Below are 72,089 nucleotides of genomic sequence, written 5' to 3'. Positions count from 1 at the left end.
CCTAGAATAAAGTACAATTTTAAAAAGATAGATTCATAAAAAGCAGTTCAACATAGTAGGAGGGTTCCAAGAACCAGAGTTAAAGACAGTTGAAGATGTTCCAAATTCTGTTACCTGAGCAAGTCTGAACTGTCCCTTTTTTATAATAAAGATATCAATTGTTAACCTGCACTGTACTTTATATTATGACCAGAAATATGTAAAACAACACCACCAACAACAAAAAAGTACATGTGGCCTTAATACTTTTACATATTTGTCCATGTGTAAGATACAATATATGTGTCTGTGAGGAGCACAGGGAAGTCGAAATAGTAGCTCTGGCTAGACTACTTAAAATAAAGAATCATGCCAAATCCAACAGCAAAACAAAAATCTCAAATTATCTCACCAAGGAAGAACCATTATGGCAACAGTAATCATAGATCATTGGAATATCAAGTTGATCTGTAAAGAACACACAAAGATGAAATAATGTATTTTCCACTGACTCATAATTAAAAACATTGATGCAGTCACCCTATCCAGACTTTGGGTAACATGAGAGGAGTTCTCTGGTTAAGCCATGATATATTAATGCATTAATTCATTATCACACCTACAGATTTTGCTGCAGTGATGCACATCAGCTAGTGTTGGATTAGTAGTGCTCACTACACAGTTCATATACCTGGCATAGGTAACAGGTGGCCTTTCCAAAAGATAATGTGTCAAAACAAATCTACCATTTAAATTATCTGAAAGGGAAATGTACAGTCAGTAGCACTTGGCCTTTCATATGATAAACCCTTGATAGAATCCCAAACATAATAAAACTGTCAGAATATTTCTTCTACCCACTTCTAATAGGACATACAGTAATTAAAACAATCAATGTGTAATAGGATGCAGAATTTGCTCAAGTGTGCTCATGTATCGAATTTCAGAGATGAGAATTCCTCCAGATTTCTGTTTTGTAGTCAAACATCTGGTTTCTAAATCTTTGATTATAATGGGGGCATGCAGACTGCTGGCTTCTCTCTGCAATTCAGAAAGGACTGACTATACATCAGGCCTTCATTCCACTTCAGTTTTTCCCAAAACTCAGAGCATCAGTCATTCATTTCTCTCTGGATGGAGCTATGCCACTGAGCCTTCTCTGCTCCCCAGAAGTACCTACTCTATGAAACATTTGGTTGTTACAAATTCTCAATTTCAGTAGAAAAGGTAACTTGCATCATATAGCTTACCCTTCCCCAGCTGAGTTCTTTTGATCTTTGTAGGAATTAAGGAGGATTTTATAAACAAAGTATTCATTCAGGATAATATGTATGATACATTTTCCATCACCTAAAAAGAAGGGAGAGAAAGTCTTCAGCTTAAAAACCTGAAATCTTCCCATCTCATCTCTTTTATTCTTCCTTGCCTAGCTCATCTACACTGTCATGAGAAATAGCATTTCAATTACAGACATAGATATTTTTCCATTTGATTACACAAGCCAGGAGGGCTGTAGGGTCAACAATTAGTTTCCTGAATACACTTTATCCAACACTTACTGGCTTAGAGAGCAAAACTGTGAAATTCAAAAAGTTGGTTGTTTCCTTTTCTTCTGTTTTTATATCTCCCTCAGTGAAATTGACAGACGTAAACCTACATTCATTGTTCCTTTTTATAATATAGACTGATTCACAGTGCTTAATATTTATCATTATTATTTCATGATACATTCAAGATGTTTGCTATCTGAATTTCATGGAACAAAACAGGTAGATACCAAAAAATGGTAGAAGAACATTCTATTTTCATCTCTAAGTTAATATATAATATTCTTAAGGCTGGAACTGTTAAATCAACTTCTATTTAGTTCCACAATTAAAGTGGCTCCATTTGTTCTGTTGGTTAAATGCATATTTTTCTGAGAATATGAAATACAATGTTTTATCATACAATGAACTCAATGGTCAAGCAGATAGCTGTCTTAAATTTAGTGAAGTTTATCCATTACCAGACGTGTCCCAAGGAACTGGATTCTATTAAAACCTGAAAAAAAAATGTCACAGATGTTAATGACCTCAACATAGCAAAGAGGTGTTTCAGATATTTTTTATTTTTGTTCCCTATATGAAACATATCTGCAGACTCTGGCAGTCTAAACTCATACAGGCTATTCCCACAGTAGGAAAAGAAAGACCTAAACTCAATTCTCCTCCCCTGTAAAAGTCTATCTTTTTTGTATTTATATTTGCAAATATATTTTAAGCTGAAGACAAAATTATTCTAGCTGGATAAAAACTATTGTGGAAGCATTTGCTCCACATCTTAGCGTCTTTTCTTACCCTTGCCACCCAGAGTGGAGGAAAAACTATATCTTTTGATTTTTATCATGATTCTTCAAAAAGCGTCACTGAGCATCACATGTTTAACTGAGGTTTAGGATGGCTGTTATTTTTGACATTTCTTTCTTTTTGAGTTTGAGGGTTTTTTGTCTTTCCTGGTCTTAAGATTGTATGAAAAAGGCAACACTGGAGGTTCATAAAGTGAGAAAAACATATTCTGCATTCTAATCTGTTTGTTTTCCTTACTGTACCATTGCATCCTCCCTGTTTCTCTTCCTCTTTAATGTTACAGTAAGGCTAGATCCAAAAAGAGCTTAGATTTGATCTCAGAATGGAATCCAGATTGCTGTGATAGATGCCAAGGTTTTCTCTGTAACAGTAAGAAAAAAAGAAAAAGATTATGATAAGCTTCAGAAAAGTAATCTAGCCAGTCCCTTGAGAAAACCTAGTTGATTGGGAGATCTAGGCAACAGGGAACATGTTAGAAATACAAGTGGTATGTTGTCTGAAATTTTACCTCTGTCTGGAGCTTAAGTGCATTACTCCCAACTTTTGTGCTTGCATATTTAGTAGTAAGCAAAATAAGCCACAAACCATTCTGTGATTGTAGGATTAACTGGCATATGAGTTTTTAGCTAAATCCTCTTCCCAACCACAACAGGGTAGCCACAACAACATGGTCTATTTGTCTCTGCTAGCTCCTGAATCATATCTGGGTATTGTTTACAGACTGTTATTTCGCCTGGGCCAACAGTTCTACTGCTCCTGTCAGTGATTTGTCTGTGGAAGTTATTGTATGACAGTTCTTGGGCACATGCCTTAGCTTTGTCACATTCACTAGTGCAGACATAAACTGTAAGCGTATCTCCATCACCTCAAAATAAAGGAGGCATAAACCCCATGTTTTCTCTCTGAAATAATTTCTTTAATTGTTGTGTTACTTTTTAAGGAGAGGTAATCCCCAGATTGTCTCATATCCACTTGTTTAGAACTTCAGATCTCTGGAGTGTGATTAAATTTTGCACTGTCTAGTTCCAGTGTCATACACACATAATAAACCATGTCAGCTGATGTTGCCTATTTTTCTGTGATGGGACCTTTGCAAATATCAGCTTGTACCAGCCTCAATTTTCCCAGGATGTACTGCAGCATTCTCACATCTGGAGAGTGAATTAGTTGATCATCTCTCTTCCCTTCTGTCCCAATTTCATCTGGGACAGATCCAAAGTAGTATCTTTTATCTTTAGTTCTTTGGTTGATTTAGGAAATTGCTATCAGAGTTATTTGTTCCCTGTTGTCCTTCTGACTGTATTATTGCTTTGACACTGAAATCCAAAGAGGGAGATTAAACAAACATTAATTACTGTTATTATCACCATCTGCAATGTAGCAATATGGAATATTTAGCATTTATATATAGCATTCGATTTATGTCGGGAAAAGGTGAGAAATTGCAGGATTATAGCTGTGAATATAGTAATCCCACATGAGGCTGGAAAATGCCACAGCTCACCAGCACCTGCTGCCTTGTTTTCTATCAGTAATGCTCAATTCAGAGATTGGGATATTACAAGTATGTAAATTAAAGTTACAAAGTTATTTCAGTATATGAAATCTTGAGACTATACAAACATTATTTAATACCACATAACTTTCAGAAACATGATTGTTAAGAAGTTCCCTTGAGCAGAGATTCACAATAATAATTAAACTGCAATGTAGAGCTCTTAGCAAACAGACTCTTGTATTGTCACTATTGTGACAATCCAGGTTCCCTGTACAACATATGGAGAAAATTTCACCAGTGACTGCTTAACACAGAATATCTGAGTAGGGAGATAAAATAACCAAAAGGAGACATAGTACAGAAGTTATATAAAATAATGAGTATTATGGACAGGGTGATGATGGCTTGGTTGTTCACTGTCTTCCACTACAAGGATGAGGGCACATCAAGTGAAGAGATTTAAAAGAAACAAAAAGAGTTGGCTCACTGACAGTGAGTAGCAGTTCTGTGAAATTCTTTGCCAAAGAATGTTATGTGCACAAGAAATTTGTGTGGATTCAATCAAAGATAAGGCAAGTACTTAGAAGAGATATCTGTTGGGAGTTACCAAACAGACAAACTATACCAGGCTTCAGAAATTCCTCAGGCTGAAAAGAGTTGGAAGGTGGAACACTATGATAAAGGAAGCATCCTATTCTTTTTGGCTGTCTGCTTCCTCTTCCCTAGGCATCTGTTTATAAACACTGTTCCTTGGTTTGCCTGTTTAAAAGTGCACCAGCGCACTGGTGACGAAACCTGAGAGACCTTCCCACATGTTCTTCTTTGTTCAGAGGCATTCAGAGAAATTCAGGGGAGGGAGGAGTCCTCTCTGCAGGTACTGGGTATGCCACACTGCTGCAGGGACACCTTGGGTATACCCGGGGTCTTTGATACCTTCATCTGACTGCACAGAGGTTTAGTCTGGATACTGGTGGCCTGGGACTGGTGGAGATTTGAGCAATTTGTGGACTGGTGATTTTGGGGGATATCCTATCTTGCTCTCTGAAGGTGTAGCAGCTCCCAGAGCCATTCTGATCATGTCATAGGTGTGATTTTCTGCGTCTCTATGAGACAGGATACAGGGGGCAATTTGTGGAGGGCAAAATCTAGGGAAAATAGTCTGCCATCAGCATACTGCGCTCACAGAGCAGCAGGGGGTGGGATATATCTTCCTCTGATTGGACACTCTTTCTATTATTCAATTTAATCAATTTGCATGCCAATTTTATAAATTACTCCCATTAGGATGATATCTGCTGCAAAAACAATCCAAAAATAAGTTATAGGCTTAATCAGCAGGCAAAGTATGTTTAACTTGTGTACACAGCTCACTAGTGTTTATAACAGAGAAAGTGATGTTATAGCCTCCGGCAAAGTCTGTACTGAGCATTTCAAGAACACATCAGATGAGTACCTCAGAAGAGGGATGGCTCCAGTACACCCAGCCCAGCCAATAATTGTCTACATTAAGAGAAGAACAATAGCTTATGCATCCCTCTTAAACTTGTCACTGATGTAGGAAATTTAGGCAAGGATCAGCTTCCAATATATGGCCTGTGCCAAGCCTGGATCAGCGCTTCTAGTCGATGAAAGCAGGGAGGTGATATAGTTCTACAAAGGCTGGACATAACATGTCCCTAAATTTTTGCTTAGCATCCTGCTTCTGGTGCCTCAGGCTCCCAAAGTACACTGTTGGAAATGGGAAAAGTGCAGATGGACTTTCCATTGAACCAGTGCAGCTGTTCTTATGTTTTTGATAGAGCTTGACATTGATACTGAAATTCAGGTTCCTCATTCCCAGTCCCTTCTCCAAGGCTAGAGGCATATTTGCACTTCTCCCCCTTCTTTCTGACTCTAGTCTGAATGGCTCAGATGAGGTAGGCAAAGAAATGCCTACTTAGTACATCCAAAATAGTATTTGTATGCAATAATTGAGTTGATCTGTGGTGTCAGGGATAAAACACTTTCAGGCAGAGGTTTCAATGCCTGGAAATTTTAGTCTATTAAATTCAGTTGCTGAAGGTCTTCAGAAGAAGGTGGTAACTGCATAAGAGTTTTGAGAAAATGCTGATTTTGGCCCAGTGGTTTGAGTTGCAGCAGATGAGAGCATTCAGGGCTGTGCTCGACCTTCAGCATGACCTATTCCTCTGTACCACAGGAAATCGTTTGACAAGCTTTTCCAGCAAGGGGTTGGGAATGACAACAGCAGCCAAAAGGGAGGAGGGCTATAGAAAGGTGAGGCAGGGAACACACTGCAACAGCTCCAAAGGGTCACTGAACATGAAGTGTGCTTTATGTCACTGTGTCAAAATTATCTCCCCATGGGATGGCTGTCTTCTGGCATACAGACATTATTGTTATGGAGGGGACAGCCTACTCTAAATCCTCAAGTGGGGGAGGTTAAAATAGAATAGATCATATTGTAAGACTGAGGTTAAAATAGAATAGATCATATTGTAAGTCTTCCTGTCCCAAGGGCAGCTTAGCATATGTCTGGAAAATAAAAACTTAAAATCATTTATTTTCAAAGTTGCATCCTCATCTCTCCAGCATATTATAGCTATACATTTGCCTTGAGCAACAGCTTCCTCAATTTTCCCGTGAATTGTGTTTATACATACTTTTTTAACATCGCAAGTTTTATAAGAATTAAGGCCCACTCTCATCAGACTGTCACTCTGGTAAGACAAAACTCAGTTAACTTGCAGTCTTTGGAGTTGACCTAACATAGAATGAGCACATAAAAAGCTGCCTCAGTCTCTGACAGCATACCAGCTCTTATAAGTACAGACTGCACCCACAAACTTGAAAATCCACCAGGATTTTCCAGTCTTTTATAAGAGCATCATAATTCAGAAACCAATATATGTACCTCAGTGTAGATATTAAGCCTTTTTGACTCATGTCTTTTTATATTTTATAGTTCAGATATATAACAATAATCCTGAAACATAATGTAATGAATCTCTGTTGTTTATGCTAATATTGTTATCTAGAATGAAATGAAACTAAAATTTCATTAGTTGGGATGAGTGGTGTTCATTTATATTGTTAAAGATCTAGCATAGTTCATATCATTTTAGAAGTAATTGTGTTGTACATATTGAGATTTTATTTTTATTTTGTTCAGCAGTTCTTCTTACACTATATATACAGCTGGTCTATTAGTTCAAGAGCATGGATAGAGGATAAGCAGTTCGAACAAAATTTCCACAAAATCTAGTGGGATTATAGCATTTAAATCTCCTGTGATGCTACAGAGTTCAATTGGAGTAAAACCCATAAATTCAATTATAATTGAAATCACTCTTGCTCGTGGACAAACTTTTGAAGCCAACATTTGTACTTGATTAACTGCAAAAATCTTGAGGGCATTATTTATTTTATAGAACTGTGTATGATGTACATAATAGGCGAGTTGTTTATTTGTACCTATTTAAAAGTTATGAGAACATTTACAATAGCGAAAGATTGTTATTTTTTGTAGGCTATAAACCACAACCAAATGGAAGCAAAATAATTACAGACTATGGCAAAAAAATCTAAAGGAATAAGTACTGATTAAGCAATTAGAGATCTATTATGCCCTGGCCAAACTAGGAGAAGAAATGTACCATTTCTAAAGGTCATGTAAGTCCAAGCTCTCTATTGGTAGAAAAAAGTGCATAATATTTTGAGAGGTCTCTGGAGCTCTAGCCAGCAAATAATATTAGTTAATGTACCTGCAAAAGCCATCAGCAACAGATGAGGCAGCTTGAAGAAGATTTACTGTCCCTGTAATACTTGTTAAGAAGAAGGGCTACAGGTGCAAAATGATGTGGCCACTCCAGACACTTTCTGCTCCCAGCAGCAGCCAAATCACGACAGGTTTTGTGTACATGCACACAGTGTGAAAGTAGAGGGAAAAGTCATTCCCTGCTTTATTATACTCAAGGCACATAGTCAGGATGGACTTGTTATGACTTTGCAAATAACAGTTACATGTGGCTTTAGAGTTTAGGTTAATCTAGCCTAATTTGGTAACAGTATGGACTGTGGCTCACCAGCATAGCTAATTTTGCCTAGTTTAGGTCTTTAAGATTACTAAGCAGAAATTCTTGTTGTGCTTCTGTTTTTCATAGTGTGTATTGTAATAGCAATCTACTATAAGGCAGTATCCTCATTAATCTAAATTGGCTTGACCCTTTTGAATTATTTTTCTCTGAACTAACTTTACACCAGTTGAGAATTTTGTCCACTGTTTTTGCTCAGGAAGAACATAAAATGGACCTGGACTAATGGAGTTAAAAGGAAGTTCTTTAGACTAATATTTAAATAATGGGTTATCAAAAAAAAAAAAAAAAAAAAGACAAACAAAAAAAATTGTTCCAAATATTGCCTTCTTTCTACTTCATATTTATGAGGATCCCTATGATGTTTAAATATATTTTGATTTTATTAATTTGTTAGTAAAGACAGTTTCCTTCCAGACTTTTCATTAATGTTGATTCTTACAGTGTTCCCACATCAACAGCTCTTTATCAGAGCTTTATAGTACCCATGTCCCTCTTTCTGTTCAGTAATCCGATTTATTCTTTGAGATTATCTTTTCACTTAGGGTGACTTTGTGCCTGGTTTATGACTTGTTTACAAGGATCTCCTTAGTTACACATATGTTGATGTAAGCTTTTGGATGAACTCTTTAGGCAATCCTCTTGGTGCTAAAATTCACCACACCTTTTTGATGAGTGGTGTCCTCCTTTACAATCACTTCCAACTCCTCACATGTTTTAAACTTGTTGTGGGTCAATCCCCTTGTGATGTAACCTACTGCTGTTGTATAAAAATGACAATCATATATTTGATGTTGAAATAAGCAGTATAACTGAAACTGCATTAAATTATTAAAAATAATCTAATAGTGACTTTAGATCAGGTAGAGATTTTGTGTTGTACTGCTTTGTGGTAAAATGGAAAAGGATATTAGAAGTCACCCTTATAAGCTGGAGACACGGAGTTTTCACTGCAGATAAAGAAGGAAATTATTTTGCTTTGGCTGCACCCTCTGAACAAATGTTTCATTGAATAACAAATTGTCCCTACTCTGAGCATTTTTGTTGTGAGGAGGTGGAAAACAGGATGTCAACATCTTATTGCTGAAAGACTGAAGCGCTTGGAGCTATATACTGGAGCAAGATCTGATTTCTGAGAGCACAACCATCTGCAGAGAATGCACTGAGCTGGCCTGGAATTCAGGTGTGGTTTGGTTGTGCACCCAAGGATCTAATGTCACTGAAAAGCCCTGAGGTATCCTTTCTCATTTCCAGATGCCTCTCCAGGAGTACAAAAAACTCTGTCATGTCTTGGTTGACATGGGAGTCTCAGATTGTACAAGGTGCCTATATACAAACAACAGAACAGAGCCTCTAGTCTTCACAGACAATGTGGTATGAATCACTAACGTCTAGGGTCAGATGTAAATAAAAACATTACACCTTAAGCATAATAAATTCAGACTCTCAGTAGCACCCTGACTCAAGGACACTACCCTGAAAATAATAACATGACCTGTCATTATCAACAGCTCTCTTATACTTTCTTTTAGCTATACAGATGCACAATAGAGGATACTGAAGTTGACATTGAAAGCTGTACTGGTAAAGCTCTAAAACTCAGAATTTGACAGATCTTTTGTTTTTAAAACCTGTTTGTAAAATCCAAGGGTTCTTTAAAAGGTTTATTTTCCCCTCAAGAGGTCTAAGCAATTGGTTCCAACAGGCCAGCTGTCAAGTCCCTGTATCATATCTGTGTTCAGAGGGGAGTTATATTAATGGAAAAATTCATAAGAAAGCATTTCAGTGTTGAGATTTCCAAACGTTTTGTGTTAATAATAAAGGGGTGGGGAGAAACCATTTTAAATTATTGATATATGGATCTGGTTTCTAAAATCTGTCTTATCTGGACTAATTCTAAGACATGTCATACAGCTATGGCTTTGTGTTAAAGGAGATTATTAACTCTTATGGACTCCAGAACGGGTAATGAATTGACTGTATGCCATTATGAATCTTGAAAAATACAAAAAATAACAATAAAATAATTTAAAAATCCAGAGGAATACATAGTATCCATTTATATGGATCTCATTAACCCCATATAAAAAAGGGCAGATGGGATTTTGAATGTTAATATGTCACTGGAGAATAGGGAATTTAAATGAGATGGATTAAAAGGGCTAAATATCTAGAACATCTGCTAATTTACTAGTCTTAAAATAAACTTATGATAACAGCAGCATGTGCACTCAAATCTGCCAAGTGTCAGTTATTTATTAAGTATAGCTGAAGATTTTGGACAATTCCTTTACAAGAAGTGGATATTTTCCAAAAAGACATTTGATTGAAGGATCAGACAACCTCCCTTATTAGTCCAGTCTTTCACTCACTGGGATCATAAAATTAGGGTGGCAGTAACTGGATAATTAGTTATCTAGTTACAATAATTTGTTAATTTCTCTAAAGTAAAACTATTTTTTCACCCAGTCTACTATATAACCTACTCCACCTCTGTAAGCCAGAACGTTAAGACTTTGCTGCACTATATTGCCTTCAGTCCTGTCATGTTCCACCAGCAGCTTCCAAAGGGCTGGCTCTCAGCTGTCCCTGGGCAGCAATGACCCCAGGCACCAGCACAGGCTGGGGCTGACCAACTGGAAGCAGTTTTGTAGAAAAGGGCCCGGCGGTCCTAGTGGACACCAAGATGTTCATGTACCAGCACTGTGCCTGCAGCCAGAGGGTATCCTGGGCTGCATTAGGCAAAATATTCCCAGAAGATTGAGGAAGGTAATCCTTCCCCTCTACTCACCAATGATGAGACATGTCTCGGGTGCTGGATTCCATTCTATGCTCCCCAGTACAAGACAGACATGAACTTACTAGAGCCAGTCCAGTAAAGGGCAGTGTCCTGGGTTGAGTGAGTGGTGGAGTTTTTTGGTGGCAGGGGAGGGGGGTATAGGGGCGACCCCCTGTGAAGAGGATTAAGGTACTGGAGGCTGAAAGAGCTGGGAATGTTCAGCCTGGACAAGAGAAGGCTCAGGGGGATCTTATCAGTGTGTATAAATACGTGATGAGGGGGAAGGGGGGTTGTAAAGAAGAGAGCCAGACTCTTTCCAAAAAGACAAGAGGCCATGGGCGCAAACTGAAATACAGGAAATTCCATTTAAACATTAAAAAAAAAAACTTTTTCTTTGAGAATGGTCAAACACTGGAACAAAATGCTCAGAGAAACTGTAGATTCTGCATCCTTGGACGCATTCAAACCCTGACTAGACACAGGCCTGAGCAACCTGATTTGAGCAGGAGGTTGGGCAAGAAGATCTCCAGAAGTCCCTCCCAACCTCAACAACTTCTGTGAGTCTGTGATTCTTTTAGTTTCCCTAACAACAGATATATGTGATCCTTTAAATGTTGGGAGGGAAAAACTTTCTTCTTTATGCTTCCAATATGACAGCAAAATGTTTTTCCAGTGATAAATGTGATTCATCAGTTTACACAAGAATGCCAGATTTTTAAAAAATGGTGCCTGCAGACGCAGTTCGGCAGCTAAGTAGCCAGCTACATTTTAAAAAATGTTGAGCTTGTCTGCCTGAATTACTAAGCAAATCAGACCAGTATTGGGTTTGCACCCAGGAATCCCAGGTGTACCAGGTGGTTCCTTCATAGTTTAACTCTTGTGCATTTTTACATAAATTGCTCCTCTGGTTCTGTTTCACTGTTAGCCTGAGACTCATACAGTCATCTGCATCACTGAAGTGAAACATTTTTTTCTACTTACTTCAGGCAAACGGAAAAGGGACAAAAATGAATCAGACTTTGAAGGTAGAATAAAAAAGGGCTCTGGAGAAAGATTTAGCACTCTGAAGTGGAATTTGGACTCTGAAAAACACACTTGTTAACTAGAGCCAGGTGACAAAATCCTTACCAGTACTTCCTTCCAAGGTGTCTTCGTTCTATTTCTCTAAATTTAAAATGCATTCTCCTATATGTTTGTTTTGGCAAGACTGATCAGTGTTGTTCATTAATTGTGATCCAAAAAAATAGAGTTTCCTGCAAATATGTTTTCTGAGATGAGCCATTGGTGTTAAAATCTTCCAATTATCTTCTTGCCACCACTTTCTTTTAAAATGTGACTACCAGAAATGTGTCAACCAGTATTTATGACATACCTTAATGATTAGAGCCCTGTCTGCAGAATTTGCAGAGCTGGGCTTCATTTCCTGCTCAGTCTGAAAGGGTCCAAACTCAGAAATTCTCCATCCTAAGGAAGTTCCTTAACTCTAGGACTGATCTGGGAACAGACAGACACTCCTGCATCCTTCCTTTTGGTACTATGCTATTAAGCAAATGAATTAAATGTTTATGAAATTAGCAAGCAAAACATTAAAGGAGATTTAGTCTTTCTGCTGAAAATGAAGAATTTAATTTTATTTCCTGCTTTGGTCCATATTTAAACATTTTACATTAAACAGTTGTTAAATGAAATACAGAAATTGAAGCCCAAAGCATCACGATGTCTTCCATTAAGTCAGGATGGATCCTTCTTCTCAAGCTCTTCTGAGGAGGAGGTCATGATGCTTGCACAAGGGTTAGTTTGCTTCCTCACAACGGTCAGTTTGATTCCTAGCAAGTAAGAAACCTAGGTTATGTGTCTGTTTTAGCATTAGGGATTCAAAACTCCTTTCCAGAAGACTGCCTTATCCACAGTCAGATTAGCTATTTTATTACGTTAACTATTGTTTTCCAGTTGGCCCAGTGTACAATTCACAGGCTAAAGACAAGCACAAGCAAAATGGAAGTTACTTTGTATTACAACAGTCTGAGGCATGGTGAAGACCTAGTTTCTAAACTCTTTGTGCTTCTTGCTTTTTTTTTTTTTTTTTTTTCTATTCCAATGACTGTTTAATGTAAACTGCATAAACAGCTAACAGAGCTGGAAATTGAACTCAGATGTAAGTTGGAATCCTTCGAGGTGAAAGAAAGTGTGAAACCATAAAGTCCTCCCTTTTGTTCGAGAGTTATCTTAATGTTCAGCTCTTATGGAAATGATGGCATAGCACTGGCATGGCACAATTTTAAAAAGGTAGGCCTGATTGTTTTTTTTTCTCCCCAGATAACATTCATGTGGAGCTGAGATTTCAAGTGACTCTTCTATCTCTATCTCTGACCTAACTCTGACAGAGACCACAGACTGAATGGTGAGAGCATTCACATCTGCAGTTGTGATTGATGGATTTGATAGGCTACTCCTGGGTATCTTTCCTTCTATTATGTAGGTACTAGATTGCTCTAATAAGTCACCTCATTCCCCTCTGTTCTGTAAATTCAAACATGCTATCTGATTCAGGGCACTGATCTAGGTCCTGGGGGCACTTAGCAGTCAGGCAACATGGTGCCTAACTTGGAGATGTCTCATCCCTTCACCAGCCCAGGTTCCATACTCTGCATCTGTTTTCTCACATGGCAGAGGATTGTAATCATACTTCTCTGTGTATTTTTACTATATTTGCACTGTTCTTTGAAGATTTCTAAATGTTGACTTACAGCAAAAACATTTTTAATCACAGTGTAAATCTCCTGGTCCTCATTAAAATGAATAACATAGAGTTATATGGATATAATTCATTTTGCATTAAATAATACAGCTATGGCAAGAGCTACAGCTGCAATACATCTTACAAGGTAAATATCAACAAAAAGAATTTTACGTGCTGTACCATTATCAAATCACTGATTCTTTCTCCAGGTTGAGGCAGGCATCTCAAGAGGGGAAAAATATTTCTAGAATGACATTAAATTAGTTAAACAGTAAACATGCAGTAACAAATTCCTGGATTAGAAGAACATGGCTCTTCTGCTGCAGAAACCAGCCAAGGTAGTTGAGAAAACTATTTGGATGTAGTCAGAAAATATCCCAAATGACACCAGAATCTAATAAATGCAGACACAGCTTTTAATCCTTGTTTCATTGCTCTGTGTATGTGAAGTATAAAAGGATTTAAAAGGAAATTGATATGCAGCAGAAGTGAGGCTGACTTGAAAATACAGCTCTCCGAGAACCTGAATTTACATTCTCATGGTTACCAGATGGTTATCTCCTCATCTTGCTAAAAACAGTCCATCTATGACATATTGGTGTATCACACATAGTGATTAAACCAAGCACAACTTAAGGGAGATAAACTAAAAACCCTGTCAGATGCTCAGCTGGTTTCAATCAGTATAGATCCACTGATGTCAATGGGCTTTTGCCAACTTACACAAGCTAAAGATCAGGGTCCTGTGTGTTAGCATTTCATCCAAGCCCAGGTTGGACTCATTGCAACTAAGATGTGGTATGGAGAAGACTAAAAAGGCTAAAAAGCCACTCCATACCCTTTATCCCAGACCATCATGGTGCCAAAGTGGCTCCTTGCCTAATTCAGGAGCAGCCCCTGGCTGGGCTACCTCTGCTGGCTGCTGCAGTGCGGCAGCTGTCAAGTCAGTAAGACAGGGAGAGCGTTACAGGAAAGAAGGAGCATGAGGAGGTGGAAAAGGTGAAGGCAAGAACAGTCAGGTATTTACAGAAGGAAAGTTGAGTGCTATTGTAAGCTTTGTCCCAAAGTTTCCTGTAAACAGTGGACAAGTATTGGCTTCAGACTATTGCTCCATATTTTTTCAAGTCCTCCACTAACTTTTGAGTCTCGGTGTTTGAATTTCCATCTCAGTCACTACAGAATTTTAGTCATCTATTCATTCACTCATTCTCCTAGTCTATTGCCTCTATAAAAGCACCAGAACAGCTCTATAATTTTTAGCAATGCCTTTTTGGATATCCAAGTTCCATCAAAATATTTTTAATTCTTGGGAAAAAGAAAAAACAATCCAAACCTAAACCCAGATTTCTAAACTTTTCCTTCCTCAAAGGTGGCTGATGCCTGGATTCACATAATGTTTTTAATTAGTGATCACCATCTCCTGATAACAGGCCTAACCATGATTTTCATTATTTTTTTTCCACATTTACAAGGAGCTTATGTGGTCACACATAGATAGAACAGATATATAGAACACATCTATCTACTGTATAACTTTTTCCTTCAAAACATCTCCCTTTTTCTACAGATTTTTCTCCATCTTTCCTTTCCATTAATTTTATTCTTTTATTTCAGTTGCCAGTATCAGTGTGGTATGTTTGGGTCACTATTCTTCTACGTCACCTTCATTTTTGTTTTCCAGAGCAAATGCAGTAAAACAAATAGACCCACAAACTAATGTGGAAAAGGAAAGTTTATTTCTTCTTTTTAAATCATGCATAATTTTTTTCTTAGAAGCATGACCAACAAATAAAGGACTTCATTCTAGATCCATTCAAAATCATTGCATACTTTCCTGTGATAAACTTGTAAAGAAAAAAAAAATAATCAACTATATGCTTCCCTCAGGAAAATCCTAAAAGGAAATAATTATTTATAATTTCTCTATTATCAGAAATCAGTCTAGGTGTGTTATTTTTTCCTGAATGAAATTCCAGTTGAATGAAATTCTACATTTGTGAGGGATTATTCGGTTACCCGGCATATACAAATTAATGATAAATTTTCGTGTTCGTCTGGTATTTGTGGTTATTCTGTAAAAATTTATATTAACTTGCTATCTTTATTTAAATTCTGTAATTTTGTTATCAGAAACATTCATCTGTGTGATGGTTTTAAGTGACCAAAAACTGTCCATTATTTATTATCCAGAAATATTTGAGATTAAGAATGCTAGATGGAAACAGTGCTGAGAGATGGAAAATGAATACAGGATCTATACCAAGCAATACTGCAGTGTTACCCTTTTCTGTTGTGTTTACTGGCAGCAATGCGATATCCAGATCTAACACACACAGTTTGCATTAAAATTGGTAGGAGCTATTTCAGTGGACACAACAGTGAGGGTGCGTGTTAACCCAATGTGTTTCACATATGCACAGCCTTGCACCATAAATGGCAGAACACTCTCACACAGTATCTCACCAGGTTGTCTTCAAGTACTCAGGGAAGGGCCAACTATTCAGTCCATATGAATGAATACATCTCTATTGACAGAGGATTTAGATGATTTTTGTCTTGGCTGAAATTCTGGTCCTCAGGCTGCTACAAGCAGCACATTTTCCTTCAAAACAGCTCACATTTTTTTAGTTGTTCTCATACTCCTGAGAAAAGGAGACAGGGACAAAAGATGAAAATTAAACCAAACATATTTCAATTTTGATTCTGTCAACATGACTCAAGGTTATTGAAAAAGTCAAGATGAGAATTCAGGCTTATATAGAGGAAGGTTTGTCTTGTGTAAAACTCTTGACATTGTTTTCTATAGACCCACACTTTTACATCCTACAGATCACACCTCTTTTTTCAAAAGGAATTCCAATAGATAGAGGAAAAATGTCTTCTACATATACATACTACTTTGGTTATCATATTCTGATATTTCATACACTAAATCTTTCTTTCTGCTCAGTGTGCCACCTTGAAGTCAGTGGAATTTGCATTGGATAATTATTGACAGAATATGGCTATGAATTTACCCCCACACTTATTTCCTAAAAACATGCATATAGGGAAGAAAGAGACACTGAGGATACAGAAAATGAAAATGCTTGCACATCCATTTTTTCCAATGGCTAGATATCACGTATTGAAATATGCTTGAACCGTTTTAATATTTTGGTCTGAGATGATATGCAGTGATAGTTTGCAAGGGGAGAGAAGGTAGAAGGAAAGACATGCCAAACATATGCAGAAATAAAAACATTTCCAGACTGGAGTTTCCTTATTTTTCTAACATCAGTCCTAGAAAAATATGTATTTTGGCTAGCAGGCTTTGCTTCAACCTACTTTGAGGGCAACCTTTAATATGATCACAGTCAAATACAAGCTGCTATAATGCTACTGATTACACTGGTTTACATGTCTGTTGAATCTGGCCCGTGATAAGTACATCACTGTGTAATTAATGAAAGCATAAATTAAGCAATAAAATCACCAAAATGAATAGCAAGTTAAGCCAGAGGAAGAAATATAAAAGAAGCCTCACACTTGGTTGAAAGACTTAAATTAGTGACAGTTTTCCACTTTTAACAACTGGAAAAAAGACGCATTTCTCACTTCTTTGAAACACAGTGCGTTTTTTCACTTCATCTCATGTACTGTTAGCATATATAAGTCATGTTAAGTACTTAATTCTGTAATGTATATAACAGCACACAAGTGTAATTTCCTTGTGAATCACTAGTGTAAAAAAAGGGGGGGTTTAAATGACTCAAAGTATGTATCTTTATATGTGTTTATATAAGACAACTATAGAGCACATATTACTTTGAAAATCCTGCAATTCTGTCATTCATGTGTTAATAGATAGACATTTGCAAATAATCTATCTCATACTTTAGCCATGTCAACTTCTACTTTCAGGAATGTGTACACAATGGAGGGGAAAACTGAATTTTCTGTGAACGTGACTGTGTACTTATCTGAGTACTTTTCTGAAAAATTCACTGTCAGGGAGATATGAAAACATTCTGGGGAAACGGGTGTCTTGTTTTGCATGCCTGAGGACGTATCCTATTGTCAGGCATCCAGGTGTGTTTTATTGTGTAGTGTTGAACAAGAGCTATTGTGCAGGTCCATAAATGTCACAAATCATATCAGAGATCAAAGCTGGCCCCTAATTGTTAAACAGTGCTTTCACTAACATTCCATAGACCACTTTTTCTATCTGGATATTTTGAGTTTTAGTGGTGATATATTTTTCCAAAAGTCCAGATGGAATTTGTTATGATATGAATTGTCATAGCATTATGAAATTATGATCTTTTATTTTTAAGATTCTGCTGTTTCTTAATTCTTTTCACTATAAATTCTGTATTTCTTATGACTGTACAGTTAAAACTAAAGTCTTGACAAAAAAGAAAAAAAAATATTTAAGGATACAATATTGTACATGAGGTTTGCTGAAGCCTGAGACCAAATTTTGGCTATGAGTTCAATGCCTCTGTATCTTTGATAAAGATGTTTGGTCACTTGGTTTTTAGGTTACGACAGTTAAACATTTACTATCTGACACTGAAGTGTTATGTCTGTTGATTTGATAGCATGAAAATAAGAACACAAGCTTTCCTGAGGTGTCCGTATGGAAGCTGTTGGAGACACAGAAATATCACCTAAGTGATTTACAAAGTTAGCCCAGTTCTAAACACTGTTTCTCCTCTCATTTAGGAGTTTCCTGCCAAAGGTTAACTAAAGAGTATATGATATGAAAATGCAAATTCAGTGAATTAACACTGAAACTATCAGCTTTCCCTGAACAAGAATTAGGATGAATTATTGAAGTGATAACTAATCCCTCTGTGTTGTCCATAATCCCAAACCCAACAACAAAGTATTCAAAGGGTTAGCGTTCCAAGCAGAAAAGAAACTTCAGCTGTTCCAGAGAAATGAAATTATGTCATACTTGCAGTTGTTTTAAAGACTTCAGGCATGGAGGTATTTCATGTAAGTGAAGGAGAATGAGTCAGATCCTCAACAACTGTGAATCAGTGCTATTGGACAGGGTTGATTAGATTAGCCAATTTACAACACATGGTGTTATTCTCAAGAGGCTGATAATCAGAAGTGATTAAGGAACAGGGAGCTTTACCTTTAAGACTGGTTTTCATCTCACATAAATTAGATGTAGAGGTTCATATATGAGCAAGTCAGTTTAGCAGTAGCTCTCTTAGAATAAGACAAATATGTTTTACAGTACCTCTCTTCTTCCTTTGAGTATCCAAAGTGTTTGTGCACCTAATTTAAATCACGCTTATTCTGTAGACCATTGTAACAAAATTAAATATGTTCTCTCCCAAAAGCTTTAAATTTGTGAGAGATCCACGAAATAGACTGGTAGCCTAAACTTAGTGTCTATGAAAAGTTGTCAAAACTAGGAAAAAAAAAACAAAAAAACAACAAAAAAACAACACTCTGCAAGTCAAGAGAATAGAGAAAAGGAAGAAAATTAGTTAAGGTCTTACCGAAACAAGCATTGTCCAAAAATTATGTCATTGTCATTATAACTAAGGAAAATTTGAAACTTCATGTCAAATTTTTGAAATTCTTTTTTGAGGTGGGAGGTGTGTTTTTACTGTCATTCAAAACGTTTTTCAGGTTTAAGTTACTTTTAAATCCTTTTTCCTCAATTTTCTTCCATTTCCAAGCAAAATATTTTTGTTACCTTGGAGTAGTGTTATTGCATTGAGAGAACCTTGTAAAGAAGTATTCTGATATTTTAAAAATTTGTCCTATTTCCTCCAACTCTCATTTCCTTTTCCACTTTTTCCCTCTCCTATGACTATTTCTTATTTTTGCTAAGGTGAAGAAAATAACAAGTTATTTTTACAGATCTGTATTTTTGAACTCAGCAGTTCAGAACTTCATATTTGGTATGATTTTATTATCTGATTTACACACACACACACAAAATCCAAGTTAAACAAAAACCATGGACAGCAGTAAAGAAAAATCAGAGAAACTGTTAATACACACATACAGACTATAGACTTGGCATTGTTGTCATCATGGAACATTTTACTCTATTTTTTAATAGGAAATTGAGAAATCAGGCAGATGAGTTTTGTGTTGCCTGAGCACTCTGGCATTGTTAGAGGAAGTGACCCAGCCCTGGCACCCCGTCCATCAGCACAGGTTAATGGCTGCTTCCATGACCTGAGCTGGACAATTTAGACATTGTGGTTTCTACTCTACATCGCTGTCCATTAGACAGGCTAGTTTTAAAATAGGTTTATCCATGTGTGCATTGCAAGCATGTTTCAAAACTAGATTACTTTTTTTTTTCGTCCAAGTTACTTGGAACAACTTGCCAGTTAAAAGAGTGTTTCTTAATTGCTTTATAAAGTATATTTCCTGTTACTACCCTGCTCCTTCTGGAAAAAATATGTTTAGCCCATTTTTGTCTATACTGTATATATTGGGTCTTTTTAAAATCCTGAAAGCCAGATTACTTGACAAACTGGAACATTTCCATGACAGCCATTTCAAATTTCTTGGTAAATAGTCTGTACATTGTATATATTTGTGAAATGTACATTATTTATTTTATAAAGTTTTCTGATCTTCCATAAATCTCTATTCACAGGATACATCTTAATGCACCGTGTCCTGCTTCTTTGTAGCTGGCCTATTCATCTCTACAATACCACACATGTAGCCACATGAAAAAAGGTTCATGAGGGATGTCTTTGATGTGTAGCCATTGGACATCAGATGGACCTGCTTTTCAAAGTGAGAAATACAAATCACTTTATTTTCTTCATGAAATAAATACAGTGCTTTGTTCAGAGCCTATCCTGACATGAAAACATGCTTGACAGTTGTCACTGAGTAACACTTTTTTGACAACAGAAAAAAAGTTGGTGAAACGCTACTTTTGTATATGGTTTTAGGTTTTGGAGGGTGTTTGTGTTTTTGGTTTTGTTTTCTTTTTTAAATTATGCTACTTGATTGAAACACTGTAAATAGAAATGGTACTGTATTTATTTCACCTTTGGTGCTCATTTAAAGCATGCTGGTAGTTGCAGACAAACCAAGACAGTTCTCCCTGCCTTAAAACTCGGCAGAACAGGCAGACTGCAAGACAGCTTGTGTCTGAAAGCGGCCTAGCTGCATGCATGTGATATTAGCCTGAGCTGGTAAGACCTGGACATAAAGATTTGCCTGTCACCTTGCCTGATTTCACAGTGTAGACATGCTCACAATAGAGTCCTATTCTGCAGTACTTTTCTCTTCAGGTGGAGGTCTCTTTGCCATGCAAATGTCTATCTTCACCAAACCTTGGGGAGCTATGATAGAATTTATTCTTCTTTCACCATGAGACTAGATATCATGATGTAGTTTGACAGTGTCTCAGACGAACATTTGTGACAGGACCAGAAACTGAAGCTAGATCTCTCATAGAACCCTTAACTCTTGTCACAATATGGCATATCAAGAGAAAGTTCACTGAAGTCAGAGAAATTGGTTTTCTTCAAAATACATAGAACAGGCTGAAAAATGAGGTATGAGACCTAAGAATTGCCATTGTTCAGCAGGTTGCCCACTGTTCAATGTAGTTTTGACTCAGAAACTTAGCATACTTTAAATAGGGCACCCCTGTTCTGGAAAAAACGCATCTTAAGCTTCTGATGAAAACCACCTCAAGATTGGCATAAATTCAAAATCACACTTAGGTCCAGATCCAAATTTTGTACTGTTCCTCAGTAAACTAATCCAAGGACCCCTCTCCTAACATCTGTGGATATTGGGGTATTTGAAATCCAACTCCAAATTCCAATCTAAGCCATGCTGTAATGTAAACAAAGTTAATGGCTTGTCAGCATGGGGCTATAAAACAATGTGGGTACTGTCATAATATTGATGTAAGGAAACTTTAAATATATAGCCATTTTTCTGAATGTAAGAGTGGATTTTGCTCTTAGGAAAAGTCATTAAATAAGTATGTCCAGATTATGCAGCAGCCAGAGAAAATATACAATTGTGGCAGCCGAGAAATTACATGGAAAAGAAATTGTGCCTTGACCCATTGACTTTATGCAGTGCCAAGCAGTGACTGCCAGTTTATGTTGTATCACCTGTGTTGTGAACTCACATGCTGTATCTAACATGCAAGTATGGTTGTATGGAAACAAGAAGAAACATACATCTGACCTGCAACAGTCAAAGAACTACTGAAGTAGGAGCCAGGCAGAGAGTTTGCTCTGTTTGACCAGAAGTATTGAAGAAAACAAAAAAAGGTGCTGTATTGGGATATACCATCTATTGGGTTGCTACCAATGAGGAGTTGTTCTCAGCAGTATATCATTAACTGTTGAATCAAAGTCAGTTTTAAAGACTCAAGTAGAATTTCTTAGACGATATACTACAGTCTCACGGTGTAGTTATTGATGTTCACCTAAAGTCTCTGCAAATCAATACAGGAATTCTTAAGGATTCTCTTCTAATAAAACATAAAATAATTTGGGGGTTTTGCCATCTTAATGATTTCCAACTGTTGGAAAGTACATTAAATTTACTTTGCAATGATCTATGCAATCTGTGAATATTTAAATATTTCATCCCATCTCTGTAATCAATTCTTTTAGCTCTTGAGTTAATTTATGTAAGTCTTCTTTTATTTTCTCCAAATTTGTTGTCAATTTGTAATACTGAAATGTCAAAAAAAAAAAGTATTTTATATTTAATAATCCTTATGCATCTTTAATTTGCATTTTTATTCTACAGGAATCACTACAACATATCTTTTTAGTGAGAAACTGTAGCCAAACAACTTTTTTCATGCACAACAACAACAGCTACTCAGTGTGACACTTGTTCTTGGACAAATAATATTTTGCTGAGTATTTGTGAGGTAGACTTTGTGACCATCTTCAGTCTGTACCACTATGTTGATTTATACCAGCAAATAATCTCACTATTCTTGTCTGTGTTACATTAAACTCAAAAGATATACATGATGGGATGAGTTCAGATAAAGATTTGGACTGATTTTGGATCTTCAGATAGGTAAAGCATTAATATTTTCCAAACTTTAGCAATGATTTGGATTTGGGTAAGGGCCCATGTCTGATTATGTTTAAATATTTTGACATGTGTGGTATTCTCTTGTATAAGATAGATAGATCATAAGAACTTCATTTGTGCTGTTAGTCTACACTATGGAAACAAATGACATGTTTCACCCATATTGAAGACATTCAGGATTAATAGATCACAGCACAAATCTTGTTAATATATAACACATACACAGAAATTTCTGGATATCTATGTGCTCAGTGTGATAGAGTAGGATACTGACATTTTAAAAGTTATTCCAATTAAGAATTTACAGATGTGTCTCAGGGATAGGCACTAATTACATGAAAGGTAGGTTTTATTAAAACCCAAGCTTTCAACTTAATCACTAAGTTTCAGCTTTCTAGGCTGGTGTGCGCAAACACTGTGGTCATATATCACCATGGTAGAAAATAATATTTTTACTAATGTTGAAAGGAGTGGTGGTAAAAGTTGGAGAGCTTCCCTCTAGACCACTGATTTGATGTTGGACAGTCTATACTGACTCTATTCCCCTTTCTGAACTAGGATTCTCTGAAGCCTCTGGGCTTGTTCTGTGTCACTAGCTGTGATTCTCTGTAGATGCTCGCTTATGAACATCTGCCTTAACAGGCGTCTTGATTTGTGTCTTGACACTAATTAAGCAAAGTAAGTAAGTGTCTAACCTCCCTCTTTCATTGCAATTAGATTTAAAGAAACTTTACAAAAGTTTAAGTCCCTTGCTAAATTGGCTCGGAGTGCCCCAAACCAAACAAGTAGAACTGTGCAAGGTGAAGGAAGAGAAGGATCAAGCTGATGCCAGATTTATCAGCATGACAGAGGATGCTACAAGCAAAAACTGACAAAATTAAAGTTGATCACTTCCAACATTTGCTATTGCTTTCTTCAAGAAGCTCGATATATTTTTAACCTATATATACATTGTTCTTTAAAAACAGATAGAGGAGCATCTAGTCAAGAACTTGATCCATAAGCGCAGTGCCTAATAACTGACATTTAGCTGTCTTGCAACTTGCTTGAATGTTGACTGAAGTATTCAGTCTTTAAATTTTGTACTCCATCTTATTTATTTTCCTGAATATGGCTACAGAGAACGTGCATTAAAGGAGAGATGATATTTCAAATAATATTTCAATTATTATGTGAACGTCAAATTGATTTTTTTAAAATCCATGACTGTATTATAAAAATTGCTTATTTAATCTTGACCAATATTTCTTACTTTTTTCTTCTCTATTGCCCTTTACCTGTAATTTCACTGGCAATTAATTGCAGTAACAGTGTTTACTGTAAATGTGGATTATCTCTGCATTACAGTTGGTGTTGTTTGTCAGAGAACACAGGAAATACTAGATTAGACTCGACACATATTCCTCAACTCTTTCTGATGACTGTGTCCAATTTTGGGAATCCTGAGAAGTTGAAAGAATTCCTGGAAAGAAGAGGTGAGCTAATATACCCTTCTTTCTCGCCCTTTCCCTGCATTCTCCCTTTCTAATACTTAGAAACCATCTTAAATCCATATCATAAAGGGACAGATGTAACAGAATTGAAAAAGGCATTGCTCTGCTTATATGTTGCAAAACCAAACACTAAACCCAGAATTAATGAGGCTAAATTCTAAAACTGTCTGCTAAATTTGATTCTGCTTATATAAATCATTAGTTTGATTAAACATGGTTAATTGTCAGGTATTCTTAAGTGTCATTAAATCGTAACATATAAAGCCAGAGCACAGAATCGTGTTTTATGTACATGTCTTTAAAATTAATGAATTATGAATAAACTCTCTAATTGCTCTGAAGTACAGATGGAAGCAATCTTCATAAAATTATAATCACCATGCTGCTGACTGCAACAAGTGGAATTTAAGCTTGTCAAGCAGTCTTAAAAGTTTAATTAAATGTACTAAAAAAGCAATTTGATGCTTTAAAAAGCCAAATTGTTGTATGGCACTGAAGCAAATCAAAACTCCAGTTAGGTTTGCAAACCAATCTTTGCTGCTAATCTCAGAAACGCCAATATTCCCAGTTTAGAAACTTTATGCTGTGCAAGTTCATGCCTTGAATAAATACAAGACTTGACTTTTGAAAGTATTATTTAGGTGAAGACATACAGATAAGCAAGAATGATTCTCAGACATTACAGATTCACATGCTTAACAAGACTAGTAATTTTATATAGTATTGAGAGAACAGACCCTCTGTATAGTAGGAAAGAGTAAGATGTGCCAGATGTCAACAGGCAAGTTTAGAGTTTATGGAGTGTAGAAGAATATAAAGGAGCTTATGTTTAAGGTAGTCCCTTGGCCCTTCATGACCTTCTGGGTCTGTGAATCTATGCTCACGATAACTAGAGAAAGAAGAAAATTTTGGCAGAATCTTGGCTGCATCCCTCTCCAGTGAACTATCAGCCCTGCATAGACATATGTAACCTGGTACTTTTACTCCTGATAGACAATTCCTTCCTTAGTGTGTTCTTCTAGCACCGCAGCCGAGCAATATAAAGAAAATGTAGTGCTTGGCTTAGTAAGTAAAGCTCATATCCCAAAAAGGTTTTATCTTATATTCATTCTTAGATACTCCAGTCAGGATTTAAATTAAGCTGAAGTATAAAAATTAGAAAAATGCAATACAAATAAACTTTATGCAGATTCCTCCAAATCCCACACTTCTGTGGTGAATCTCTACTTGACTTCTGGAGTCTATTTTTGCCTCAGGATCAGTTAGAAACAGCACTAACCTGAGACTGGGTATCCCATATGTTTTTCCTTCCAGTCTGAAAGAGAATGGATGTTTTTGGCAGATATATGTGTACATCCAGCAACTTTAGGGCATCTCACATCAGGACAGCTTGAATCAACTAAGCAATTGAACTCATGACTTGGTATTTACTTTCTATCTATACCTAATCAAGATTGAGGTAAAAAGCCGCTTCCCTATCTGAGCCTTTGACTGGCTGCATATGGCCCATTAAAGTGCATCTAATGCAGAGAAAGATGACTCTTACAAAATCCATCTGAGTCAAGCCCTAATGTGTGGACATAGGATAAATAAGTAATTGCAGAGGTGGCTTTTAAAATAATAATGTAGCACTTAGACGGATTGCACAGGAAGTGAGGAAACTGGTTTCCCTTCCTTCCTCAGACAGAAGGGATCAGACTCATATTTCCTCATTCCCAGGAGAGTGGATGACAACCAGAATTTATATCAGGAGAGTTAATGGAGGTGGGCAGAGACACCTCCTACCTCTCCAGTGGGGAAATGGATATAAGATTTACTGTCCCCAAGAGTAAGTTAGAAGAAAAGAAATAAGATGTAACTGTGTAATTTAATGGTTAGGGATACTTAAGAGTCAGAGACTTTGTTTCTCCATTTAAAGACCTATTTTGTGTTTTCCAGTAAAAGTTAATTGGAGAAAATTAGACTAGAAGTCAAAATTCCTTGTTGTCAATTAAGTGTCCCTATTCATAATGTCAGAGACCTTTTTTCTTTTCCTTTAGTTTATACTCCCTCTCTCCGATTCATAAAATTTTAATATTTTTGAAAGGCTAACCACAACTTCATTTGGAAAGGCTGTGTCCTGTTCTGTATTTCTGTTTGTTCACAATACCACCTACTTTTGGAATAGCAGGAACTTCTACAAATCTAGGATGACACAGCCTAGCAACATACTGAAAATGTCACCAGGCACCAACCCCAGAGTGAACAGTGTTCATGTCTAATAGGCAAAATCTAGTGTTACACCTATTTGACAATTTATATTACATGCATGTAGAGATGTGTAAATGACATGACATTTAGGTTTGCATGGCCTAATAGGACCTGAAACATGGCTGTGATGGACTGAACTGGTTTTCACATGTCCAATTACTTCTTGTAGGGCTAAATGTGGGACTTACTGTGATAAGACTCTGTGAGGTCTACCTGAGAACTAAGCAGAAGGTGTAAAAATGTTTCACCCTTATTGCAGTTGTAATGTTGCTAATTCAGACAAATGAAATATCCCAAATGTGTGATATTTTTATCTCTGGAAAAATTCTGGTGCCTGGATGGCTGAGAGGTTAAAAATGCTGATCGATTTTTTTCATGGAAATGGTAAGATTGAAATGTATATCCACAACTATGTCTTTAAAACTACTTCATATCTTTTTAGAGGAACATGTGGAAATGGTAAAATGTATAATTAAAAAAAAAAGTAACAATATAGTTTGAAAAGTGCATGGCAAAGCCTGTTAGTGTCTCATGGTGTCTCCAGTCAACTCCAAAATAGTGATCTGTAATTTCACGGGCAAGATCTGAAGCACATCTTAGGTGTCTGTGTTATATCTTAGCTCTATATCTGGATGTGGCATATCAAAAGAGTTTCTGGATGCAGCACAAAAAATAGATGGGAAGGCAAGAAAGTCAGAATTGCTCTAAAAGATCATATTTTCAGATCTGCCTTGTAGGATATTTGGCAATTTATTTTCTCTGTAGAAGTGGCTACATAATGAAAGTATAAAGCTCTTTTGATCTAAAAAACCTCTGTGGGATTTAATAATTTATATCAGAATTTAACAGCACAGTGGAAACCCTTTTTATATACTAGAGCAATTTTGCTTCTCTTTGTCAGATCAGCTCTACTTGAAACAGAGACTTGCTATTAATGGAACTGAACTATATTTCAATGTCTCAGACATTTTGGTGGTTTCCATTCTACCATATTTCACTCTGGTCCCAGTTCAGCAAAGATCTTAAACACATTCTTAAATCTAATAATTTCAATGGGACTGAAGCCCGTGTGTATATGTTTTATCAAAACTGGGCCAGATTATGACCTGTTCTTTATAATGCTTTTGATGAAGAAAAATATGTTGAGACAGATCTTTTTTCTTTGATTTTCTGTAGCACCTTACTCCACTGGATTGAATGTGAAATAAGGCACAAATATGAGGGCTAGAAGGAAAAATCTTGTCACCGTCATCTGCATGAAGCTGTAAGGCTATAGTAACAGGACTATAGTTAGGTCATATATATTTGACCTAACCTAAGGAATAGATGCCCTAGTTTGGGACAGATGTCTATATTTTCTTCAGATTTGGGGGGCAGGGGGCAGGCGCGGGTAGAAATATGCATGTTTACAGTTCAATTTACTCCTCCGTAATATAGATGCTTGAAACAGTCCAAACTTCTGTAGTCTAGGAGTGTCTGTTGCTCCTATCTGACTATGAAGAGGACATGCACATAGGCATTTACACTATAGATATCTAAGGTTGACGGATGAGTGACTCGCATGCTATGGGACATTAAGAGTAGAGGGGAGAAGACCAATCAGACCACGATCCCTCATATCTGCTATCCTGTCTCTGGGACTGGGCAAGAGCCAACATGTAGACAAAGAGTCTACAAAAATGTCTCAGTCTGGCAAATTTTCCAGTAATCAGTGGTTTCAGAACTTCCTGATCCAGAATTTCTTTTTGGCAAGTCATGTTTAATAAGACCAGTTGATTTACCCTCCATTAATTTGTTCCTTTTTACATCTGTGTATATTTTTGACCTCCATGAAATCCTGTGGCCATGAACTCTATAATGTAATTATATGTTGTGTGGAAAAAAATACTTCTCTTTGGTGTATAACTTACTCCTTAATGCTTTCATTATATGTCTGCTAGTGCTTGTGCTATGAGATGGAGTGAATATTCATTCTCCGTTCACATTCTGTGTATGGTTTATGACTTAAAGCCCTCTGTCATTTCCCCCCTATCAGACATCTCTTTCCCAAGCTTAGGAATCCTAGTGTATTTGCTCTTTCTTCATATGGAAACCATTCAGATCTAGGCATTACTGATGTGAACAGGATTTGCAAAATCAGAATTCAAGTGGGTTTAGTATAAAGGAAATCAGCAGTGGCAGGGGAACTAGATTTCATTAGAACAAATCCTCAACCTAACAGTGTGATACTCAACAAAACCCACACAAATACTGAATATTTATTAATCATTGTTGAGTCTATTATATCAAATTTATTTGCCTATTGTGGATACATTTTACATAAAATGAATTAAAACTGGTTATTGTTTTGCCTATTAGAAAAATAAAATCCCTCAGAAGTAAAAAAAAAAAAAAAAATGAACGCACTAGTTTACTTCATTTATCTCCATTTTTATATGTTAGACAGCTCAAGTTAGAATGAAGGGTATGCTGACTCTTCATCCCTGTATTAACAGCTACAAGTCAGCCAATATCTGATGGTCATTTGGTGGTCTCCCTCATAGAGAGATAGTGTTGTGACATGAATTACTGGACTCAGTCTTACTCTTAATTAAAAGAATCATTGTTATTAACTCAAAATAAGAGGACAGAGCAAAAAATTGAACATATATATGACGGTATTTAATCTCCCTTAAGATATTTTTGTTACTCTAAAACCAGTGGTGTAGCTGAGCTTGTGTACAGGATTTGTTCCTGTTATTTATTACCGGTATTAGTGCAGCCTCTAGAAGCTCTCATCAAAAATGGAGTCCCATTGCGGAATAACATGTTGGTTTCCAACATATTTTATACACACATCATTCAGTAAGGACTGTGTTCTTCCAAAGCAAAACAAAACAATGTGTTTTTGTATGATTCACTAAGTTTTGCTACAAGAAATATGAAATAATTGAGCAAGATTTCAGTAACACTCCAATACTTTGTTATGATTTTTAGCTGTATTCAGCAGAATAAAATGACCCTGGTTCACAAACTCCCAAACTGCAACTTGCAAAAGTGAAATTACACATTGAAAGATTTTGCAGAGGACATAACTCTGAAGGCTGACATTTTAAATTAACAGAGTTCATGCAAAGATACGATGATCTAAAAATGAATGCCCTTTTCTCCTTGATGTGTGACAGGCTCAAGTTACTTCAATTTTACTCTCAATGATTATGTTGGAGAAGAATAGATTCACAAATTATCATCTGCATTCACCATTTGAATTTGTGCAGGTTTTAGAGCCCTGTGCTTGTCAGCTATATAAAGAGAAGAACATTGTTCCCTTCCCTAAAGAACTAATGATTCAAATACATATAAGAGTGGAAACAGGAAGATGAACAGTCTGGCTTACAGGCTGTGATCTTGGTGCACTGTCAAGACAATCCCTGTCAGGGAATACTTTAATCTTACTTTGGTGTTCAATACTTTAGCAGAATAATATTCGGCTGAGCTGTTCTGCCTCATGTTGGAGCAATCTTCACCCACTCTTTTGCAGTCAGCATGAGAACAATTGATGTATCCATGGCCATATAAAGGACAGAAGAGTAAACTATGACAGAATTGATGACAGAAGGGGAAATACTCCTGATAATTGTAATTGTAAGGGTTAACTGCAGACCCAGATATCTTTCAGCTGAAGGGCAGGAACAGAACAAGAGTCAATGGCTACTGAAACTTCGAAGATAAGAATATGTTCTGATTTAAGAGTTTATTTCTGTGGGCAAGGCTGTGAACTCTTTACTGCTGTTGAAGACATCCATCAGCCCTCTGACATTAGTGGGACTAATTCTTGGTTAGAAGGGCAGTAATCTGCCTCAGCGACATTGATAAATTTCTGTTTGACTATTGTAATTTTTTCAAGCATGCAAAGAAGACATGAAATGCCTAGAATATCTCTGCTAATTGCAGACAAATTCTGTATGTAAGGATATATAGGAACCAAATGTAGTTCTGATGATTCACCTCTCCAGGATCATTTCCTCAGTATCATCTTATTTCAGCTTAGATACATTTACATATGTTGGTTCTAACATTATTGTTGCCTGGAGTGGTTCAAATGAATCAGTCTATATTACAAATGAGCGTAATGGATAAGGAGAAACTGTCTATTTCTTTTTACAGAAAAGATGAGAAAATAATATAATTTGTATTATAGAAAAGGTCATGTTTAGTAATGTTGCATATAAATCTGCCAAGTTCTTTCAGACCAATCTTTTTTATGCTGTTTTAAGGCGGGTGTAACATACAAGGCAACATCATTTAAATGCAGTAGGACAGTTCCCAAAGTCATGGGCAGTGAATGTCCTTTTTTCACTTTAATTTTAAGTAGTATTAATTAATGACCTTCTAAATGCCTACTTAAATTATTCAGATCATAAACCAGGTAAAAACTGAGATCACTTTGCATAAAATGATGGACCAAGTTTGTCTGTTTGAATGGATAAATCTGAACTGGAGGTGACTGGTGTGCTGGTCCCCATGAGACATTCCTTCTGCCACCCCCTCCACTGGTGTTTAGATGTTCTGGGATTTCCCTATCACCTTCAGCTGTATCAGTGGACCCTAAGGTTTTATTCATTTCTGTTCACATAGGAGGAGATGCCGAGGGCTAGGTTCAGTGTCTCACACTCATGTGCTCAGCGTGGTACCTGGCTTCCTAAAGATTGGCCTGTAGAGGCATCTGAGACAGTTTTGGATATTCAAGACATCCTCACAGGGTAGAAGATATGACATCGGATTTATAAAAGAGCTGTGTCCTGACAGAGAAACTGTTCTTTAGCAACCTTGCTTGCATAAACACCTAAATGTAGGTATGTTAGCCTAGAGCTGACTTACACCATTTATGAATATTTAGGTAAGCTGCTTTACATGATGGACCTGTAACTACAGGAACATCTTGTTCCCTAGGAAGAGATCTAGATCAATCCCTCCATACCACAGATTATGATAGCAGAACAATTCCAGCCTCAAGCTCGTGGACGTGAGGCACTGGACACCAGGTGTTGCCTGTATACAAGGTGTTCTCTTTTATCTTTCTGCTCCTTAACTGATTTCAAAACAGCTGCATACAATACAGATTAATGCAGTTGCTCTGCAAGTGAACCAGTATAACGGCTCTGCACAAGGACTGGTGATATTTCCCATGACTGCTTGGGTTTCCATTCTGATTAGTACACCAGTATTAGCATGCTTTTTGTGATACCAAGATGAGTTTATCACAGCAAAATAAATGTATTCCTGTGGCAAAACAATTTGCACAGTTTAATCTCAGAGTTTTAAAGACATCCCTTAGGTGGCAGAATAGAAGATGATTAAAGTATTGAAAGTCTGGTCTCAGCTGAGAAGCGCAACAATGGTCATGGAAAGATTTGTTCGGTTGAAACCACATTGTATTCAGTTCTCATCAGAGATTAAATGGCAACAGTTAAGAGTCAATAAAAACTTGAAAACACACACTTCCAATTACAAATTTTCTCATCCATTCCACTCATAAGAAAATAGATGATTTTGGTGCCTGATGGTCAGACTAGAAAGACTAATAAATAGAGATTCCACAAGTAATTTCTGTCATTGTTCAATTCATGGATTAAACTACTGATACTCTGCAATGAGGTAACAGGGTCTAGTCTAATTTCAGCAACTTAATTTCTTTTGCAAATTTCAAAGTTTATACTTTTGAAAGAAGTATTCAATCTTTTTGCCTCTGACTATCTAATAACGATATTTTGGCTCATGTGGTAGAGAATGAGATAAAATCCTCTGGATCAGAAAAGTTTAATCTTCTGTGGCTTGAGCTAAAAGTTCACCACTGAAAACTACAACAGCTCATCTTGATTATGAAGTGACCCAGAAGAGGCCCTAAGACATATCAATCAGTGTATTACTTGAATGTGAGGTTTGTGCATACTGTATGGAATATAAAAAGGTAATTCAATTGTATTCATATTTTCATATGCTGTACAATAAAGACTGTATTAATCTATAACATTACACATACTTGGTGTCAGGAGATGAAGCAGAAAATCTCCCAGGCCTGCTTCTTCAGTAATGCTTGTGTTCAGTTCAGTCCCCAAGGTTTCTGTCTTATCAGATGCAGACAAAGTGAAAAGAAACAGTACAAATGAAAACTGCTATAGGTCCATACATAGCATGATGCAGTGTGGAATGAGACCACAATGTGTTCTTTAATAATGAATACTAAAGTCAACATTTGTAATAGTAACAGGAAATACTGAGTTTTCTTTTCATTTGAGGGTCAAGAGTAAATGTCATGTCTCAGCTAGGGAGCTTAGATATACAGTGCCCCATTTATTACTACTGGAGTGTGTCAGTCAGATGCTGGCAGAGTGGCACAGTTTCATGAGGAATTAAATATTTGAAAAGACATGGTCACTTCTGTGTTACAGTATGATAATATTATTTCTGAGGTAAACTGCAACATCTCTGACACTAAATGTTTTCTGGCTGACTGAAACCTTTATTATGAACGACAACACTTTTTTTTTTCCTTGTATCCATTGATCATTTTAATTATGAAAAGGAACAGAGTTGGGGAACGCTGAATTTTGGAGCATTTACTGAGGCAAGGCCCTTGTCTCTGTCCTGAACCCACTATATTCCAAATCAATAAGGTAATAAGCCAAATCCACTTGTTCATCTCTATGCTTGCATGCATGTATTTATAAAAAGATTGACATTTGACCATGAGATTTTGCCAAACACAGACTTGTAGTGTCAACACCAGTTGGATAAATAAGCAGAGAAGTGTGCAGAGAGCCATATGCATACTACCGTGTACATATGCATACTGCTCCAATCACGTAGGTAAAAAACAGGACCTTAAATTAAACCAAAAGCTCCCATAACTGTCCCTCCCTTTTTGTTTTCATCACCATCTGCACGGCATCAGTGTTTTCATCTGGCAATAATGTGAAATGAAGTTTTTTTCTAGATTACTTCTGAGTATCTCAGTTAATGTTAACCCTCAGTTGACTAAGGCATCACTTACATGTTCAGTGGTGAATATTGACTAGCATATTGTGCTCTTTAATGTTCCCTGTTTCTTCCTGCAGATGCAGAGGTCATGGATAAACCAGAATTACTATGTTACACAAATGACTCTGTTACCTCAGATGCCTTTGAAATTATACGAAATCTTGAATAAAGGCATTTCCGGATGATTTTTTAATATAATGATATAAGAAAATGCTGAGATCAGGTAAAATCTCCACTTGTGTCTTATAAACCACAGCTATTATATATTCAGGATATTCAGACAGTCCACTGTGGTTGCTAAGACAGAGGCAGGTGCCTAAAAATGTCACACACATATTCAGACATATCTTATCCAGAGCTTTGAGAAACTACCTTAAAGAAGTTAAAGAGTTTAAAACCTGTTATATGTACCTAATTTAAGACTTCTCAGACCTCTTCAGAGACTGAACAGGATACAGAATTTTGTCAGTAAAATCACTGAGACACCCCAGTAGACATCTGTGGTAGCCATCAGAGATGTTACGAATAGAAACCTTTTCACCTGTTTATCCTCTCAAGAGAGGCATCTTTTATGCCGCCGAGGTAAGGAAACAGAGAGCTGCCTAGGCAGCAGCTTGGAGTGTATCTGTTCCTGTTGCGTGACTTCTGGTGGAGAGCAGACCACCCTCTTTTTTTCAGAGCTTCACCAAACACAGCTTGATTTCTGTGAGCTGGGGCCAAAGTTTTCTTTCTTTTTTCTTCTCTCCATGCTCCTCTCCTTCCTTTCCCCCCACGTGGTGTCTGCCTTCAAGATTGCTTTAATAGCCAGCATTGTAACATACAGAGATGGATTTCCATAAAATTAATTTCAGCACTTGGATAGAAACTGATTATGATTCTTTGTAGTGCTAGAGATGAAGTTATTAAATATGACCTTGGAGTGGAATGCAGCCAATGTTCTTAGTAAGAGCATTGCAGTGATTTCGTAACACAGAGTGTGGTAAGAGAAATGACAGAACATAATTCTTTTAAGCCATTCATTACTTTCTCTAAGCAATCAAAGAATACAGTGGCACATGTTAAATTAAACCAAGCCCTTAAAGAAGGTAATGAAACTACATGTATGATCCAGCAGGATTTTGAGGTGAAAGATATTTGGGCATCTCTTAATTGTCACAAATCTGTTTGAAATACATGCATTCTATTGCAGTGATTCTATGATATTTGAAAGAATCATTTAAAGTTCTTCAGGTGTAGTAATACAATATAGTTAATATGAATTATAAGCTGAAGTAGTGGATATAACTTATGAAGTTATATACTTCATTATATTATGAAACAGACTGATATTTTTCCATCATATTTTTGATAGAAAATACTTTTGGTCAAACATTATTTTTCTGTGGGAAAAAATAGCAGTAGAAAGAGAGGAGTGATAAGTTCCTTAATTAAACTAAGCTTTGTATCATGTACAGTTTCTCATGATGCTAAATTAACAACATTACCCACAGCATTCCATTTACCCCATCACAGGTGTTACAAGTCACAAGATTAGGTTTGTTCTAAACAACTATGGATTTTTTTTTTTTTTTTCCAAATAGGTATTTAATCTACAGAAACTGCATTTATCAGTTGAAAAAGAGCATATGTATGTCCAGGTTTGTAACCCAAACCACTTTCAGCTGAATGCGAAATAGATAAAAGACACATGTTCAGGATAGATTAATTTATTCCCTTTTCTGTAATTCAGCAATCCACTGTGTAGGACCACGACTTGGAATCTGGAAGACAAAGTCTCAGTTTCCTAGTCTATCTGATTTACACTAGGGACTTCAAACTCTTCCTAGGAGAGGACTCTTAAACATTACAAACTAGATATATTGAAGGATTCATAACTAGCAGTTTGTACAGCCCTGGGGAAAAAATAACTAGTTCAGACAGAAAAATGGTCTGGTAAACAGCTAGGAGACAATTCTCTTTTTGAAGTTGTTTATACCTACAGATACAGATGAATATAATGTATTTTACTTGAGAGGAAGTTTTTCTCATTCTCTTCTGTTAGTGCTATATCCTCATGTCCCATATTCTAACTGCGACCTAAGTGGTTGGCTGTAATCATGCTCTTTTGGATATTTAAGTGTTTTGTATAAAGTCTAACTGCTTCAAGGGAAAGGATCATAAGAAAGGCATGTGTTCTGAATTGTCTTCTGAATTTTGAAAACCATAAACTACAGTACCTAAGCAGAACTGAGCCATAAAAGTTTTGATGCCTTAAGGTAGAAAATGGTAGCAATCCCTGGTATGCAAAAATGTTTTGCAACATATAAATTTATGTATCCCAGCTCCAATATCTGTCCCGTCCTAGATCCCTCAGTAGTTGAGATGGGGAAATATGATTACATCTCTCCTAAACCTATCAGCTCTCAATTTTATTCTGAAGGTTAAAAGTAGCAGAAAATAAAAAGAATATGTGGGAGAAAGTGGTCTCTATAGGTAACTGAAACACATTCCCACCAGAGAACTTGAACATCAGGCATTATTTCTCCTGAAAAGATTTAATTTCTATTACAGGCTACATCTACACAACCCAGTGGAGTGTTATTCAGAGAAATTATTATTTTTTTTTAAAACCAAGTGGAAATGTTTTAACAGACCTGTATCAAAGCCATCAAACTCTGCTTCTAAGCTGGAGCAGCTTTACACTAACTTCCCTGGGCTGGTCAGCTTGCTCAGGTGCCTCTAAATCAAAATCCATATCAGGGGTGCCGACGTGGCCTTAGGTAGGTAACGTGACAGGTAGGTTGACATAACATTGAGAGTGGTGTCAATTCATGTGAATAACTGTAGGCCTCTAAGGTTTGGATTTCTAGGTCTGTGTAAGCTTTCCTATGTCTTTTTGTATTCAGTGAAGAGAAATATAAACTCCTATGGCCCAGTTTATCTCATTCTACTGAAACAGTTCAGATGGCTTGCTAAAATATGCCTTTTTCTGTCCGGTTACTGTAAAGATAGCATCTGCTCAACAGCAGATGCTTATACTCTACTTAGGTGAGAAGAATCTCACCTTAGTTGTCTACCACTTTCTTCACAACACTTGCCTACCAAGAACACATCTTTATAGCAGTTGTGAGTGTCTGAATGCTCCAGGCAGAATTCACTGGTGCACTGGGGATCGAATAGCTCAGGGGAAATTTGTTGATGTGAAAGAGTTAAAGTAACAGTATGGGTCTGATATTATGGGCTGATAACACAAGAAAGCAAATAAACAGCAGAACTGCAGAGAGAGAAGTTCATATGTCCTGACATGCCTGTCCTGGCATAGTTTTGCTTAATCCACCCTATTTGCTTTTTTCACCCTATTCTTCAATCGTCCCTTATAGAAACAGATTTAGTTATCCCTTTATCTCTGTGAGACTGTACTTCAGTTACCTTCACTAGTAACTTATTCCATATGTCTCTCTCTGAGAGTGGAGCAACCCTGCTCAAGTCCCTCTTTGCTCATTGTTACCTAATATTTCAATTTAGTCCCTTAGTTTTCCCTTTTAAGTAATAATAACAAAAACCCACCCTTTGAGCTTACATTATATTTTCACTTATCTCCTTTTCTTAATACTGAAAATTTCAACTACACCACCTCCCAGATTTTTCTTTTACAGAGAGAATAAGAACAGTTCCCACAGATTTTCAATTTTCATAAAAAAAAAAAAAAAAAAACAAAACAAAACAAACAAAACCTCTGTGTTTTCAAGAAAAATCAAAACAAAATAAAACAAAAGGACAAAAGTTTTTTTTCTTTTTTTTTTTTTTTTTCTTTTAGCATTGACGAACTTGATCCTGCAAACGCAATCTTTAAACAGATGACTAATCCAATTAATCCAATATAGCAGGCAAAATGTAAGAGTTTCTGGATGATAACACAGAGAAGAGAGAAACAGGACATAGTCTTATGTCAGGTAGTCAGAAGTCATGGGCTTCTCCAAGTCATGCAACCAAGAATAGATGGAGTAATATAATGTAGACAGGACCAGCAGGGAAGGTCTGAAAAGCTTTGACATTTCTTCTTGGAAGGAAAATGTATTTTAATCATTTTTTCCATTAGCTCTGGTGTTAATGTTAAAAAATCATTTTTTTTTTTTTCTAGAGAATTATAGTGAAATAATAAAACACTGAAGTACCAGAAAAGTCTCTCTCTTTTTTTTTGTTTTTTTTTTTTTTTTTTTTTTGTTTACAAAGATTTTATTTAATATAATTATTTTTATATACCTTCAAAGAGGATTAAAATTGTAGATGTAAAAAGTGGAAAAGGGGAGAGGAATAAGAAACTTTTTACTGCTTGAATCTCTTCTGTCTTACAGAGCTTTGGTTTACACTGGCATCTCTCCAGTGGATTACTGATGATTTATACCTGCATTTGTGAACATCAAGCTCTGAGAACAGGCTGCTGTTATTGTTAATACACTAGACTCAAATTCAGAAAATCTGACTTTAATTCTTGATGTTGCCAAAAATGTTCTAAGAAAGAACAGCCTATTAAGAATGATGTTTCCGAAAAAAGATATGTGATTTGGGAGCTTCCTGACCATTTTGCTAAGTGGCTTAGATACTTCCTCTAATCAGTTTTGCTTGTAACAGAGTTCTTGGCTTGATTCACAAAGGGATTTATAGGTCTGCTTCTTTAGATGCAAAAATCAAAATTGAAGACTTCATGGACCACCTTTTCAACTGCTCCTGAATTTGTAAGTACTATAGGCCTATTTCCTTCATTTTAGCATGATGTTTTACAACCATTCACAGTTCTCCATAACAATCTGCCTCACTTTCCTCTGTCCTTTCATCTTTTCCATGTTCAAGTTCACAGACCAGGATCTCCTGCCTAGCACGGTTGAGTCCACATAGTGTTCTTCAGCATACTTGGAATATGAGATTCTGCACAAAATATCTATGAAGATAGTGTATTCTCAGGCTCTGTTATTAGTGCATATCTCAGGGGTTAGGATACTTATGTGGGAAGCAGAAAGTCTGAATCTGACTTTCTTTCTAGCTATAGGGAATTTTAACTTGACTTGCTTCAGTCTTTTTTTTTTTTTCTTATTTTTTTTGTTGAAACTGCTCCACTTTACATAGGATAATTAAATATTAAGTGGGCCCAAGACAGTGACCTGGCTTACCTCTAGCCCTTGTTCTACAATCTAGTGAATATAAACCAGGGAATTATTAATTTTGAAAAAAAAAAAAAATAGAGCCCAGAACTATTTTTGTTCAGGTGAGTTCTGTAACTGTTTAAAAAAAGAGAAAAAATAAAATATTTTTTTTTCTCTTTTTCTGACCTAATTAATATTTAAGTATTTCATGCAAAATAGAGCTGTTTTCACAGGAGAGAAGCACATTACACTTCCAGTATCTGGGTCATGTCAAGTATTCTCCTAGACAGTAGGCACAATGGATTCAGATTCCTGTAGGCAATATGAAAGAATAGATTCATTTCAGGCAAAAAAAACTAACTCAAAGAGTCACATAAAAAAGGGGGCAGGGGTGAGGTGTGTCCTACAATTCTACAAACTCACTTTTCTGTAGCTGTCCTTTGAAAGACAAAATCTGAGTAAGATCCAGATCCTCAAGTGATGAGATGATGCTTGTCAATCCCAAGCAGGAGACCTTAGAGACCAGGGTAAGGTTGTAATATCAACTGGAGGGGGGAAGTATAAAACGTAACCTGGTTTTAATATTCCCTAGAGACCGTATTAGATAGTCACAAGTTAGGGGTTCTCATATATTAGAGCATATTAAGGGTTTTTACATACTAGGGATGATATATTTTACATATATAACCTCCCAATGGAAATCACAGCCTCTGCAACAGTCACATCAGCTTCCCACTCAATGAAGAGAAAAAAAATAAACACCTTAAAATAGAATTCAGAAAAGCCAGAACTTTGAGTAAAGAAGTGCCTATAGCCAAAAGGAAACTCTTAGGAGAAGATGAGGATTTTTTAAGCAGTAAATCCTTCCATGCAAAAAGAAAATAAACCACTTTCCCTTTTTAGTAAATATCTCTGCACACAGAGCTCTTTGACATTAGATTAGATATCTCAGATTCAGATCTGACTTAAAGGATTTATCCTATAAAATATGCCTTCACTGCCTACATCTTCAAACAATAAAACACACTGAGGTGTATGTCTTGTTGAAACCTGCCTAAAATAATGTATAAGAGAGAGGAGAAAGTAACTCTACTGCAGGTTACTGGGAAACTTTCTCACGAGAGAGATTTAAATCTGTACTTTAGTATATATTTAAATGCTACATAAGAGGTGAAAAAGTTTTAGCAAAAACAGATTCTTTCTTCAGATGATGATCTAGACCAAGGGACAGGGCATCTCTGAGAGGAGGAAGCGGGCTGTAAGCCCTGTTTGTAGCAGTATGTGATGTGGATGCACAGCTCCATACCCTGCCTGAGCCACCAGGTCATTTAGCAGTCTAATGCAGGATGCATCCTGGACCATGGCTCAGCATCTCCACACCTTCAAGGCATGCACCCTTAGGACTTTACCCTGAAGACCTGTTGCAGAGAGGAATTCATTGCTCACAGAAGTGTCTTGGGTTTGGCAATTCATTTTTTTTCCGCAATAGGTGTTCAGGGTAAAATCCTAAGGATTCATGCCTACTGATTCCATTTCCATATGGAGAAACCAGGCATATGCATCTGAGAATACTAGAAAATTTCTTCCTTAAGTTCTCTGCATCTTATAAATGAGGAATGATGCTTTGTGCGACCTTTGTCTCTTCTGGTTTAAGTTTTTCCTACCCTGTACTACCCAGCAGTAGTCTTGTGGCATTTCCCAAGCTTAAGGCTTGTGACAAGTATTTGTGATTGTAATAAAAATGCTAACAATAGGACCACCTTCTCAAATCAGTTATTCTCTCAATTTCTGACTGGTTTAGGCTGCCTGTGAGGCCTAAACCATATAATTAACAAATTTTCTATCAGAGCTTTTACCTAATTTGGCAACAGCTGTTAAAATGTGATTATATGCTGTGAGCTGGTTCTGTTATAAAATGGCTCTATAATGTTTTTATAGAAAAAAATCCTAGTTTACTTTTCTTTATTTCATTGTGTCATGATTTATATTTAACACCTCTGTTTTCCATTGTCAGCAAGACTCAGTACTTCCAAATGTTCATTTTACAGACCAGACTTCTATGAACAGTACAAAAAGCTCACAACAAGATGGTATTCATTACTACAAGTATAGAATTTTAAGATTAAATTTATAGTTTAATAACTCACTGATATTTTCACCAGGAATGTGTTCACTGTTGGATATCCAGTTAGTTTTTTTAAATTTAACCCAGGCATCAGAAATTAATGCTTACTTTTCAGAACATAATCTGATTTATAAACTACAGAGGATACATACACACATATGTCCACACTCTCTATCATCTTACACAAAGTGCAAATAATATGTGACATGACATTGCACAGCCTATTGTTTTAAATCAATATTGTCAAACCCTAAAAGTTCAAAGCAATGGCTTACAGGAATTCCAGTAACACATATAGTGTGTTGTTTCTTTGACTTCTGTTTCTGAGCTCAGTTTCAAGTTTTTCGCAGTGTTATACAAAAATAGCAAGGATGTTCCCTAATATCGAATGAAGCAATTGACAGCAGCATCTTCTCAATGATATAATACACTTAGGCTGTGTAATAAAATACTTCATGCTCCAAGATACACATGTTAATACATGCGTACATAAATATAAACATATACATACATGTCTACCTTTGAACCTGTAAACCATCTCCACACTGAATGAAATAGTCTTATAAATAAAATCTTTTCATACATTATAAATATATGTAGGTGTGCTGAATCAAACAGATCTGTATCAGGTGACACTAAAGAAAAATTTGGCCCAAATGTTCTGAGTTTGACTTATACAATGTAACAGTCTCTCTTGTTATGTCAGCTGCTAGGTTTCAACTCAAGTAAATAATTACTAATTCTACCCATATCATGATGAAAATATTTGGGTTTGAGTACTGTTTAATTCTTGTAAAACTGAGGTGACAAAGATCAATATCTACTCATGTTTCCCTTCAAATGAATGTTTTTAGTGATGAAGTAGGATGGACTGAATCAATGTACAAGTGGTGGAAGTGAACAGTATCAATAGAATAATCAGTGTAGGAATAGCTGGATATTTAAGCACATTTGTTAAACTACTGAGGAAACTGGTGTAACACTCTATAAAAGATAAAAACAAATTTTCCTTTCAAAATATACAAAATGTTATATGTTGAAGGAAAAAATTATCTGACTTCAAATAAACACTATTTTTAAATTTAGATTTTAGAACATTATTTAGCATCTAAATACAGTTTGGGGAAAAACATCAAAAGGTTAAAATGTCAAAAAAAAAAAAAATAATCAACCCAACCCAACCCCAAAAAACACCTTTGCCTTCCTTTCATTCTCAAATACATTAATTTCTGAGGCCCAGAAAGATTCTATTTTTTTGTTAGATATAATATTTTATTGTAAGACTTCATCTTATTCAGCTGATGATGCCTTTACAATTCTGTTCTTTCTTCTGCAGACTATTGGCATAAGGATTTCAAGAGAGATCTCATGTGACATATGATAAATACAGTATTTACCAAAACTACGTATGTTTTCCTGATGTAAACCTAGATGTAGAACTGAGCTGAAATTGGTGAATGTGAACTAGGAAGACAAGGGTCGGTAACTACTATCTTTAGTTTCCTATCTGGAGAAGGCTTTAAACACCATGAAGATGAGAATTTAAGGTTCATGGATGTTTTTAGCAGACCAACAGAGAGCCTGGTCAGCAGGCTGTATTTATCAATGTGGCTCATTGGAGTTAATAGCAGTGTCTAATTTCAATCACACGCAGGTATATATAACTATCCAAGAGGAATCTGAGTTTCAAGATGTATTTCTCTTCTTCTTCTCAAGATGAAATCCTCAAACATATGTTTGCTAGTCAGGATCATATTCTTTTAGAACTTTAGACTTGACATGTTTCCACTAATTCAAGTCAATCTGTTTTAGACTTTTTCTTCATTTGTCTGGAAAGCATCCAATATGCCACATGTTTTCTTTTTCCCCTGCATCAGTTATTCTTATGCTAAGTGGAGATATGAAAAGCACAGAGAAGTTCCCAATATCACTTACTCCTTTGCACAGTCTTTTACCCTCCCACACTGCCTGCTGTGCTCAAAATCCCTTGTCTTCAGTTACATACTTAGTTAAATAAGTTTCCTTTAATCTTAAACTATTTCAAATGTAAATCTTGAAAAGCATGATATTGTACACATTGAAGTCTTTCCAATGTGTAAAAATGGCCCAGCTATAGAAAAATATCACCAAGGGAACTCTGACATAGGGGGAGGGGAGATGAAGGCATTGATAAAAAAGACTATTTAATGAGTCACCGTGTTCAAATGTAGATGGCAATGTTGTACTTTTTCTGCCAGTGGTGGATCTCAGAAGGGCAATTTCTATGAGACCAGAAACTTGAGTTTAGCATCATGTCCTTCTTTGTCGGACTGATAGACAATTAAATTATTTTTAAAGGTCTCAAGAGGCCATAAGCAATGCACTAAAGATCTTTTGCCCCTACTTTTCTCACAGTTTTCTGAGAAGATTCCCTATTGACAATTGCCTTAGACTTGGTATAATGGAACTATGTTTTTCGCCTTGAACATAGAGATTAAACATGAGGAGTACGTGAACAGGGCTGTATATTCAGGAGATCCGACACAGTGAATATTTCCCGGGAAGCTGTTGTAAACCAAAAATCATCAAACCCTCAAAACCTTAGAGCTGGCACTGATCATTGTTTTTAGTTCCTCCAGTCCTAGCCTGCCTTGTAACACCACAGAAAAGTAGAAAGTATGTCAATGACCAGTATGGTTGTATAGGTCAACCGAGATTTTTAAATAGTAGAAAATTAGAAAGAAAATGGAGCTAAGGTTTCACTACTAAAGAAGGGCATAAAGGAGTGACAAAACATGCAAGAATAATATCAGGAAGGCAGAGGTTCACAGTGAAAGACATGAAAAACTAAGTTAGAAAGGTTGGGCAGATACATCAGAATTCAGAGAAAAGAAAAAGTTGGTCCACTACCTCTCACAGAAAGTGAACAAAGACTGGATGCTAGAGATAAGGCTGAAATAGTCACTGCCTCCGTCATGTCAAAATTCACAGAACAGAGAGCAGGAAGAAAAAGGATTAAGTAGCATGATTATATTGGACAGTTATGAATTTCATTTAAATACATGATTTACTGTGTACTTGATTCTCTGGATTTCCATAATTTCATTTTATAAATTTCAAATAGGATTATCATAATTATGTTAAATTATTCAACAAAACCTGTAGTTTCAACATCAAACACTAATCTGTCTTTTCAAAATCAAGTAGTAATAAATTCCTATAAAATAAGACAAGACTCAGTTGATATGAAAGGCATTGTCAGTGTATTACTGGTTTCACTAAATGACCTGAACTTCTGGACATATAAAGAATCATCAAATATTTTGCAGAACCTTTATTGAAGGTATCCAAATCTGAAATTTATATACAAAAAAGTTTCAACTTACCAGTTAGACTGGAAATTGTGGGATAACATTTGAGGTACTGGTTTTTGCTTTCTTCTATGTGTATCGTAAAATTATAATTTTTAATTTTTTTATTCACTACTATAAGGCAAGAGTGACAAATAAATAGATACATATTAGGATTCTTATAGATTAAACAGATTCACAGTCTAGAGTCTTAAGAGAAAATAATGGACATCATGAAACATGGTATTTTCTGAAGAAAAAAACCTGCTGCTTACAGCTTGAAAAATGTAAGAATTTTCAATGGTCTTTTCAGTAATTAATACCACTTACAACAGTTCTATGGTAATATTAATGTTCCAGACATTTAGCTTGGTTTTCATTTTTAGCCCCATGAAGCATTTTCACATATTTTCCAAGCTAAAATAATAAAAGCCCAAAGGAAACACTTGGCTACATCATATAACTGATAATGCGTAGAAGTGTTTAACAAGAATTTTAAGCAACTGGAGTTATTCATATCCTTTTACTTTGGCTCTTTATTTAGCTTAACTCCAGAGTGAAAAGCAAGATTCTGAAACACTGATTCACAGTTGGTGGATTTGCTCTCAACATTTTGTTATGTTATGGTAGATTTGGAAATGGAAACCTTGTAAGCAAAATAATTTCATATCACTGTTAGGATTCTCATATACCTCTTTCCCACAGCTTCAATGGTGTTGTTTTCAGTTAATGGCATGCAATAAATATTTTGTGAAATATAGAACATTTCTGTGTTTTTATTAAGGGATATTTAAAAAATATACAGCTCCACAGTATTTCCTGAAGGATTTAACCTTGATTCTCTTTAATGAATAAGTAATGCTTATCACAAGACTGAAATATGTTACTGTAAATTTTCCAGTGGTTATAAAACACCTTTTTTCCAGACACTTGCTTTAAAGCACTATTGCAACGAAATATGTCCTGGACCCTGTATTTGCTCATAGAAATCTAGAAGTCAGCATATTACACTGGTCACCATTTTTAACCCTCAAACTTGTTAGTTAAAAAAAAAAAAATATTCTGAACAGAAAAAAAGTTGATCATTAAATTTCATATAGCCAAGTTTAAAAGAACAATTCAAAAATATATTTTAGAGAAAAAAAAATAAACAAAGGAAAATGCAACACATAAATTCTTGTTCTTGGTATAGCAAATGAATTCTTCTAATCCTAGAATATAGAGATGAGTCTAAATTGTAGAATCATGTTAGACCAGAAGGAACCTCCAGAGTTCCTCTGATCAAAGAAGGTCTAGTTAAAGCAGGTGCTTCGGACCTTGTACAGTTAAGTTTTTAATATCTCAAAGTACAAAGTCTGAACAGACTGGGCCCTTTTTCCAGTGTTTGACCATCTTCCTTGTTAAAAATAAAATAAAGTAAGACAAAATCCTAACATTTAAGAATTTCTGTTTTGCAACTTGTATTCATTGTCTCTCATCCTTCCACTGTGCACCTCTAGGAGTCTGTATACCATCCATTAGATATTTTTAGATTTCTTAAGAATGAATAAACCAATTCCCTCCTTAGATGTCGCATGTTTCGCTACTATTTTCACTTTTGTGTTAAAGCCTGTAATAAATAGAAATATAAACCCTGCTTATATGAGCTTTTGTGCAGAGAGGAAGCAAACAGGAACTTTTAGCGTCTGTAATTTACACCTAATTAAATTGCTCTCTTTCTTTTGATCATGAAATCAGCCAATGTAAGACTTCCTGTAGTTCAGAAGTTCTTAGGATGATAAAAGATTCATGATACTTAGTGCTCTGCATAGACACATCTGGAAGCCTACAACTCCAGTTCTGATATATTTTGGAAAACAAAATAAAACTGTGATAGAAGAACATTAATCAATTAATTGTGAAAAAAACAAAACAAAACAAAACATTAAAATAACCAACAACAACAAACATGAAATCGAAATGCGGTTATAAGTAAAAGATCATTCTCTACAGTTTTGAAATAAAACTTAACCACTGTGGCACTTCAAAACCTGGCGAAAAAAGCATGTTGCACATATTAAAAGTGTGAACTTCCAATGTAGAAGTATAATTCTTTCCCAGGAGTTCCTACTGGTGAACCAACACTAATATGAAAGATTAGAACTCAGCATAAGTCAGGGTTGTGATGCTGTCCTCTGCTACAGGTGCTTCCATATGAAGTTTCTATGAACCCAGGTGGTTTTTGCTATGCCATGCATAAGGCTTTTGTATTTCAGACCACGTCTAGGTGAGACTAGGTAAATCTCTTCTTTCATAATTCCCTTTATTTTCTGCAGAAGTTGTACAGTCAGTGTCAACACAACCACAATCTCAGTGATTGCTTGTTGACTATTTCATGTTCTTTTGCTAACTGACAATGCAACATCCAATAAATAGAAGATTATTCAGACCACAAAGTTTTTACGGTTGGTTATTGAAAACAGAATTGTTTTAACAAGTCTTTATGTGAGATTTTTCATAGTGCCATAACAACAGAAACTACATTCTAGACAACCAGATAATCATTTTATTTACAATTTTCTTTTAAAAATTGAAAATTTCACAGTTAAGCTCTATGATGAACTGATCTGAACTTTTTTAATGGGAAAGATAATCTTTGTGGAATATGCTTTCAGGTTCCTGGGTTCATGGGCCTAAGAGGAAAAGGTAAATCCTGTATAATTAAGGAAGGTTTAAAAAGAGATTTGGGAAGGATCTGGTGCAAAAAGGTAAAATATCAGCAAAATCTATGCAGATAAGTTAATTTACAGCAGCAGAGGATCTGGTCAGAATTATTTCCTACAAGAATTCCAGTAATTTTTAAAAGATCAAATTGCTCTCATGTTCTGGAATTGTATGGAAAATGTGACATTTAGAGAAATGTCTTGGAGACATTTTCAGTATTTTCTGGTTTTGGATAGGCTAAGAAGCTCATAAAAACACTCCTTTTGAGCCAAAAATAGTAAATGTAGAAATACAAACACATAGCTGATCTTCATTTTCTTCAGCCTCAATGAAAAATTTTCAGCTCAATTGACTCTGAGTTCTGATTCTTTTCTGTATACTGAAAATGTTATCTGTCCATCTATTCTACACTTTTTCTTGAAATGTATATTATATACTATATGTTTGAAGAAAAGATTGAAGGAGTTCAGGTTTAGTAAATAATTAACCACTTAAAATAGGCCCGTGATATTGAGAGTTAAGATTTCTCATTAACTTGGCCACGGTTTAAAAATCTTTCACTGAAATTGTAGTCTCGCTAAAGCCAATGGGTTTATTGACATTGTTTTCCATAGCACCAGGATTACTTCCTTTGAATATATGTTGTAAAATATTCCATTAGAAACTACATCTATCAGATTGAAATTCTACCCTCTTTATTAGGATATGGTCATTATTATCTTTTGCTTGGGTTTCAGACTGTCTTCGGAATAAATTTTGAGAACTATCTTCTATTGCTCCTTGTTAGGCAACATGACAATAACTGATTTTCCCACTGGCTGCTCTCCATGTATTAAATAAGTTGTGTTGCAATAAAACAATTGGAAATAAAGCCTAGTGTTTTCCAAGAACCTAATGGAAGCAGTATTCATCCTTCCTTTGGAATACAATAACAATTGTACACCTAAGTCCTTTAGGATTTTTTGACTATTTCATGCCTCCAGTTGATAAGAAAGTAAAGTTTTGTGGTCTCTTTTATAACAAAACATTGTATAAATCCGCATGTACCTTCCACTGCAAATGAGCTCTTCCCCTCTCCTTTCCTAAGTTCCTTAATTTCATCCACATGCCTCTCACCAGTGTCTGTAGCCAGACTGAGGAGTGCAATGTGTTTCCAAGTGTATTTCTAGGAACAGATTGCAGAGCATATCAGGCTTTAAAACTTGATTGGTCATCATCTGTTCTCTGCAATTGTTTGCTTATTTTTTAACTTTAACAAGATACAGAAAGACTCAAAGCTGAGGTTACAGTGTGTGCAGTTTAACTCTTTCTCTCCTTCTTTTATTTCACATTGGTTTTATGAGTCATTCTGTAGCATCTGTAAGACAGAATCTTAGCCCTGGATTTCTGCAACTGGGCACTCCCCAAAGCACTCTAAATCCAGTAATGCTTACCTATATGAAAAGGTTAGAACAATATTGTAACATCAGGGCCCTGTAGTCTGCTACGTTTTTTTCTATGCTGTTCCTGATTGTATCTCCATGTTGATATAGCAACTTGCTCTTCACTACAGATGATGGTGCAAAACCTTCCAGTGGAGCAGCATTCTGTCAAAAACCACTGTTCCATCTAAGTAAAATTCTCTGTGAAAATGCTTCAATTCTGAATTTATTTTGTGTGAAGGGAAAAACAGAGGGATACACTGAAGAAGGGGCAGGCCTGAAGTCTGATCATGTTTGCCATAATACTCTCTTCCTTTTTTTCAGCCAGTGACAGTATATTCTTAGGTGTAAAACCAGCATAAGGAGCAGGATTCCATATGTGGTCTGCTTCTCCTAGCCAAGAGATCTAACCATTAAATGGTAAAATAGGCTCATGATCCCTCTGGCCCCAGGATCCTTATGTCTATGACAGTTGCTACAGTGGTCTGGCTTCAGCAAAGGAGCAGAGATGGCATGAGTTCTGCTGAGTGGTTTGGGCACTTGCTTGGGAACAAGTAACTGTAGATCTGAGTAACTTTAAGTCAATTTATGCAGTCTGAATCTTGCTCCTTAAGCAATTTCAATAATCCTTTCTCATAAGAAGCACATGAGCTCAGCTCTCAGATATTTAATTTAGCCATGCATAAAACTGAATAAACCCCTTCCCCCAGACTAAAGTCCCATTTAGTGGCAAAACATTTTACAAATTGACCAAAAAAAAAAAAAAGATATATGTACTCCTTGCTATCCTGTAGCATTAGCTTGTGCTGGAGCTGCAATTTGCAATTACATATAGACTTTCACAGTTACAAGTAAGAAATAAAAAAATTACCTTTGTTTTTACTTGACTTTATGTTGATACCTTACTGAAAAACATGAATAACCAATCCCTCAGCTAAATATGGTTTGTTCCAGGTCAATATTTTTAAAAGAAAAATAATTTTATCTTTCATCTAGTGTGTCAAATATGCATATGGATGTTTCACACTGTAATCTATTAATCCATGGATCTTGTGCGTTTTAGCATAAAGAGAATTCATGAATATTTTTTTTTTAGTGTATTTTTTCTAATTGGAACATTGTTGCATCATTAGGACAAAAAGTCTGATTAAAACAAACATATGAGATACTCAGAGCAGATAATTAACCAAAGGTCACTAAATAGAAATGTTATGCACCTCCAGTTCTAAATTACTAACAGCATGTGTTCAGCAGAAATTTAAAAAATATGTCTATACTCTTGCTTATACTGATCTGTGAACTATAGTCATCTGGCTGGATGTTCTGGGATAGTATTGATGTCCTGTACATTTTTGGCATGTCAGAATCACAGTTATTGTGACTTGAAATTGAACCAAACAAGTCAAAGGGGACTAGAGTGCCTGTATTGTTTTTCCCAAAGTTTAAGAGAGCAAACAACATTCTATTTTCAAGCTTAATTAATATAGTTCTCCACTAAATGTCTCCTGGTCATTGAAAAACTCTTCCCAAAAACATACATTTTTATAAGAAACTGAGTAAGAACAGGTACTGACAGCAAAGATTTAAAAGGGTTTAAATAAAACTGTGAATATGTAAATTATAAAGAAAAATGGTGCATAGACAGTGCATTCTGCCTTAAATTTCTGTTATTTGTTATGGTTTTGTTTTTTTAAAGTGGAATGAAAAAAAGGAGTTGGGGACACACATTCTGTCCCAAAAATAAAAAAATGTAAAAAGCTGATGCCATCCAAGATGATCATGTGTTGCTGATTATCCTTCCCTCTCAAGGTTCAGGTAAAAAGGAGGAATCAACTATTTTGTCTTTGCAGGCTTTATTTCAATTCACCAAGACATCAGAGGTATTACAATTCAAGTACTAAAACACTGCAGATTTTCTGTCAAGTCCATCAATATTGATGAACTTCCCTTAACAAGGAGGAAGTATTCTGCCAAATCAAAAAGGTTGATCATGATCTTATAACAGGGAAAATAAAGTTAGGAAAATGTATTCTAAATATCAAGAAGTCCCATAGGAAATGCCTTATGGGCGTAGCCCTTAACTTTTGACCAGGTCAACAAGATATGGATAGGATATTCTACTATTGGGGACAGAGGCATAGAGATGGAAAAAAGCTATCTGGTTTTAGGGTTCTGATTTCAGTTTATCTTTAAATATCTCTATGTGAGTATCATACACTTTTAATAATAAAATTTTTGGGGAACCATCCTGTGAAAAATCACAGGGAAATGAATCTTCTTTCATTTTTTCTGTGATTGCAGAACATAATATCCTAGTGTCAAGGCCTTATGTCAAAGCCTTCTTTCAAAAGCTGCCATTGGTTTCTATATCATCTGTATTTAAAGCAGGAATTTTGCAAACACCTGGAAAAATAAATCATGAAATTGTAAAAATAAAGGTTTAAAATGAAATTAAAAAGAGACTGACCTAAACTATAGCCAACTATTTTTCCTTCCTCCACAAAAATGTAAATGTGATTGGGTTTTGAGTCTCCCAAAGCTCATACAATCCCTCTTTACTGTTAAAGTCTTTCATGTCTCAAAACTGCTCTTATATCAGTTGAACCTGTTTGAACTCCACACCCAACAGAGTCTCTGGCAGTAGTTTGACTTTCAGACCACATGAGTAACTATACTGAATAATTAGTCTGTTATTTTATTTCTACATCTTAAAAAAAATCTGCATTATGTCAAACAGTGATAAAATCAATTTCTCCTCTTTCTACAGATTTTTCTTTGCATAGTAAGTTTTGCCTCAAACTCAATCTCTGTGTGCAAAGAAGTGAATTTTCAGCCCTTGGAGGGTAGTGGTGACAGTGCACACTCATCAGATTTCAAACAACATGGAAAAGGTAAATATAGGTTTCCTTGGGATAGCTGGCACCTGGATTATATTTTTTTCTCTCTAAATTTGCATTGTGACTCACTTTCTTAATACAAGTAGTCTGAATATACTGCTAGAATTGCCTGCTTGAGTATCACTACTCACCAGGGAATACTTAAATGAGAGAAGTTAAATGTTAGAATATTAATTTTCAGGATTAAAATGTCTTTTCTGAGTGTTCCAATATCACAACCCTACAATACATAATGCCTTCTATAAAAATCAAACCCAGGTTTTTTTTGTTTGTTTGTTTTCAAATTACTACATAGCTTTTCAGCTCATTAGAATTGTGTATATTGTAAAGATATATTTTCCTCAATTCTTCTCACCTAAATATATTTTCAAATGTAATTTTAAATTCCATAGCAGCTCAGAACAAACGAAAAATGCATCACAGTCTTCCCTCCAACTCTGATAAAAATTCAAACAATTTAAAAAAAAAAGTCACATCTAATTTCAAGATCTTTCTGTCACAGTGCTACATGCTTAAATCTATGCAGTAGAAGTCTTCTGCTTGTACTGGCCATGGTTATTTCAGGGAATTATTCACATGTACAAAATCTGGGGAGGCATAAATGACCCCAAAGGCCAGGGCTGTTGTGTTGCAAGGGTGAGGTGAAACATGATGGGCTTTTACAAATCCTGTTAGTGTCAGAAGTAGAAATGACACATTATTTCCAGTTTCCAGATTTATTTCTCAAAGAATGAGTATAGGTTGCCTCCGACAAGGTGACATAAAGTGCATTCAGTATTTTAAAATGTATGATTTTGTACTTACAAATATACAGAGCTGTTTCTTGTAGCAGTCAGCCACTGAAAATAGGTAATGAAGGCATAAAAGTTGAACTTTTATTGTTTTTCACTTATTTCTTTACTTTCTTCTAACACTTTTTTCCTTTCTTTATTTTTTTTTTCTTTAAAGACATTTTTCCCAAACATAAGCTGTCCGTTAGTATCTAAACAGAATAGAGACATTTACAAGTAAGACGACCAATGTGCCAAATCAAATAACATTTATTTTAACAGGGAAGGGGAAAATGTCAGAAGCAGAGATCTGTTTTTACATTTAGAATAGATTCAAAATGTTTGAAAGGAAGCAGAGCAATCTCCCGCAGTTTTCTCTGAACAGAACATACTGTGTCACCAGTAACACTGCATCCAAAAGCAATAGTTTTACCTCTCTCTACCACTTTGCCCCTTCGGTTTTTCTCTTCTGTGAAATGGTTCACAGAGAAACCAGAATAGTTATAAATCAGTGAGTTTGCAGCACACCCTCAGATCAGCTGCATACTGAGTATTTTTCTCTGAGAGCACACAGCACGTTGAACACCTCTGAAATATTTGCTTCCTTTGGTGCATCAGTAAAGGTCGAATTCCTTTGAAACTCAGTCTGCCATGATAGGGGTGCTTTGGAGAGTTTCACTCTGAGTGTACAGAATTGTAAGAAAAACTTAACAAAGTAACAATCACTAGCAAAGCTTGTTTTTCAGGAAAACTGGTCAACAACATTAGTCCCTTGGCATACACTTTCCATCTGAGCTTCTCTGAACAAGAATGTGCCCTGATGTTCTCAAAAATATAAATTATGAGAACATTTGATGCTTTGTCCTTAAATTTATTCTTTCAAAAATTAAAAAAAATAAATAAATAAAAACAACCCAAAGTAACAACATTTATTTTTTTACACTTATTACTTTAAAAAAATTAGTTGTTTCAGAAAATCCTTTATACTGGCTTCATTCTTCAAAAAACATTCCAAAATATTCTGAAAATGCTATTTTTTTAGATTGTGTCTACTAGCAACAAGTATTTCTAGATGTAATCTAAACTGAGTGACACACGCTTACTTGTGTTCAAGTACTTGCATAAATGAATGGTGGCCCTGTATGACAAAAGCACTATATTTCTTTATGTGTGTTGTGTGTTGGAGAAGGGTCCTTTATTTCTATCTCATAACACATAACACAAAGTATAATGATAAGATTTTTAACAAATACTTCTGTAGATAAATATGTTTTAACTCTTGACATATTTACATTAAATTAATTTTACATGTATTGGACTTTTTCCCCCATTATTACTTTGCAGCTAGCTGTTTTGGCTTCCACTTGCTCCTTGGTGATTTCCAGACAATTCAGTTATGACAGAGATAATCACTCAAACTGATGAGCAGGAAGGTGTGGTGAACAAACTCTGTGTTGCGGTTTAATAAAAAGTATTACTGAGGGCAGATTAATCTAGAGATCAGAATTGCACTCTAATGAGTCTGACAACACACATCACATGTTATTGCCACAATGATTCATTATGAATAATTATTCATTATACTCATGATTTATTAAACTGTATTATCTTGAGTATCTCTACTTGTTACTCCGGCTCCTACCCAAACATTTCTCTGACTTAATAGCTTGACATTATAGCTCCATAGCCAACATCTCCAGACTCATTATTATCTCTGTTAATCTGTGTGACTTTTAAAAGAATACATCTTTAATCCACACAAAGGTGATAAATCTCTAAAGAACATGGTTAATGGAGCTGCTGGGGACTGAATCACACTGATTTCTTCTGCTTCCATGCACCTCTCTAATTTTAGCGCAAGGTTTCAGGAAACCCCTTTCTAGGCACCCATGTGCCTGAAAGAATTTTTTCTTCTTAAACTTTGTATATTCTGCTTGGGTCTTGCTTGATTGGTTTCTTTCTGCTTTTCACTTTTTTCAAGTATCTGCTTTTCACTTTTTTCGAGTAGTTATTTGTCCTGCTCTGGTAATTTCTTATTCTATCACTTAATGTGCTGTTTTATTATTTGAAATACTTGTTTTGCTATAATAGAAGTTTGTTGTTTTTATTTTTTAATAATCAGGAATATGGAAAATTCAGCAGTTTGTAATCATAATTGCTCTTTTTAATATTGCTTTCAGCATTCATGGAGCTTTTCACTGAAGTTTATCTTAGTCTATAAACTCATACAGCCATAACACCTTACAATTCATGATTTTACTTTTATCCAGGTAGCCTGAAGCTTTGCAGCCTTGTTTCCACAAGCTTACTAATGCTGGGCTGAGGGTCAGCTTGGTTGGAAAAATTCCAGGGTCACTACAGGTGCTAATGCAAGCACCTCTGGCAATTCACTGGGTGGCAATTTTTCTTCTTGCATATTGCATAGCACCTTCCTTAGGATAATACAAAAACCAGGAGACATCCTACTTGCAGGTCCAGCTCTCAGACAAACTGGAAAATAAGAGTCCTGAAAACCTAGTCCATTATACTTTTTAGAAGATGGACTAACATATCTGTTAACTCATAATATTTCTTTATGAACTGAGCATCTCGATTTGATCACTTCATTCCTAGGTTCAATTTCTGCAGCTACACACAGATTTATCATGCTAGACTAAATAAAAAGCACACATGAATTAATGTTAGATATTGTATTTTTTTTTTCTTAAAATTATGAGGAAATAAAGAATCAGAATTTTTTGCATAATTAAATATTACTTTGGAAAAAAATCCAGCAAGTTCTTTAGGTGCATGTGCAATGCATAAGTATATCAAGCACTGAAATCAATGGTCTTCTCCAATGATCAAATGTTAGCAATATTCTGAGTCTGTATCAAATTCAAAAGGTATGAGTCAAATTATGATTTGCTGCCACTTGTATACATTATTGATTAGCTCATGTCTGTGTGCTCAGCAAAAGTGGTTTTCAGCTTGCCAGCTAGTCAAAAGATCACTTGACACAGGTTTGTGTGTTTCTGAAGATAAAGACACATACTTCCATGAGCTCTTTCATAATCTTTGCATCAGCTACTCACAAAGTCCTACATTTTGCCCTTTAATGTAGACTTACTTCACAGTTATGTTCTGTGGGTGCATTTCTGCCATCTAGTTTCATATTTTATTATATTTTCCACTTCTTTAAATTTCCCCTTTTCTTGTCAAATACATTTTATAAATTAAATCAGCATGGCTTGACCCAGCACATATTAAAATGTCATTTGAATCAGTTCCAAATTCAGGTGCTTATAAAAACAAATTTGAGGAGCAAATGTAATTCCAATCCCTCCAATGTTATGTGGGCAATTTAAAATTATGGAAATACTTCCAACTTTATAGGCAATTTGAAATGGAAAGCAACCAGAGTTCTGGGCATGTGCTCTGTATATAGGGATTTTGCAAATAGAAATGCTTTTAAAAGTAATTTCCATGTGCACCCATTTACCTGGTTCTGTATATGTTCCAAATGAAAACTGCACATTTGTATTTTAAAATTCAAAATACTGCCTTTATTGGACTTCTAGCCAATAAATAGAACATCTGTACTATAACTACAATCTGTCTGTTCAATTTGTACTAAATTAATGGATTATATAATGGATCTGTATATTTACTATTCCTTCCATATAATAGAACACATTTTGGGTGGAGAGGAATAGAGGAGGCTAAACACTCATTGGCTGTGTAGGCAATAAATTAATGTAATAAAATATATAATGTTTTACTTATGCCAATTTACTGCTTTAAGATAAACATACAAACCCCTGACATACAGACAGATAAGTCTCTATGCATCATGTTTAGCTTTCTTTGTTCTTTGCACACATGTATGTAATCTTGTTTGGTCAGATCATTTTCCTGTCACGGTGAATCTGTTCTTTACAGTTTTTTGCCATGGTAGAAGAATTAGGTTAAACTCTGAATATCCATAGTAGAAATTCACTTTAAGAATGTTGCTGTTTATTCCTACATTAAGCAAATAATTATTGTCCTAATGTATACCCTAAACACCCTGACAAAGCATGATTGTACAATCAAAAATTAGGAAACATTTCCTTTATAGTAAGAATAAATCTTTAGCAAACTAAAACTATCCTTAGTCAATGTGTTTTATATAGATCTGTAGATTTCCATAATGATAGCTGTCACTGAGGATAAATGTTCCAGTTAATCCAAAGGTTCAGCTAAGGCATATTAGAATATCTCAACATAGATATAGCAGTGTAGGTTTACTGTTACATTTTTGGAAGTGTCTAATCAATAACAGATAATTAAATACAAAATTAATAAGAATTTAGTCCCTACCTTTCAGTGAGGAAGCTGTGGTTGTACCTGTGTATGCAAAGACATTGAAAAAAATGTAGTTAAAAGCTTGTGTTTGCAGGCTTTTGTCTGGTGCAGATCACAAGAGCTCCACTGATGGTTCCCATGTGCCATGTGTCATCAGCAGAGGACACTGGCACTCAGGAGCAGCTGGGAAAAAACGAGGTTGCTAGGAAGTGAAGAACCAGAACATCCATGGTAGTAGAGGACTATGAAGTACCCTCCACATGACCAGGAAGAAATTAGGAAAGGCAAAGGCTTACGATAACACTGAGAATGTAGCATAGGGAAGATTGGTTCAGATTTTTCAGGAACTAAGTTACCCGTTAGAATATAAAACGTTGGATAGAGGTTTTGTATAAACCAAAATGAAACTAAGGGACTAAAGGGAAAAATTTAAACAACATTACAGGGAAACCAAAGGTGCCAAGAGGCAGAGAGTGCAGGATTATAGATTCTTTAATGACAAAGATTAAAAGAGTTCTTCTCCGGCAAAAGAGTCAGTAAAATTGTAAATGTTGGAGTCCTTGAAGGAAAATATATTCAAAAGGCAACTAAGAAAATCATAAAGAAAAATCAATCAAGGGCTAATAAATTTGCAGACATTTTTTCCTGTACAGGAAGTTTGTAAGCAATAAAAACAGGAGGTTAAAGGAATGCTTTAAAGGAATGCATTTTAGAAAGAGTACTCCATTTTCATCTTGTCTTTAAATTCTTTCCTAGGCATCCATAAGTGACTGCTGAGAGAATGTGTGACTGGATACTGACCTAACCAAGAACAACTTTGGTTAAGATTTTAAAATCTTCATCTACAGTTGTAGCAAATGCAGAACACCAAAAAGCTCAATATCAAACAAGCATACTCTAAACCAGAATGTAAATAACTGTTAATATATATAACTTTGTATTCCCATAGGTCAGAAACCTTCCTCTAAATTAAAGTGGTTTTGACCTAGTAATGCCTAATGTGAAATGTCTCATTTGAAGCCAGTTCTTCCAGAGATGTTAGGAAGATGGACAGAGGCTTCTGCCACTTACCTTCCCCAGAGAACACATCACTTTATGTCATCACTTCAGTGCAGTTGTTTTTTTGGTATTTTCAGTGAGTCAAACATTAATAACGTACTCTTGTGTATGTCATATAATATTAACTCCCACACAAAGCACACAAAGGACAGAGTGTATGCACCGTATGAGATGGAGTCTTGATCCTTATATATCAGAGAGGCTTAAAAGTGTAACTTTAGTACATTCCCATCATTCCTTTTTGTGTCTGGGGCTCAGATTCTTTCCTTCTGGCTCTGAACTGTGAAAGGTTCAGAGGCTTGTATTCTTCCGTCAATCCTGTTTCCTTCCTTGAGTCATAAACTAATGGACACAAGCTTAAATAGTAAGAAAGGATTTTCATTTTTTTAAATGGCATTACATTTTCTATTTATTTGTCATCTTTTTACTTAGATATTCCATCAGAACCTCAAAGTAGTTACATATGTCCTCTGGGATAACATCATTCAGTTGGTTGTGGAACCACCTAGTAATTTCGTCATTTCAATGTCTTTTGGAAGTTTTTAAAATAGGTTTGATTATTTTCTTATGATTTTAACCAGCTCCTTTCCAATCCTAATTTGCAGTCAGTTTTTGCATTTCAAAACTGAATTCTCAAATATGAATTGAGAAAAAATATTTGAAAAACAATTCCACCAGTTATGGCTATGGTATTCCCCATTCCTCAAAGGCAAGTTCTGCTTCAGAATGCAGTAAAGCTACTGGAAAACTGCAGTGGTTTTGTTCTTTCTACTGGCTGCCTATAAGTACCATAAGAAGTTTACTGACTTCAGTGAGGAGAGTCCAGTGACTTCCATGAATCTTTTACTAGGTCTACAAATGGCAACTGCTTAGCACCGTATCTAGTCCTGCTGCTTGATTCCTATATTAAGTTTTATCCTTGCCCATGAAGATGACAGTTTCTCATGGTTATAGATGAGTACTACATTAAAAAAAAAAAAAAAAAAAAAAAGAAGAAGAAAAGCTATTTTTCATACTGAATTATGTTATTATTACCTTTGACTTTAACAGATTGAAGCACTTCTAGGCTTTGACTAATTCAACTGATTCAATCTAATTATATTCTGTCATTATAAATGTCATTAAAATTATTCATACAAAAGTAATTAAGACAATTCTATTGGTAATATTTTTACCAATATGTCTCACTATGCCCTGAACACCTCTCTAAGTCTCCAAGAATTGAGTGTATTTGCAGTTCACCTTACAAATGGGTTAATCAAGAGTCCTGGATGTGATGAAATAAAAAAGAAAAACTATAAAAAGTGACAAAAAGAACTGACTCAAAAAGTAGATATTAGAATTAAAGACAGATATATAACGTAACTGTTTTGGACACCTTTAGGTGCAACAAATCTGCTGAAGCTGCCAGCATCTCTGTGCTGACTCCAAAGGAAGACCAGATGATGTGTTAAGGCAAAATGACTAACATCTGAATGGCTAAACTTAGAGTGAGTTAAATGCCACCTACATGCTTATGAAGGAAATGTGAGACATGCTTATGAATTTTTAAAACCACAGTCAGACTAAAGATGGTAAGGTCTTGATGAAAGAAGGGGAAAGCAAGAAGAAACACTTCAGCGATTTACTCAACCACCCTGTCCCAGACAGCCCTGCTGTGCATGATGGGGATGATTCATTCAGTCAGTCCCAATGCCAAGGAAAACAGCTCCATGCAATCTGAAATGAAAATGGGCCATCATGAAATTGAGGAACAGAACATTTCCTGGGGTGGTTAATATCCATGCAAAACTACAGAGGCAGAAAGAAGACTTTAAGCCATTTAGTAGATTATTCATCATTGTTTCTTTCAGAAGTGAATTGGATGACTGCCTTTCAAATGCTGAAGCAAGAACAATCATGTAGTGTGGGTATTTGAAAAAAATATCCCAGTGACTTGGACATATAGTCTCACTGGATTTTGCTGATAACTGAGTGCAGACTATTTATTTAATCACACCACTAGAGGAAAACACAAGTCTACCAAGGGATGTAGCAAAAGAGCATTTTTGGCATGATGGTCAGTACTGGGCTGTCACTGAGGGAAGAAAGTTGATTGTGCAGCTTAGGTGAGAACACACTAAGTAGTGACTATATGAGATGAAAAGAGATAAATAGGAGAGGAAAAGAGGAAGTTTAGAACACCATTGGCCTGCCAGTGGATATTTATATCAGTATGCCAGTATTATACCACTATACCAATATTACTGGTTTATCAATATATCAAGACTCATATGAATACCATACATATCTGCAGTAGCACAGAAAATCTCACCTCTGTTCAACAATTAAGATAATTGACTTGATTGTCTTTGATGCATTATTGCTCTTTGTAGACATAGAGATGGAAATTAAAATTTGTCAGCAGAATAGCAGGTATATTGAATGCGTGCTTCTCAAATGGACTTAAAGCTAGGTCTATGCTTATGTACAAAATAAACATGTACTTATGCAAGAGCCTGAACTTTATTGCAGAAACTGCTGAAATAGGATTAATTCAATTAATGGCTATGCAGACTTTGCTACAAACTACACTGAGCTAAAACACATGTGCCTGGGTGACCTGAGGTCCAAACACCTGCAAGCCTGTTTGCATTTTATTTAATGTATTTATTATACTTTTGTTCTATTTATTTTGATTGGATGGCATTTGTTTTTGCAGAGCCCCAAGTATTTTAGAGACAGGAGTAATATATACATAAATGTTTCATTATTATTATTATTACTATTACTATTACCAGTGTCTGTAAGTTCAGGAAGTGGTCTGGAGAACTTTCCCAGATGTTAAATAGAGTTTATATTGTTGAGCAATGAGCAGGAGAAACAGGAGAGAACAAAAGCAACATGAAAGGAGTCACTACAGAAGTGAAGGGAAAAATATCAGAACTATCCAAGGAATAGATTTGCCACCTTCTGAATCTGCAATGGACCTTTCTACCATGAAGGAGAGCAACATGATGAAGGAGTGTGTGATTTAGTTCCTGATTACTATCTTAAATTTTTAATGTCACCAGAGAATCTAAACCTCATTAGCATTATTAGGGAGAAGGAGGAAATAAGGGGCACATATGTCAGCTTCAGAGGCAGTTACTAAAGCTTCCATACATGACTCTGATGAAATATTATTTCCTCTCAACACATTCGAGCCAGCCGATTCACTTGGAGTCCACATCTAAGATAAGGTCTTTTTCTAGCTGTGGGAAGATCAGAAAGTGACTTAACTTGAAAGAATTATTTTCACTTAATAACACAGATAAGCCTTCACATAAAACTGAGTGAAATGAGAAAACTGTGGCTAGATATGTGGGAAAAGGAGAGGAGTATTTGGAGATGTGGTTACAAAGCTGTGTCTTCTAACAAGCTTTTGAGGCCTGTTCTGTAGTTGATTATAGAGACAACATCTGCAACATGCTTCCAGGGTTACTGACAATGCCCTTTGGAGACTAGAATTGGAGATTCTGTGTTCACCATGACTGTGTGAGAAATTCAGGCACTTTTGTTGAACCTGAATGGACAATCCAACAGTTTTCTGAAGTTAGTTTTTTTTCTCCCATCCGTCATTATTTCTTAGTTAGCTAGTTTCCCTATATCCATTGTCTTCATAAATTTTTTGATGACTGTAAACAAATCACAGACGTGGGCCAGGAAGGGATTCATAAACATACCTAATTTTGCATATGCAATTAGTTTTAATGAGATATTTCATATGCTCATCTTCATATTTAGATCCTTTGCTGGGTGAGGGCCACTGATCGTTAACATACTGAAGCTTTAAGCCTTTTTCCAGTGTGATGACAATTGTACCATGCTATTCTTTGATCTAATCACACAATAATGTTTTTGTTTTCTGACTTCAAAACCTAATTCTGCCTTTATGATAACTATTCATTTTCTAAATTAATTTTCCTTTGAGATTAAACAAACTTCTAGTAACATCATGTGATTTGATTTGTATGAAAATCCACTTAAAAACATCCCAAAACATGGTCAAGAAACTAGTAAAAAAAGTACAAGTAACTATTTCCTTCTTACACCCTCACTCTTTTTCTTTTTACCAGAAATCCTCTAAAAAATGAAATAAACTAGCACAAAAACTGAAATTTGAGTGTTCTTTTTAAATAGAGAAATGGATAATGCAAGGAACAGAGAAAAATAAGCTGAATTTAGTTGAATTTCTCCATGTCTTTTTAATCAACATTTATTCATATTTGGAAAACCACTTCCCCTTTGAATGCTTCCCTAACATTAAGACCAGAAACTTTCATCAACATTTTAAAAGCATGACTGAAGCTGAACAGCATACTTTTACGGGATGGGAGCAACCCAGTTATAACTTTAAGGAGATAAGTTTGTTGTTGATGCAAAATTGTGATTAAAGGAGAAATAATTTGTATATTTTATCAGAGGTGCATCAAAAAGTTGAGCTAGTTGGTGTTTAGATGCAGAGCTGGATGTTCCCAAAGAATCTGTGGGACCGTTTGCTATTTTGAATGTCTGTCATAGAGGTTTTGCCATTGATTTGGAGATTATTTTGTACAAAGTTATTCCTCTGCAAACCTTGAGTCATTTGGGTTGGGATTTTTATATAAAAGCAAACATGAAGGGTCAGATTAAATGTTCATCTACCCCAGTCTCCTGTCTCTGACATGTCAGACAGTGGACATATTGAGGGGGAGGCACAGTATGAACAAGGTAAGGATATAGTGACACTCTGCAGTTATGGTCCTCCAGCTTCCAGGGATATCTCCCACCTTCCAGGACTTTCTATTCCAGAAATTGTATCCTGTGGTTTTGGGAACATTACAGGAACAAGTTTAAATTTATAATGAATAAATACTTTTTTTTTTTTTTTTTTTTTTTTTAAATACATTTCCTGATCCCCCAAACTTTTGGAAATATGCACACAACTTGTTTATGCTTGATCATAGAAAGCATAGATATTTCTCATTTCTCTCTTGTGACTTATGTCACAGGAATGCACTTCCTTGCAAGTCTCTGTATTTTCAGGTTTCTAGCAGAAGCTAAGTACTTCAAATAGATATATATATAAAAGTATTGTTTGGAACTGTGCCTGCCTTACTGCAAGAAAGAATTATCAGAAATCTCACTGAAAAACTTATTCTTGCGATATTTTTTTCCTTTATTTGTGATAAGATTCAGGTACTTTGTACTTTTCTTAGATATTTCATACTTCAAGGACAAAGTTTAATAAAAATTTCAGTTTAGATTAATTAAGACAAAAAGAAAAAAAAAATAAGAGATCAAAATGTATACCAATGTACCATTCTACTGTTATTAATGAAGAAGAACAAATTTCATACATACATCTATTTATATATAAAGTGTGGATTTAAGTCCACCGTGGTGAAAAGACATAAGTAGTATAGATGCATGTATCAGACATAGTTTAGTTTTTGTCTCGTGTTGTTGTTCAAATGAACATAGAACTTGGTTTTGCAAGCAGATGGGAGTCAAAATTCCCGCCAAGACCCTGACCCCAATTATCTGGAAACCAAATCCCCAGAGTCCTCAAATCTCTTTCAAGATGCAGAGTATAACTGTCAGACAGTTAAACATACATTACTAGAAGGTTTTCTCTTTTTCTATCTAGGTATAATTTTACATTTTATACGTTATTTAGATATAAAATAGACACACAAGGAGGACCAAAGTCTTCATATATGCATTCTCCAGTGGCTACACCTGTCTTGATGAAAGAAATGGACCATGGCCATTTCTTTGGCCCTGAAAGGTCATGGCACAGCAGAACTCACAGCTATATTCCCCTGAGAAACAAGGTCCTCTGAACACTGGCCAAGCACTGTCTAGGAGAGGGCTATGTGACACAGACCAAAACCAAACCAGAGCCTGCACTAATACACTGCAAGTGATGAGTGGATACAAGTCCCTGAGCCTTGGCCAGGTACTACTATGGTACTTAAGGGCTTTTCACATAGTAGCAGGCAGTAGCAATTTAGACTCAAGTGATTCCTGATGATGTTATTGAAAAGAGGTGTAGGTGAAGATCAGAAATAATTAATTTAGTTATGCTATAACCAGTCCTACTGGAAGGTTTGGGTGTGCAAGGGCAACAAGGCCATTATCTTAATCTATGTCATTTAAGAAAGTCATTTCACAGCTAATCTTGGAAAACAGTGTAGACCTTGTCGTCACTTAGTTCTCTTTTAGTATAGGAGTGGGTGGCTATGTTTGTTGTGGAAAGCTTGTAAAATTAAACAGTGCAATTATTTTAATCTCTTAATATGTTTGGAATTAGGACCCATGGCTGTTCAAAACACTCTAGTCACTGGGGTTTGCATAACACATATGCCATAGAGTCAGCAAATGTCTACCACATGAGCAACAAATGTAGAATGATAAAATAAATTCAAAAGAAGACCTTTCCAACCCTGGATACCCAGGAGATAAGGGAAGCAAAAGTGACAGCTGTCTTCAGCAAGAGAAAATCTATTCCAATATTGTTTTTCAAAGAGTTCCTCTAAGTAAGGAAGATTTATTTTATCATGGGAATGCCAGAAATGCCATGATGTTAGAAAAAATATTAGAAGAGTTATCTGAGACCCAAAACTCCACCATACCATGAGTCAGTTATTAAAAAACAAATAAATGCATACTTCAATCCTCAGGCACACAAAGGAAAGTAGAAACTGGTTTTGCAACATTTTCTTATTTTCTCTCGCATGCATTTATTTTCTATATTAATGTACAAATTAGATTAGACCCAGATCATGACATCCATATTCACATTATGTAATAATTCACTCATTCTTCTGCAGAATACTGTGAGTATTTCTGGATTAAAAAATTCCATTCAGAGGTAGCTAAACATTGTAATTTTACTAGTTGTGATTAGAAAAGAATAATACTGTTGAGATAAACACCACTGGTGCTTTTTATTAAAATGACATATATTCTAAACCACCATATTCCATTTATTTACTATATGGTATATGGCATAGATACTGAAGTATGAGTGCTTTTCTCCATGTCCTAGCTCAGAGCTAGGATTTCTGTTGACTCTCAGTTCACTAAGCAGGATTCAGTAAAATAGCACAAGAGAGGCATATGTTAAGAATAAAACGATAAATAAGACATCTACTTATTCAGAGAGATATTAATGAAATTAACATTTTTTGAAGATGGTGGTTCTCCATGTGAACAAACTCACTTCCTAAAACACAGTTCATGCACAAGAATAAACTGTATCTTCAAATCACAGGTATGGGATTGGACCCAATCAAATGCCCATTGCTGTCCTCTGAGGATAGTATCAAAAAGTTGCCATAACACTCCCTTGTCTAATCTTGATCCCCTGGTCATTCATCTTGAACAGATACAAGCTCTTCTGTGCTGTTTTTCAGCATGAACCTACTTGTTTATTCATTTCCATTGAAACTTTCTCTTTTATCTTTTCTAGGAAGCAGCTTTGTGATCCAACAGAACATTAATTAAAAAAAATATTTTTCCTGGATAGATTTATAGGCTTCAAAGAAAAAAAATGTTCAAAAAATTTTAAAATCTACAAAAAAAAAATGTTAACACAAAAGAAAAGAGTCAATCACCACTTTTGTGAAAAGTAATGAATAAATTCCTAGAAAATGCTGTAAGACTTTTCAAAAGCTGGCAGAGTTTTTCTTCTCTTGATCATGATTATCATGTTCAGAAAGCAACAAATAATAAACTGAATATCACATCAAACACTGAGCAAACAACCTTCAAGGGAGGCTAAATATAGATCACCTTCTATAAATTTACGACACAGCAAGAAAATACAAATTGCAGAAAAGAGTTGTTGAAATACATCATTAAACTCCTTTATAAATCATTTTTACTAGGGCTCTTACAGGTAATTAAGCAGACAGAAAAGCCATAACAATTTGAATTAGATTTGGGACTATGTTTTACAATCTATTGTGTAATTTCTTAGTCTACAAGAAAACTTTCTGCTTGAAATTTATATTCCAACTGAGAATAATGTATTCCATCAGTGAAAGATAACAGCAATAACTTGATTAATAGAAGCAAAGATATGATTGTTCTTCATGAAGTTTAGGATAAAATTTAAGAGCAGATATAAACAAAAATGTCTTCTTTTTTAATCTAACACACCAAGAAACATAAATCACAAATGTTTGGAAAAGATTATATTGTATATGATACTTGTTTAAAACACTGCTTGTTTAATTCAGCAGCACAGAGCCTCAGACTCTCTAAGTAGTATAGACTTATTAAATTATTACCAAGGAGAGAGAAGCTGAGACTCAAGGAAACAGGGACAAAGCAAAGGAGAATATATGACTGCAAGAAAGCTTTCTCAAAATAAGTGTTCATTTCATTTAAATTTGAAATCAAACTATTAGAGATTATCAGGTATCTGTGGTTTTATACTCCTGCTTACTCTCATAGGAGCTGAATGTGTGTTGGAAAGTTAGCTAGTAAACCCTGTGGGGTCTTGTTTGGGAAGAGAAAATATAAGTATTAGGAAAAAAGATCTCTATAGTAATCGATTAGGACATGTCTATTCTGAAGGATTTAAATATAATATGAAGACATCAAATTACAAAGGAAGAATTCATTACTGTAAGACAGTAGAGAGTATAAACCTCTGTGTTTTACTTATTAACTAAAAAGGGAAAAAATGATGATATTGAAGAGAAAGTAATAAAGCTATTTAGAGGTTATGAAGACTGTTCCTGAAGATGTATCACATACATCTTTAATTTCATCTAATAAGGTTCTTCTGATTTTAGCTCACTTTAGCCTACTGTTTTTATATTGAATTTGGAATAATATTTTGCATTAATGACATTTATAAGAAACTGGAAAAAAACAATGGCATTCCTATCTGGAATGTCCTGTGTGAACAAGCCATGTGGTGCTGCTGATCCAATTGCATTCTGTCTGGCCTAAGATTTGTCTGCAGGGACTGTCTAAGCAAAGACTTTTGCATATGAAGGACTTCAGGAAGCAGGAATTGAGATGCACCCAACAAATACACTGTTCATCTGAAGCAGGTAGGAGTTGTGTAGGGTTTCAGAAATTCATCCATTACAAAAAGTAAGAGGCAGAGTTCAGCTGTGTGATGAAGCCTGGGTTTATGATGGTGTCTTTCAAAAGACAAGGGTCATGTGGGGCCTAAAAACAAAAGAGGAGCCCAAACACATTGGAGGCTTAATGGAAGTTCTGAGGCCAACACCTAAAGACAGCTGATGGCAACACCAAGCCTTCCCGTGGTTTCAGTGGCCCCCAGATGTATATTTGAACTTTTACAGGCCTACCAGGACTAAGCCAAAGGTCTTGAGATTCAGTTATCATTTTTTCTGGCAAAAGTTGCTGTTAAATCCATTCAACAAATAAAATGAGACATTGCTAAAATTTCATTGGCAAGTAGCTAGTACACTGAAGTTGCTTTTTTGAAACTGTCAGCAACTGTAGTTCATAAGGATCACTTCTAAATTATATTCACTGGGAGATGAAAAGAGGGAGAGTACAACTGGGGTTGAATATTTGAGAAGACAATTTTAGTCTTAAAAAAGGAAGGAGGTAATTTTAAAATTTCAATGGCTTCTAAAATGTATACATATATATGTATAAATATATATACACATACATATAAATAGTATGTGTACATATACACATATATATCTACATCTACATCTATCTGCATGTCTAGGATTATAAAAGTATTTTCCCAAATAGTAACAAGTTTATTTTCTCTCAAAACAAACCATTAAGCACTCTGCAAGTGTGCCAATTGCTGCTTTAAATAAAAAGAGAACCACTGACATTGTTTCCAGCCCGCCAAAGTAAACCCACTCTTACTGCTGAGATGTAGACCAATGGGACATATGTGTGTGATAACCCCATTCCAGAGTAATCCAGCTACAATATTAAGATGTAATTTGAGTAATAAAAAAGTTTCATTAACTGTAAATCAAAACACGTTTTATGCCTGGAAGGCAATTTTGAGCTTTGTTCTTCTTCCTACCCCCTTCTTGTACCCTTCATTACAATATAATCAATTAAGAATGAGCTTGAAACAAATCTAGGATGCCAAGCAGTCCTGAACACCAAAGAAAATTTGAAATTGTGTATATCCTCAGTCAGTAGATGACTACACATTTCTGTCAGAATTATAATAAACCAAATTAAAGTGTGTTTTCACCAAAAGATAAGTTTGACATGAATGAAATAGCTTTTGCACTTGACTCAATTGATTAGTAGTAGCTTTCTGTGTGATCTCCTACACTTTTTCTCTTGAAGAATAATGTCCCATATCGTTAATCTCCTGCATAATGGTTTCTGCTGCAACATTTAATTCACATTTGCAGTTAGCCAGAATGCTACAGTCAGAAATCACATTTCATCTGGAAAGAAACAGTCATAGAATCATAGAATAGTTTGTGTTGGAAGGGACCTTTAAAGGTCATCTAGTGCAGCCCCCCTCCAATGAACAGGGACACCTTCAGCTATATCGGGTTGCTCCGAGCCCTGTCCAACCTGATCATGAATGTTTCCAGGGAGGGAGTATATACCACCTATCTGGGAAACTGGTTCCAGTGCTTTGACACCCTCACAGTGAAGAATTTCTTCCTTATATCTAGTCCAAGTCTACCCTCTTTTAGTTTAAAACTATTACTCCTTGTACTACTGCTACAGGCCCTACTAAAAATTCTGTCCCCATCTTTCTCATAAGCCCCCTTTAAGTACTGAAAGGCTGCAATAAGGTCTCCCTGGAGCCTTCTCTTCTCCAGGCTGAACAGCTGCAACTCTCTCAGTCTGGCCTCATAGGAGAGGTGTTCCATGCATCTAATCATTTTTGTGGCTGTCCTCTGGACCCCATTCAACAAGTCCATGTCTTTTCCATGCTGAGGACCTCAGAGCTGGACGCAGTACTCCAGGTGGGGTCTTATGAGAGCAGAGGCAGAGAATCACATCCCTTGACCTGCTGGCCATGCTTCTTGTGATGCAGCCCAGGATAGAGTTGGCTTTCTGGGCTGTGAGCATACATTGATGGCTCCTGTCCTGCTTTTCTTCCACCAGTACCTTCCAGTCCTTCTTGGCAGGGCTGGTCTCGATCCACTCAGCACCCAGTCTTTATTGATACCAGGTGTTGCCCTGACCCAGGAGAAGGACATTGCACTTGGCCTTGTTGAACCTCATGAAGTTCACATGGGCTTGTCCATTCACTTCTTGAACTTGTCCAGGTCCCTCTGGATGGCATACTGGCCCTCAGACTTGTCAAGCACATCACTCAGCTTGGTGTCATCTGCAAACTTGCTGAGAGTGCACTCAATCCCACTGTCTATGTCACTGATGAAGATAATAAACAGTACTGGTGCCATTATAGACCCCTGAGGGACACCACTTGTCACTGAACTCCATCTGAACATTGAGCCATTGGCCACTGCCCTCTGGATGTGACCATTCAACCAATTCCTCATCCACCAAGCAGTCCACCCATAAAATCCATATCTCTCCAATTTTGAGAGAAGGATGTTGTGGGGAACCATGTCAAAGGCCTTACAGAAGTCCAGATACATGACATCCACTGTTCTTCCCTTGTCCACTGATGTAATCACTCCATCATAGAAGGCCACTAGGTTGGTCAAGCAGGACTTGCCTTTGGCGAAGCCATGATGGCTGTCTCAAATCACCTTCCTGTGCCTCAGCATAGCTTCTAGGAGGATCTGGTCCAAGATCTTCCCAGGCACAGAGGTGAGGCTGACAGATTGGTAGTTCCCAGGGTCTTCCTTTCTGCCCTTTTTAAAAATGGGTGCAATGTTTAGCTTTTTCCAGTCACTAGGCACTTCACCTGACTGCCATGACTTTTCAAATATGGAGAGTGGTTTGGCAACTTCATCTGTCAATTCCCTCAGGACTCTGAGATGCATTTTGTCATGTCTCATAGACTTATGTATGTTCAGGTTCCTTATAATGCATTAAGCTGTGATAAATTAATCATTTGGAAACTTGTAAACTTATCCAAAGAAACGCATGGTTTTCCCTTAGCACAGTATTTTTTTCTACTCTATCATTTGAATGCCTTTAGCCTCTCAGCATTACCGTGTCAAAAGAAAAATCCCTTTTATTTTCTTTTTTTCTTTTTTTTTTTTTTTTCCAAATAAGGAAATTTGAAGCACAGAGAGGAATGGTTGTATAGGACATCTATGTCTGAAAAGGAAATTTAAGGCTGAATCTTAATCTCAGGTTGATTCTTTAATTGCTGGATAATCCTTCCTCTCGGGTTATTTTCAGCCACTAGTTTTTAGGCATTTAGGAGAGGGAGGAGGGAGAGGCATTTTATTACCATTAAGAATAAAGAAGACCAGATTCAGATAAAATATGAATTGGCTGAGATCCTTACTCAAACCTCAGAGCCCTTCTGAGGTTTGAAAATGTTTAGTACACTCCTTTTATTTTCTTCATCTGCTATAAGGGCACTTCCTGATACTGGCAGGGACAGATCAATGAAAATACTATGTGAAAAGCTGTGGTTTGAATAAATTTTGCCAAGCATACAGACCTCTGCTGTTTTTGTTGGTTTTGGTGTTTTTTTTGGTTTTTTTTTTTTTTTTTTTTTTTAAGATTATTTTCATTAGATTTCTATAAACAGAAAGAAAGTATCAGCAAAGTTCACTCAGATATAATAGATATCTGAGCATCAGGCCTAAAGAATGCTGTGGTACATGGAATAGACACAGAGCTCTCTGGGCTCCTGACTTGCAGTCAATCCCTTTGGGTGGACCCTGGCATTACACAATGACTTCAGGAAGGTTCTGGGGAGCCCATGCTTTTCAGTGACACCACATACTTAAAACCTTGCATGACTGCTGTCAAACATATGGAAAAAAAAATGTAGGATGGAAAGAAAAGAGTACAAATTCAGTGCCAACAAAATCTTGCCATTTTACTGATGTTCTTTCAAACATCAATTCTGACAGTCATAGAAACATCAAAACCCACTTCTGGGATGTCTGGATCAATCATATGTTGGCTATACATTTGTCACATTATTGGCAAAATATTTTAAGAGCACATACAGGCAAGCATATCCATATTGTCAATATCCATCTTCTCCTGGAAATTCAGAAATCAGAGGAGCATCTCCTTGTAATGTTCGAGTGAAATCATGCTTTATGAGCATAAGATCTGACACTCAAATAACCCCCTGAACTGTCATGACAATTAAGTTCAGGGGTTTGTAATAAATTGTACTCTCTTTATTTCTTTGAAGTTTTAAAAAAGTCACACAGGTGTTCAAGGTCTTTCAGAGTCACAGTGAATTTTAGAATGTATTTGACAGCTGATTTTTTTATCTAGTAAATCCACCTTTTAGTATCTTTATATGATAATCAGAAGCGAGAGCCTATGACTGAAAGATCCTGGCAGTTTTTTGGTCTAGATTAAATGAGTTACTGCTATCAGCCCACCATCTAGAAACCTCAGCAATTCAATTAGCACTAATTGAAACTGTAATTGATAATGTAATCTCAAAGGTCACAAAACAAATGAGCTTTAAATCCAAACTGTTCCTTTATCTCCAGAATTTATATTTATATCCTGGAAATGTTTATTGACATAGAAATGCATTTGTTGGCAACTTCATTGGAAAAAATACTGGAAGTGTATCAAATAAAATTGGAGAAGTATAAAACTGGAAGAAGTCATGAATATAGTATAAGGTATAATTCTGCCCTGTTAGGAAGGAAAGCAAAATATCCAGATGTTATCTGTTATTTCAAGACAGAATTCATTTTCCCTAACTTTAGATATTTATGATGTAAACTTCTATTCCTAAGGTAAGGTTTCGATTCAGGTGTCTAGTAATTGGTGCCTAGTGCCATTTTTGATGACCCATGAAATACTGTTTGGTGTCCAGCTGCTACTCCAGAAGGTCACAGATTTTCTGTGAAACCTATGTAATTTTTGCCAGCTGCACGTGCATGTTTGGGATGCCATGGAGCATCTCAAATGGCAGTACATATCAAGGTTGAGGCAACTGAATCATGCCCATGGTGTATAAACTCATTTTAGGGAATTGGAGATCTTTATTCAAGGAACTAGTCTCCCAAATTCTGTCTGTAATGGTGAGGGGTCACCCACATGTAGATAAACTGTACCATTTGAGATGCCTTAGGATACTTGGCCTGGCCTCCAACTGCCCTAGGATGTCACAGGTCTCCCATAAGTGACGTCACTCAGCAAATACCACAGACAACCCAGGGCACCCTAAATGGCTCAGGATATTTATGTGAACATAGCTGAAATGAGCCCATATATCTCTGAATTTGGAGCTATAGTTCACCTTTAATGTTAAGTGAAGTGAATCCTGTCATTTATGTCCTTACTTAAAAGTATCTTCTGGATGTATTCCATGATTCAATACCAGGAATCCATGCAAAAGAGAGGACATCAGTTTTCTGTACTGTGGATACAGGACTTCCACTCAGCTTTGAAACTGAGGATGTAGAAATGATAATGATACTAGTACATGTGGATCTCAGCAGTTTAAGACTTTAATCTTAATCTCTAACCTTGCTTTAGGGAGTTATTTAAGCAGCTGACTTGGTTGAATTGTTGACATAAATATATTTTTGGAATATCCATCCTGAGCTTTCATGGCACTTAAACACTCAGACAAAACAAATAAATAAGGACACAGAGAATTTAGGGTTAAATCTTCAGCTACAGGAAATTCAGCAGAATCATGTACCTGTCTAAGAATTAGTCCTTTTCATGGAAGACTGTCTAGCAGAAAATCCATTTGCACAGTTACTGAGGGGATGTATGTACACATGACACCTTGCGTGTTTCAGAGGAAGCCATAGGACAAATTAGTTTCCTAAACTTGTAAAATTATTGGGGCTGTGGTCCAGAAAGACATTTAAGTATCTGAATATCTTTTGTCATTGCTGAGAAAGGGAATAGTCCTGCAATCATGCAAGACCTTAAATATCTCATTCTAGTTTGTCAGAAAATTGCTTTGGCTGATCTATTAAGCTGCTTTACCCAGCT

The sequence above is a fragment of the Tyto alba genome, unplaced genomic scaffold (assembly GCF_018691265.1).
Source record: "Tyto alba isolate M040663 unplaced genomic scaffold, T.alba_DEE_v4.0 Super-Scaffold_2, whole genome shotgun sequence".
Taxonomy (NCBI): Eukaryota; Metazoa; Chordata; class Aves; order Strigiformes; family Tytonidae; genus Tyto; species Tyto alba.
This window is presented reverse-complemented; position numbering follows the sequence as displayed.